This window comes from Heterocephalus glaber, unplaced genomic scaffold (assembly GCF_053883595.1).
Source record: "Heterocephalus glaber isolate CG9 unplaced genomic scaffold, H.glaber_assembly_v1.0 deba00001532, whole genome shotgun sequence".
Taxonomy (NCBI): domain Eukaryota; kingdom Metazoa; phylum Chordata; class Mammalia; order Rodentia; family Bathyergidae; genus Heterocephalus; species Heterocephalus glaber.
The window spans coordinates 24,532,002-24,597,049 of NW_028258330.1; the positions used below are offsets into that span (position 1 = coordinate 24,532,002).

General features: G+C 48.2%; 1 protein-coding gene across 2 annotated transcripts; it reads left to right on the forward strand.

Annotated features, from left to right (window-relative positions):
* Positions 1-1,451: 1,451 nt before the first annotated feature.
* Positions 1,452-24,036, forward strand: Bpifb1 (BPI fold containing family B member 1). Of its 2 annotated transcripts, none has more exons than XM_087188873.1 (16): positions 1,452-1,490; positions 3,005-3,180; positions 5,331-5,472; positions 6,060-6,167; positions 6,927-7,076; positions 8,467-8,548; positions 12,196-12,259; positions 13,921-14,006; positions 15,284-15,463; positions 16,240-16,293; positions 16,781-16,939; positions 18,857-18,924; positions 19,763-19,808; positions 20,627-20,690; positions 21,627-21,703; positions 23,870-24,036. In XM_087188873.1, exons 2-16 carry the CDS (start codon positions 3,066-3,068, stop codon positions 23,906-23,908), a joined length of 1,434 nt encoding a protein of 477 aa, XP_087044999.1. In that variant the 5' UTR covers positions 1,452-1,490; positions 3,005-3,065; the 3' UTR covers positions 23,909-24,036. The 2 variants fall into 2 exon arrangements, with proteins under 2 accessions (XP_087044999.1, XP_004868002.1); XM_004867945.3 differs by having other exon boundaries at positions 1,458-1,490; positions 3,025-3,180.
* Positions 24,037-65,048: the final 41,012 nt, after the last annotated feature.

A 65,048-nucleotide genomic window follows, 5' to 3' on the forward strand; every position in this document is an offset into this window, starting at 1 on the left:
AGCACAACTTCCCCTTCTGGGTGACTGTGAGGTGCAGTAAGTGAGGACTTTGCCCCAGCAGGAGTGACTGGATGTTTGTCTCCTTGGTTCATAGCCATGGCTCACATTTGTTTCATTCCACATTGCTCACTACATTCATGAAGGTACAGACGAGCAGAGCAGTGTCCATCACCGTGGAATGAAAGCCCAAGCCTTGCACCACACGGCCCTGCCCCTCAGGACATGCTCCCAGCAGCCAGGAGGAGGTGCTGCCATGATCCCCATTCCACAGATGAGGTCATGAAGCCAGGCATAGTGCCACAACCTGCAATCCCAGCACTCTGAGAGGCTGAGACAAGAGAATCACAAGTTCAAGCCCAGCCTGGGCAACTTAGTGACTTAGCACGACCCTGTCTCAAAAGAAAAAATAAAAAAGGGATGAGACTGCAGCTCAGTGAGGAAGCCTTGGATTCAATCTCCAGTTAACCAAAAAAAAAAAAAATGAAGGCATGGAGTCTCAGAAAGCAGAGCACCTTGCCCAAGGACACATAAAGAAGTGACAGAAATGGGATTCAAGCCTGTTCTCTTTAGGGAATTAAGTAATGGGGATGCATCTCCTTGGATGCATGTAGGAATAAGGGGTGAGCCTGGCTATTCCTTCCTTTAACTCAAGTAAATTATCTGCACTGAGCTGTCATCATGGCTTTTCCACAAAGCTCACCCTTTTGCAAGCAATCCCAGTGACGATAGCCACAACCATGTACAGCTGCTGAGCATTTCCTCTGTGTGGGACCCGTGCTCCGCTGGGTGCACTGTGTTCTTCCAAGTACTCCAGGAGAGGTGCTAGCATGATGCCCATTGCACAGATGGAAACAATGAGGTTCAGAGAGGCTAGGGAATGAGCCCCAAGTCACACAGCATGGAAATGGTGGAGGCGAGACTTCAACCCAGTCTGTCCCATGACACCCCATGTCTACCAAGCTAAGAGACATCTCCAGATGGGTTTCGAAGTCAGGGTTATGCTTCAAATTCTGACTCTGCCATTTGCTGACCCGAGTAAGGTCAGGATAACTGGCTGGTGCTGCATGGGGACAAGGCCCCACTGACATACACACGCAAAGCCTAGAGTGACACCTGCATGATGGAGGCATTTGTTTGGCATCACTACCACTATCTCACCGTTGTCTGGTGGGAATGACTGTACAGGATGCAGGGATCCCATGCAAGGCTCTCTCTGTGCCCAGGCCAGCTGCCCTACCACATGCCCTGGCACCCCAGCGACATACATGCCCCTCCCACCAGTCTTCTCCAAACCTCAGGAAGCTGGAGTTCTTAGCTGCCTCCAGGAAGGGCTCTGGTTCACCAAGAGCTGCAAATATTTACCTTGGAGACCTCAGCCCAGCCCAAGGTCCTGACCCACCTGCACAGGGTGGCTGCCTAGATATAAGGCCGGGTCTCCAGACCCACTGCCCAGGCAGGCAGCAGCAGCCCCAGGACTCTGGCGTGTCCAGGTAAAAGTGCAGGGAAGGGCCAAAAGCCTCAGCTTCCAGGAAGACTCTGTGCTGGGAACACCTGTTGGGGACAGCTTAGGAACACAGGGCTCCGGTAACAACCCTCAGCTGTGACCTCTGAGGGTCAGGGCCAGGGAACGGGGAGGTGCCACCTTCCTCAGCCTTAAGAGCAGTGTGTGATAAAGGGCTGGGGCAGGCTGAGTCTTTTCCAGACCTCATTCCAGTGACACAAACTCACTCTGCGCACACTGACTGCTCGTACTTGACCTATGCTGGGATGACAGTGAGAACAGAGAGCAGCAGCAGGCACACGGGCCCGCAAGGGTCTCCCAGTGTGACTAACATAGTACATGCTGTGCTCAGCAAAGACCCAGGGACATGGCAGTAAAGGGCAGTCAGAAAAGGCTTCCTGGAAGAGAGGACATGCTGGTCATCAAGCTGAGCAGAGGTGACAGAACAAGGAGGAGCAAGAGACTTTCCTGCCAGGGGAGCAGGAGCTGAGAGCCACGTGTGCACAGGCTGGGACCTGGGAAGGGGACACTTTCCCAGGAGGCGATGCCACCAGGATCTCTGTTCCCCCAATCTCCTTTGTCCAGGGGCTAAACAGTGTGTGGAGTAATGGGAGGGCATACAAGCCAAGATGCTGCAGGGATGCAGAGTGGAGGTGGGGGCTCCCCAGGCAATGGAGTGGGCTGGAGGCTGTCCACTCCGTCCTCTAGCTTTGACCACCAGGTGCTTCCTTCCGGCTCCCAGCAATCCTGTAGTGTAATTTATGTACTATAACTATTCCCCTTTTATAGACGTGCAAACTAAGGCTCAGAGAGGGTAAGTCACTTGTCCAGGGTCACAGAGCCAGTAGTAGAGGCAGCCTCCTACTCCTAAGCCCATGATATTTCTCCTCCACCTTCAGGCTCCAGACAAACAGAGAAGGGGGTCCTATAGCTTGACAGGGTCCCTCCAGCCCAAACCTCTTCACCTTAGCAGGCTCAGACTCCTGGTTCTTTTTTTTTTTTTTTTTTTTTTGGCCCCAGGGATTGAACTTGGGACCTTGCGCTTTCAAGGTGCTGGAACCACTGAACTAAATCCTCAGCCCCAGACTCCTGGTTCTTTCAGTGGACCAGAGGCCTTTCAAGTTATCTGCAACCATTTGGGAAGCTCTGCTGGGGCTGGCAGGCAGCACAGGGCACAAGCTGGAGAGCTCAGCTGTCACAGGAGCTGACGCTCCATCCTGCAGAGGCCACAGAGGAGTCATGAGGCCAGGACACCCAGATCCACCCCTCAGGAGACACCCACTGGCCTCTCTCCCTGCCTTTCTTCCCCTGGCTCCAAGAAGCCGCCCATCCCTCCCCAAATCCTCACTAGTCCAAGATTAAGCCAACAAGCCTACTCCACAATTTTGAGTCCCACCCGAGTACTCATTCTCCAGCCTCCAACCACCCTGCCCTGGCCCAGGACAGCGTTTCTCTGAGCGAGGTCCAATCAGTGCAGGCCAACCCTCTGGCCTCTCTGCCCAGCTATCTGTGCTCACCCCAAGATCTGCCACCTGCCACCGGCTGCTCACGTACACCTGGAAAGATGGCTGGCCCTTGGACCCTCAGCCTCCTCTGTGGTTTGCTGGCAGCCACCTTGGCTGAAGCCACCCTCAGCCCTGCTGCAGTCCTCAGCCTTGGCCCAGAAGTCATCAAGGAACGTAAGTTTGGGTCACCCCAGACATCACCTCCAGAGGGAAGGGGCAGGTGAACTTCCTCCAAAGAGGAGGGAGTTCCCCAACACTGGGGTTACACAAGGCATAGCTGGATCCCAGGACTTTGGGGGAACAAGAGAATATGAGTTGAAAAAAGAGAGAATATGAGTTGTAAACATTTGGGGCATCTATGATCTCAAGAGTCTATAATACCAAGATCCCTTGTACTTAAACTCCATGATTTCAACAAACCCATACTCAGGGGCCTGTGGCCTGCAGAAGAGGTGTGTGGCTGCTGCATGCAGAGATACAACCACCTCTCCCCTGCCCATGTCTGAAGTTCCAGCATCAGAGCACCTGGAGTGTGAGGCCAGCCTGCTCCCAGTACCTGGAGTCCTCCTGCCCAGGAGTCCCACACACAACTTTTTCAGTCCGCAGCTCTGTGACCCTGGCCAAGTCCCTGAGCCTCAGCTTCCTGAGTCGAAACAAATGAAAGGGCCATCTTGGCCTGGTGGACACATCCAATGGGACAGGAACTGACCAGAGCCTTCTCCACTGTGGCTGAATCATTTTGGGCGGGGAGCTGTCTCATGCACTGTAGGTTGTTTAGCCACATAGTCCAGCCAGTGTGACAATCAAAAGTGTCTCCACACATTGGCACATGTCTGCTAGGGGATGAAATCATGCTGGCTGAGAACCTTTGCTCCAAAGCCTGGTCCTCTGAGAGGGAAAAGCCATTAGCTCTGCAGGACTGTTGAAGGACTCCAAGGACCTGGCCTCTGTGTTCCAGGGAACTAGGCAGAGCCAAAGGATGGGTCCCCAAGTAGGAATGAACCAGAGAGCTCTGGGAGGCAGCAGGGAGACAGGGGTACACTGGGCTCATGGTGTGACTCCCAGGCAAGGGCATTGAGCTGGAAAGAGCTTGCACCTGTCTAATCCAGTGACCACTGTGGGTACTGCAAGCAACGTATGAGTTAGGCCCAGTCAAGAGACAGAAGCCACACCATCATCCCAGTAGTTCTGTTCAATATAAAGAATTACCAGGGGATAAGAAGTGGGTCATGGGTTAAGAGGGAGAAGGAGAACCCTAAAGGATACCCCAGGGATAAAGAAGGGGGCAATTGAGGACAATCCCAACTCAGAGGCACAGAATCTGCCCAGACATATTGGAAAGGGTGTGGCTGAAGGGTATTGCATTGGGGGAGGGAAGGCAGAGGGGCCATTCACTGGGTTGTCCTGGGCCAGAGCTGGTGCACAGTTAGCAAGTCAAGGTGAAGGCAGACAGCCACCTACCAGGAAACCTATGGCCTTCCTCAGGAACCTGCCCTAGAGGAAGGGATGCTGATGACTCACTGGAAGGCCATTGCTTGGTGCCTGCCTAGAAGCTGGCCAGGCCCCACAGAGCTCACCCGCTGCCCTTGGGGACACTGCTAATGCACAGTCCAGCACCACTGGGCAGTGACACCACAGGAGCCTGGCAAAAGGACCACACCGGGACTTCCTCCTCCATGTCCCTCCAGAGCCTCTGCTGGGAGGGCTCATAACGCGCCCACTGTCACAAAGAGAAATTTACAGGGCCCAGCCCCATGATCACAGAGCAGGCAAATGGCCCCAAGACAGTAACTCAGAAATCTGAAACATTCATGGTGTCATGTGGCTGAGTCACCCTACCTGAAGGCTGAAGGAGCTGGGGTATTTATACACCAATTAAATGGCCTCTGGTGCTGGCAATCTAACAAGGACCAGCCCTGGAGCTCCTGACTCATAGCCCCTTGTTCCTGGCTCTTCCTTCCTCAGCCCAGCACCTGAGGCTTGGGATGACAGGCCCATAGGATGTGGGTGCCAACAAATTGTTAGCAAGTGTACTTGGCTGTAAAAGTGCCCCCAGTAGAGCCTTGGGGTCCCCTGACTCTTGGCTCTGGAAGGCTTTGGCACTGGTTGATGGGAAGACTCTCAGCCTCACTCTTTGTGTAAAAGTGAGCCATCCGGGCTAACATACTCAAGGCTACATCTACACAATGGGGATAGAGGGAGGGGTAGGTTGTACCCTTGCCTGATGTCAGGTCTGGGGTGTCCTCCCTATCTTGGAAAACCCACCCACCAAGCCATCCTTCTTGTGTCCCCTACTGGCCCCTAATCCCTGGATCTGCTTCCAGAGCTGACCCAGAAGCTGGAGGACCGCAATGCCACCATCATCCTTGAGCAGCTGCCGCTGCTCAATGCTATGCAGGAGAAGCCAGCCGAGGGCTTCCCGCCGCTGAGCAGACTGATGAACAGCATCCTGAAATCCATCATCTGGTGAGTGGGGCAGGGAACCACTGGGACCAGTTCCTTCCCCACACCTCTCCCCCGACACACTTTGCATGCTGTCAGTCAACAAACATCAGTCCATGTCAGCTCTCTGCCTGGCCACAGTGGCCATAGACTGAGTTTGTCCCTGACAATGCCCATAAGACAGTGACACAGGAACCCTACAAGGGCAGCCCCAGAGGAAGGTGGCCTGGAATAAAAGACAATACTTCTCAGTAGAGGTGAAAATTAAGCCAGAGAGTCACAGAAAGCATCATTCAGGCAGAGGGACCAACCTGAGCAAAGGCATAGAAGGTTGAGAGTCTGTCAGAATGGCTGGAACCCAGACCCCATGGCAAGGAGAGGTCGGCAGGGTCAGGTCACAGAGGGTCTTCAGAGTCGGCCTTACAGTCACCTCCTAAAAGTCCAGGCACCGTGATGGTGTTGCAAGCAGGGGTGGGGAGGAGTCAGTGGACAGGTCTTGGGGTCCAGCTGCTGGAGAGAGACAGGAAGACAGGAAAGATAGAGTGGGAGTGGGCTTGGGGACAACAATTGAACATGAAGCCTGATTCTCATCTCTTGCAAATCCCATCCAGGCTGAAGGTCACTTCTGCTAGCATCCTCCAGCTGCAGGTCCAACCCTCAACCTATTACCAAGAGATAATGGTCAAGATCCCCCTAAACATGGTGGCTGGACTCAACACGTGAGTGTCCCCTCAGTCACAATGGGCCTAGTGAGTTCATCTACTTATTCCCCCCACCATCATGAAGATTTCCAGAAAAAACAAGTGCCAAGCAAAGAGAAGAGTGAGTGCAAAGGCCCTGAGGCCAGATTGTGCTGAAACCTGTGAGCCAGGTGCAGACTTGGTTTTGACTGTGACACAGGTGGGAGCTATGGAGGGCCTGAGCAGAGGACGGACATGACAGGTTTTAACATTTATAAAGGATCTCTCTGGTTGTTGCGGGGAAAACAGACAGCACAGGGACAAGAGCAGAGGCAGGGCAGTATCCCGAAGGTACTGCCGCAGCTAAGGCAATGATGGCGGAGACTGGGACTTCGGACAGGGAGATGGAAAGAAATGGTCAGGGTCTGGGGGTGTTTGGAAGCAGGGTTTCCTGGTGAACTGAATATGGGGGGTGGGGGGGTCATCCAAAGGTGACTGCAAGGTTTGTGCCTGCACAAGTCTAGCATGAAATGGCCAGCAACCAGGCCAGGAAGCCCTGCAAGGAGCAGGTTTGGGGACCATCCAGAATTCAGGGCTGTACATGCTATACTGAGAAGCTGGGTGCTATCACACGTGGAAAGGAGCGAGATCAGGACAGGTAGAATAAAGAAGCTTGGGTGTGAGGGTAACCGGCAGAGGAGACGGAGACCAAAGTGAGGGCACCAGGAGACAGACACACAGCAGGCCTGTCTGCCACGGGCTTGGCCCAAGCTCACACTGCCGGTGCCACCGTCATAGGCCCCTGGTCAAAACCATCGTGGAGTTTCACATGGAGTCTGAAGCCCAAGCCTTGGTCAGAGTGGAGAGGAACAACAGCGGCCCCAGCCGCCTCGTCCTCAGCAAGTGCTCCAGCAGCGGCAGCAGCCTGCGCATCCACCTGCTCCACAGGTGGGTGAGGAGCAGCCCTGGCCTTGCCCACCTCACAGAGGGAGGGCAGGGAGGCCGGCCTGGAGAAGGAGGAGACTTAGCCCTCCTTATTCTTTCTTTTTTTATTATTAATTTTATTGGTACATTTTAGGTATACAGTGTAATGACATTCATCATTGGAAAGTTGTACCTTTACATAATATATCTTGGTTATTTTTCCCCTTCCCCTGCCCTCCCTTCAACCCCTCCATCCCTCCCTATTTACAAAGACTTTTTTGGTTTTTTGTGGGTTTTTTGGTACCAGGGATCGAACTCGGGTCCTTGGGCCTGCTCAGCAGGCAGCGAAACCACTGAGCTAAATCCCCGGCCCTACATAGACCTTGTTTCCTTTTTTTCCTTTTCTCATATTAATTCCATTCCCTTCTTTCCTTTCCCCTACCCCTCCCACTTCCCCTTCCCCTTTGTCCCTTTTCTTCCTGTTTCACATTATCTATTATACTTTTTGGTCCTTATTTAAACTTTCAGTTTCTCACACCAGAGAAACTATTCAGTATTTACACTTTTTTGTCCTATTTATATCACTTAAGAGTATCACCTCAATGTACATCCATTTAGCTGTAAATGTCTCTAATTTCTCATTCTTTATGGCTGAGTAGTACTCCATTTTATGAAAGAAAAAAAAAAACACATCTTCTTTATCCAGTCTCCAGTTGATAGGCAATTGGGCTGCTTTCAATCTTTAGCTATCACAAACTGTGCCACTATGAACATGGGTGCACATATATCACTGTGGTGTAATTCTTTTAATTCTTTTGAATTTTGGGGGGTACCAGGGATTGAACTTGGGACCTTGGGCCTGCAAGGCAGGCACCAGAACCACTGAGCTAAATCCCCAGCACTGGGAATTCTTGATCTGGGCTCTACCTCTGGTGCCTCGAACCACCCCAAGCCGGCTTGGGTGGAGCTGTGGTAAAACCAAAGGCTTTACCAGACTTTTTATACTGTGTAATATACATCTATTTCACTTACTTTCTGGGTCACTTCCCTGTGTCTCACCTTCCTCATCTGGAAAGTGCAGGTGACGACACCTTCCAGGCAGCAGGAGAGGATTCAATCAAGCATCAATCTGGCAGGGACCAAACCCTGGTTCCATGGCTAGGACTCAAAAACTCCTTAACAAGAGAGTGGAGAGAAAGGCCATCTCCCTTCATCTCAGTACCAGCACAAATTTCCAAAGGCAACACCCAGGTGCTGCTCCCTGAGAACTCTGCCGCTATCTATGGATGGTGTGGGTCCCCTCCCCACTCTCCAGCATCATCTACCAGCCTTCATGCCCTTGGGCAAGTTCCTCCCTCCCTGTCCTCCCTGCCCTCCAGCCCTTCCTAATCTCCTCCACTCTCCTCTCCCAAAGGCTCTCCTTCTTGGTCAACACCCTAGCAAAAAAAGTCATGAACCTCCTTGTGCCAGCCCTGCCCCAAATGGTGAAAACTGAGGTGAGTGGACTGGAAGGCTCTGGCTTGTGGGATCTGCTCCCCCTGTGGGGCTAGAGGGGAACTGCAGACTGCTGCTTAGGGCATCTCAATGAATGGACACTGCTGGAATTGCATAATTTACTCATCAAAACTAAAACCAATGGATTGGGGCATTGACCATCTTGACTGTCGAGGTCAAGGTCATGGTACTGTCAAGTCAGCTAGGAGGCCTTGATCAGTGAAGCGCTGGTAAATTCTTAACAACTGTGTCTGGAGAGGGTGAGGGGAGGGGCCCTGATTTATAGATTTGCTGCGTTTCCTGGTGTAAATCCTCCCTCCGGGGCCAATTTTAGACTACCAATGTTATGTCACTGGCCAGAGTGGGGAAGAAACATACAGTAGCACCCTACAGTATAGTATTTCCACCAAGCAGTTATAACAGATATAGCCTCAAGGACAATATAGATCACAGGCGAATAAAGGAAAATATTTAGGAAGCAATGAATTTAAGTTTTTAGTAAATGCATATTTAATATAAGTCATTCATTGTAATGTTATACAATTTAATTTTTAATAATGTATGGGTTTAGTACCCAACTCAGAAATTCCTGAAAACTTCACAAGTGGTCCTTAAAAACTGGTCCAAGTTGTTCTAGCATTTGGCTTTCTCACACCAATCTCGATGTGGTCCTCAGGGGCTGCCACGCAACAGGTCCTGTTGGGTTTAGCTTCCAGGTCAGTAAATACAGGTGAATCTCATCTTGCTTTGTAAACTAGATTCATCCACATTGACAATTCCAAGATGCATTCACAACAGCAGGCTACCCCTCCTGTGGTCAAAACACCTTGTCAAATAGCAAAATTTTTTATAATAAGGCTTTTTTGAGAAAAGATGATATAACCAGCTGGGCGTGGTGGCTCACACTTGTAATCCCAGCACTCAGGAGGCTGAGGCAAGAGGATTGCCATGAGTTCAAGGCCAGCCTGGGCTACATAGTGAGTTCAAGGCCAGACTGAAGTACATAGCGGAAACGCTGTCTCAAAAAAAAAAAATTAAATGAAGTACCAAAAGATGATATAATAACCAAAACAATTTGAAGGGAATACCCATAATGCTTCTACTTAACCCAGCAACTACTTTGTCATTTGCATTTCAGCTTCCAATGGTCATTCATGTGCACTTACATTTTTGCTTGGCTACATTTGGTGATAGCCTTTAAATCAAGTATGATTCTGTTATTATATATGATTGTATAATAGCCACAGTCCTTATAATTGCTGCATCATATTTAATATCCCAAAGAGCCTTTCTTCTTAGTAATGTGATTTTTATTAAGAACGCTTTAAGGGCCGGGGATTTAGCTCAGTGGTTCCGCTGCCTGCCTCACAAGCGCAAGGTCCTGAGTTTGATCCCCGGTACCAAAAAAAAAAAAAACACTTTAAACCAACAGTACCAATATTTAAGATAATATTTTATATAAACAATGGGATTTTATGAAGTGTATTTTTTAGAACAACAGAGATTTCAGTTTTGCTCCCAATTGTCTCCCATCCCTTACCATCAAGAAAAAGAGTGCAATATTTTGCCTCCATTTTGTGAAATTATACATCACCCATACAATACAGAAGCATGTGTTTGCTATTGTGAAGTCAAGATTAAGAGTTTCAACTTCTGCTTCTTCAATAGTAATGCTTAAGAGGATCATATTTAGTAAAAAAAAGAAAAAGATTTGGGGTCTGGAGCGTCTTTGCCCTGAGTTACGTCCCCAGTCTTTTTTTATTTTTTATTTTGAGACAGAGTCTCACTAAGTTGCAAGACCTTGGGATCCTCCTACCTCAGCCTCCCAAGCTGCTGGGAATACAGGTGTGCACCACATCTGACTAGAAGATCTATTATTTTAATAGGCTACATATCTATATATTAGAGCAGTCAAAGAAAACTACTGTAAATAAATAATTGAAAACTGAGGCTAGGGGTATAGCTTGGTTGTGGAGCACTTGCCTACCATGAAGGCAAGTTTGATCCTCAGCCCAAAAAAAAAAAAAGAAAGAAAGCTCAAATGAGATTTTATAAGGTTAATTTTATAAGGTTAGTTTCACTGAGGCAAGGTACTTTTCTCCAGTACCTTGGAAGAGGGTGAAGAAAAAGAAGAAGGGGTAGGAGGCGAGGGGAGAGAGTGAATGTAAATGGAGGTATCAAAGTCAAGGCAATGCTTTGTTATTGTCAGAGTTTTGAGGTCCTTAACTGTTAGCGAAAGTACATATCCAGAAGCTTTTTTAATGGAATGTGAAAGTAAATAATTTGGTAAAATTGGGCTTTCTTACAGGAGTTGGTTTTTTTGAAGGATTTTACTCTTCTATTTAAAGGCAGGGATTTCTTGGCTGGGCACATGGCACACACCTGCAGTCCCTGCCCTCTCGGGGCTGAGGAGGATCTAAAGTGCAACTTAGCAGCTTAGCAAGACCTTGTCTCAAAAATTAAAAATTTTTCAAAGGGGGCCGGGAATTTAGCTCAGTGGTTATACCGCCTGTCTTGAAAGTGCAAGGACCCGAGTTCAATCCCCAGTACCAAAAAAAAACCAAAATTTTTCAAAGGATTGGGGGTGTAGGTCCATGAGAAAGCCCTGGGGTCGATCCCCAGCAGCAGGTGCACACACTGGCGCGCACACAGACACCCACACACACACACACATGCACGCCTATGCGGATAAAGACCGTACTTTCTTAAAGTAAGATCCAGCTGTAAACTTTTTTTTTTTGGTACCAGGGGTCGAACTCGGGACCTTGCCCTTGCGAGGCAGCCGGTGGAACCACTGAGCTAAATCCCCTGCCCCCAGCTGTAAATTTTTTTCAAACCTCCAGGAAAATCATATTTTATCTGGCATCATATTTTAATAGATAAAATATATTTTCCTCTAGAAAAGATGGCAAGAATCTGGAACTATAAAACACTCTTTGCATAACATCTATCTCTAATGGTGAAAAAAGCCAAGTAGGGGCTTTCCTTTCATCATTCTGTTTCCCACCATGAGCCTCTGGACTGGACTCAGTGGTAACAAGAATAGTTTATTTGGCTTCAGGGAAAGAAGACCTGCACATATGAGAGGTGAACGGGTGGCAGGAGCTTGTTGGGAAAATTAGAAAGCCCCTTTTCGTGTAAATATGTGGGTCTCCAACTCTGGCTGTATCTCAGAACTGTCAGAGGCTTTTAAAAATTATGATGTCTGGTTCTACCTCAGATTTGGAGGCAACTAATCTGCAATTGATGTGGTGGGACACTAGTATCTTGGGAAACTCAAATGTGCAGCCAGGATTGAGATGCTGATAGGAATGAAGGACAGGGGCATGGTGGGAGAAAACGCAGTGGATGCAGGGGCACCGTTCCTTTAAGCAGATGCCCTTGGCAGTGCATGCTGGGTATCTCTGAACCAGTTTCTCCATCCTCTCTGGGTCTAGGTTAGTAAAGCAACAAACAAACCAGTCCAAAAGGCCTCAGGTAGCCTGGGGGGTACAGTGGACTCTGAGCTCAAGGATGGCTGGGAGTGGAACCCCAGAGTCCTCAACCTGGGGCACAGCAGTGGGACTCCCACCAGGTGGGTGGTTGGGCAGATTCGGCAGGGCTGAGTACCACTCCTCACTAACGCAGCCCCTCCTTTGAACTGTTGTAGCTATGCCCTGTGATTGAGGCTGCCTTTGATGACATGTATGCAGACCTCCTGAAGCTGGTGAAGGGTAGGTGCTCAGTTCCCACCCTGCCTTTTCCTCTTCTGCACAATAAGCCTCTAGGCTTGCCTCCTCCAGGGCCTGAGCAACACCTTGGCCCCAGTAGCAGGTGGAATGGTGCAGGTTGATCCCTGGCCAAGACAAGCAAATGGAAATCTGCCACAACTGCAACCTCCTGAGCATCTTGTATGTTCAAGATTCCATGTGAGACCAGCAAGTACCCAGATAAGTCCAAGTTCATCCTAGCCCTGCCACTGACTTGCTCTGTGACTTTAGGAAAGTCATCCTGCTTCTTTATCCTCAGTTTCCTTCCCTGAAAATGTGGCTCTGGGCTGGGGATTTAGCTCAGTGATTCTGCCACTGCCTTGCAAGTGCAAGGTCCTGAGTTCTATCCCCAGTACCAAAAAAAAAAAAGGAAAATGTGGCTCATCCACCCCACCCCCAGGGTGGCTGGTGAAGATTAAACGTTTACAGGAAAATTTCAGGCACATAGTAAGGGCTCTGCCTGCACAGAGAAGGGCTTATACTTGCTGAGTGAATGGGTGGATGGACAGGGAGATGGGGGGTGGGGGTGGGTAGGAGGTGGAGGGATGAGTTGGATGACACTACAGCGGCCAAAGTGTGCTAACAGAGAAAAGGGAACGAGGGAAGAGACATGATGTGTGCGCAGGAGGGTCATATCTCTCTCCCCAAGAACAGCAGAGATGGGAGAACATGGCCTGGCTCTTTTATTTATACTGGCTCACCGACTCCTCAGACGGCGCATGAAGCAGCAGTCATTACCCCCACTCTCGTTGGGGGGAAACTGAGGCTCTGCGAAATTGGGTCATTTGTCTTAGCTCACAGAAGAAATTGCTGGTAGGGCAAGGCTTGAAACCAATTTTCCCAGTTCCTAGTGTGTGTGATTCAGATATCGCTGTGACTAGCTGCCTGTACTGGCCATGAAGCGGAACTTACTACACCTCCTTTTTATGATAAGGAACCTGGGGGCTGGGGGTGTCGCTCCACGGTAGAGTGCTCATTTAGTACACATGAGCCCTGGGACCGAAAAACAGAGGTTCACAAGCGGGAAAGACTAGCCAGAGTTACTGGGGCTCAAACCCAAGTCTGTCTAGCTCCTCTGTTCCACGGGGTCAGGGTCAAGATCAGAATCGGGGTCAGGGCTCCTGACAGGGAAAGAAGGCACCCAAGGGCCTAATCCTGCCCGCCCCTCCCCAGTCTTCACCTAACGGGCAGAGACGCCACCGCCACCTGGTGGCCAAATGGGGAATCCCGCGGTGAACACAGGAGACCAAGTGCTCAGATGGCTGCATACCTGGGGTCCAGACCCTGCCTGCTTCTGGGTGCAGGTTGCAGTCTTCTGGGGAGACAGAGAGTTATAAATAACAGCTCGAGTCATAGTGTGGCCAAGAGCAAGTCACGTCACTGTTCTGAGACTCAGCTTCCCCAACTGTGCAACAGGGGTAATATAGGACCTACCTGCTAAGGTCTCTGTGAGGATGGGCTATTCACTACCATCCTTCTTGTTGATATTACCAGCATCATCGTCTTCCCTCTGGCTCCTCCCTCCTTCCCCTCCCTGGTGCAATACTGAGCTGCTGGAAGCAGCTGAAAACCACCCGTTCACCCTGCACTCTGCCCTCACAGAACGTTCTTCTTGCCCCGAGCAGTGCCCATTCCCCTCAGTCCTGGAGGCCTGCAGTTTGACCCTCTGACTCTCACCATTGAGGAAAGTGTCATCCAGCTCAATCTAGAGGTGAGTACCTGTCACATGGGGAACACACTGCTCTTCTCTGGTCACCAGGGGTCAGACACAATGGGGAAAGACCCCGGTCATGTCAGGGCACAAAGTCTGCTTTAGAAGTCATGACAAGCTGAATGTGTCCCATGCAGGCCAATCTGAGGGAGGAAGCCTTGCAGGTGGGGCCTGAGGGCCACACAGAGCATGTACCCAGGGGCCTGTCCTCCAGCCCTAACCTTGTGGTGCACAAGATCCTGGGCCTTTCACTCAGGCAAGCTCCTGCAGATGCCCAAAGTGCTGGTGACATTACAACAGAGCTCAGGATGGTGACACAGACTCATAGACCACACAGACCTAAGTTTCTCTCCAGCTACATGACTGGCTGTGTAACTTTGGGCTGGTTTCTTCACCTCTCTGAGCCTGTTTCCTTACTTGTAAATGTAAAGAATAATGGTCACTTATAATAAAATGAGGCCACATAGAACCTGGCAGACAGAAAGTACTGGTAACTGTCAGCTCTGTAAAATGTGGGGCTGCACAACCTTGCCGGGGTTGGATTCCCTGGGGTCCCACCGAACCAGGGTGGCGTGAAGCCCTGACCAGTTCTCAGGGATCCTTTCAGAAGCTGCAGCATTAGGGCTGGGGATTTAGCTCAGTGGTTCTGCCACCTGCCTCACAAACATGAGGTCCCGAGTTCGATCCCTAGTACCAAAAAAAGAAAAAAGAAACTGGCAGCATCAAACATTTCCATCCATCTTGTTGCCATTTTGAAATTTTCCCTTCCTCTAAAGGCTTTGCGGTATCTGTGAAGCTGAAATATAAATGAAAGATAAGATGTCCATGTTGAAATTTGGATGCAGTGGTGCACAGGGGTAGTCACAGGAACTCAGGAGGCTGAGGGAGTAGGATCACTTGAACCCAGAAGTTCAAGGCCAGCATGGACAACATAGAGAGACCTTGTCTCTTTTCTTAAAAAAAAAAATTATCTACGATGAAAAACAATTAAAATCAGAGATTATCTAGGATTCAGGTGAAGGAGATACTGCCAGGCACCAGCCATAACTCATTGCTACAGCAAGGCACTGAAATCCACCCAAAGCCATGCTCAAAAGAACAACATTAATCCACAAATCATGACCTGATCACCTCCGAAAGCCCCCACCTCTCCACCCTGTCCCCGGGGGATTAAATTTCCAACACACGAGCTGTGAGGGACACATTCAATCCACCGGCTCTGCCTGAGGAAGCTGTGGCCTTTCAGTTTGAATACACTCCCTGCCTTGTCTCCTCAGGCCAAGGTGCTGGACTCAAAGGGCAAGGTGACCTCAAGGTTCAACAGCTTGGAGACAGCCCTGATGGTGCCCACCCCTAGCAATGCCGCTTTCAGCCTCCTCCTACGGCAGGATGTGGTGAATGCCATGGTAGCCGCCTTGCTGCCTTCGGAAAAACTTGTGATCCTGCTGGATTATGTGGTGAGCCTCTCTGGGACAGAGGAGAGGCCTCTGCTGCCTCCTCTGCTAAGCGCAGGGGACAAAAACTCCCTGGGCTCCCGGCCTTGGGGTAAATTCCTCCAGTGATGGATCCTGGCTGTGACCTGGCCTCTGAGGATGAAAACCTCCCTATCCCTGTAGGAAGCCAAAAGGTAACTTAGACACTGAGCATCCCAGGGATGGCGCTTGATTACCTCACTGCCTACCACTGTGTGAGCCATGGCAGACACAGCTAAGTGATCAGGGCCCTCCCTCCCCCCGAGCTTGGGGGCCAGTACAACCACATCCACCACCACCAGCCACCTCCTCTGGGGTACCTGATGGGGAAACCAAGGTCCAGGGGAGAAAGTGTTGCTCAGTTATGGGAGGGTGGCAGGGTGGCAGGTCTTCAGGTTAGCACACAGACAGCAGATTCCAAGCCCTTAGGGATTAGACCTCAGAATCAGGGGCTGGGATGGTGAGAAAATGGGGAGTGGTTGGCATCAACCACATTCATGGTTACAGCAAGAACTGAAGTCACTTCTGTCCATCCCTGAGAGCAGGGAGTAGCCTCAGGCTCCTGGCCACTCCCTACCCACAGCAGACATTCACAGCGCCTGGCCTAGGGGCTGTTGTTCCACCAGTGACAGATATATGACCTAGACCCTGGGCACCCAGCTTTTCTGCTGTTTTAGGAACACTTTTTTCCAGCAGTGGGGTACAGACGTATACCTCACCTGTCCCATAGAGTTGACCTGCTCTGGCTTCCTCCCCCTCAGCTTCCAGAAGTGGCCCGTGAGCTGAAGTCGAGCCTTGAGAAGATCAGTAAACAGGTGGGTGGGTCCATTCACCACCTGCAGCTGGATGGGCGATTGCTACACCCTGGAGAGAGGTCTCCAGGACAGAGAGCACGTGTGGCACTGTCCACTCCTCTTGCTCCGCTGAGGAACATGGCAGACCAGACCCAGGCTCCCAGAGATTTCAGTCTATCAGGAAAGTTTGAATCAGATGATAACACAGATGACATTTCACTGCAAGTGCAGTGACAAAGGGCAGGTGCTGGAGCGTCACTGGGCACCTGATTTGGCTGGAGACCAAGAGGCTTCCTCAGAGGGGTGGCGTTCCAGACAGGGAGGGGATGCCACAGTACATCAGGGACAGTACACTTGAGGGTCTCTGCAAGGACAGTGTGGCTGGGGCACAGAGAGAAAGCAAGAAACTGGGGAGAAAGGCAGAGGCCAGGGCCCATGGGGCAGCAGGGAGGCCTGTGGCCCTGGTGAAGCACTTGGGAGGCCACACATGGGTCTGATGTCCTTCCAGATTGCGGATAAACTGGACAACACCCAGATGGTCAAGATGGTGGTTCAGGAAGTTCCCTACCTCCACCTGACCCCAGGCAGCACCAAGGCAGCCCAACAAATCATCATGGATATTTTCGCCACAAATAGAGACCTCCACCCACTCTTCACCCTGGGCATCGTGAGTTCAGTTGTCTGTGACTTGGGCAGCAGCATGCCTGCCCTTCACTGTTGCTCTTCCCCCCATTTTGGCATCCAGCTGGCCGTGGGAAGGATTTGTGAATCAAGTTGGGAGTTTTGGGGTCCTAACTTTGTCCCTGTGACTTTATTGGTCAGGAATCTTTGGGCAGAAACTCGACTCACCTGCACAAAAGGGGAACTGATTAGATCATATAACTGAAAAATCTACATGACATTAGCTTCAGGAATAGCTGGATCCAAGTGCTTTAGCAACATCATCTTCATTCTACTCTCTCCATGTAGCAGCCTTTTTTTCCTCTATACTACCTCCACCCTCATACAGACTATCTCCTCACAGGAGTGCCCCAAGCTGCACTGAGCTTATATCCTATCAGATTCGCTATCCCAACAAGAAGGCTGTCTCTTTCCCAAAAGCTCCAGCAAAAGTCTCAGGGATGACTCTCATTGGATGAGTTTGGGTCATGTGCCCACTCCTGACCCAATCTTGTGGTCATAAAATTTGAATATATAAATCTCAACTGGGACACACGCAGGAGTAGGGCCTGGGAGTTGGCTCCATGCAAACCACACCGACAGAGAGCAGGAGTGCCAAGTCCTCTTCTAAAGTCTGAACAGAATTAAATCATCTCCAAGGAGGTTTCCCTGGGTCTTCTCAGGAGCTCTGACAGCTCAGATTGCAAAGCCGCCCTTTGGGTAATGGGATGGGGTGGGGCATCATAGAGCAAGATTTGTGGCAGGGGTCCTGGGCAGGGCCCCTAGAGGCTAACCCTAGGACAAGGCTCTCATAAAGGTGACATATTGGGGGACAGCTCTCAGGGAGCAGGGAAAGCTGAGCAGAGAGCACCTGGGGACTGGCCAGGGCCTGACCCATGGATTGCACCATATGAGTCTGGTAGAGAACAGAAGGCCAGCCTTTTACCCCTCATCATTCAGTTGTTGGCCACCAACAGCCCCAAGGGTCAGGGAGAACAAAACCTCCCAGGGAGACAGCTTCAATGAAACAAAGGGAAATCTAAAAAGAAGGGGTAGCTGGGCACTATGGGCAGCAATGCTCAGCTGCTGTGAGGTGCTGCCACCCTATCTGGGCAATAATGGGGCACCAGCGGCATCCAGTGCGGCAGGCAGAAAAGACAAAACGAGGGCACTGAGGACAGCTGTGCAGGCCATGCTCCTCACAGTTTAGGGGACCTTTCACAGAGGCACAGGAAGCGTGGCCCAACGGGAGGCAGTCTGCTTGGTGCCCTAGCTTCCTCTGGTCCTGGGCCCCCGGGCCAGCCTCACTCCCTAGTGACCCCTCCATGGCCAATGAGAGGCACTTTGACCATCAAGTCCAAGCCTACAGGACAAGGGCATCCTCTGAATGCTGCTGACCTGGAGCTGAACCTGGCACTCTGCCCTCAGGGTCACCCCAGCCAGGGGTCAGGTTGACAACTGTCTCAAGCCCATATCTGGGACCTGATACAACTTCCAGACTTTCCAATAACACTCAATGGCTCACATTTCCCAGGGCCTCCTGGTCCTCTTCCTCATCTTCCTCACCTCCACGACAAGTAATGACAGGGCCCACCACACAGGGGTCAGCTCACTGAACACTGTCACATACTGTTCTTAGAGCACCACCTGACACAGTGAGGACTCTACACATTGGCTGCATTGCTGTCCTTGTCTTTCCCTGCAAGCCTATATGTCAAGTGTCTTATGGGGCAGGGTACAGATACTGTCTCATTTATGAGATGCAGAAATTAAGGCCTAGAGAGAACAAACCCTTCCCCAGGTCACAGCTAGCATCTGAGATTCAGACCAGGAGAGCTGACCCCAGAGCCTCCTTGCATGGCCCTCACACCATGCTGGATGCCTCCACTTCAAAGAAATGAAAGCTGGGCTTTTCTTGTTGCAGGAAGCCAATTCGGAAGTTCAGTTTTACAGTGAAGGTGACCGTCTTATGCTCAACTTTAATGACATCAGGTAAACACAGAATCACTGTAAAGATTCCGCTGATGAAAATGAGGTCTGGCTGTGACCATGGGTCTCTTTAAACACCCACTGAGTGGGCACCAAGTAAGGGCTGCTCTAGGGTGCGCAGCAAGGTGGCCCTGCCTGGGCTCTCCTGTCATCAAGGACTGAATGCCAGAGACAGGGAAGGAAACTGAACAGCCGGACAGCAGCCTCAGGGCAGGCTCATCCTGGCCACAGGAACGGCCCACACAGCACCAGCCTTGGCCTTGGGCAGCCAGTCCTGAACACCTCTAAGACAGGGACAGTGACAGTCAACCCCAGACACTGAGCCCCTTGCCCCTTGGAGCCAGCACAGAAATGGCCTCTGTCCCCGGCTGATTCTCCTGTCCCACACCCTCCCCCAGCCCAGAATGAGTTCAGGGGTTGCCTACTGGACCCTCCCAGGACAGACCAACTTCCAGGGTGTGTTGGGATTCGCCTAATCAGGGTTGGGGATTTTTGTACAAATCAGTGCAAGGATATAAAGCTGAGCCTATGGGGCCTGCCTAGGCAGGCATTCCTGCCTAGCAATGAACAGCTGAGCTAGAAATCAGGTGCATCCCCCCTGCCCAGAGGATCCTGGCCTTCTTATTCCACCTTGCTGGGGGGAGGTCTGTTCTTTGGACCACTATTTGTGCCCTCCCCCCAACTAGAATGTACGCTCCATGAGTCGAGGATTTTATTCAATTCTCCACTATATCATAAGAGCCTGTGCTGTACCTGGTACACAGTAGATGCTAGGTAGATAGCTGTTGAATGGATGACTGGGCCACCACAGGGCTCTTCTCACATACATCTTCTGTTGCAGTTTTGATCGGATCCAACTTATGAACTCGGATATTGGCATATTCAGCGTAAGTATTAACAGATTGTTTCTTGAGGGCCCAGGAATGGGCTGGGAAGGTCCATTCTAAAAAGAGACATTGCCCAGGGTTGGCTTCGGAGGGGATCCCCACAGGGACCCTGGGGTGGGCTGGCTAGCCTCCCGAAATCAGCCAAAGCCAGACCTCCTGGCCACGTGTTCAGGCACCTACTGTGTGCCAGACACAGCCAAGACTCGCACAGCCATGTGCACAGTCCCATGCCTGCTGTCTTTCTGCACAGTTTTGATCCTGTGTTAGAAAACAAAGCCCCTCCATTCACAGTCCCATTGTGATCACAGAGGCCCACCTCAGTGATCCTGTGGGCCTCTTTCTTCTGGGCCCCAGTTCACCCATCTGAGTCAGACTGAACCTGAGATCTCAAACTGGCTGATCTATCTTTTTAGCCGTGTGTTCTTTGGTCTTTATGTTTTATTTATTAACTTTTTCACCACTATTTTAAAGCAAGGAGGTTTCCATGTGAACTTCAGGTCTCTGGCTTCCCTTAGGAAGTCAGAAGCCCAGGAAACTCCCTCAGAGCCAATTCAGCAGCAAAAGAGCAACAGGGCTCTGAGGAGGGGGTGCCCTCCAATGCACCCAATGCCCCACCTACCGGTTCCCCAGGCAGCTGACTTTGTGCCTCATCCAGACCTGTCTGGTCCCCCCAGATCCCTTGCAGCTCTAACGTGCAAAGGGATCTGGGATCCCATCATCTCAGCTGCTGCCCTCTCCAAGAGGATGAGCCCTGCCCACCCACGGTGGCGGGAGGACCTGGGGCTCAGCCAAGGTGACAGCTCCTCTTCTTCCCACAGCCTGAACTTCTGAAAGATGTCATCAGAAAGATCCTCCACGCTGAGCTGCTGCCAAACCAGAACAGTGAGTCCCTCTGCCACTCAGTCCCTTCTCCCTGCAGGGCTTTGCTTTACCTTCTCTGCCCACATTGTCATCCCTTTCACTTGGTTTCTACCTCCCTGTCAGACTCTCATTCATATTCCACCGTCTGCAGGGAATCTTCCTGGTCACTCACCTGGAGTGGGCACTGCACCTCCAACCTCTGGGCCCAGTTCCTTTGCTAGCAGTGCCAGGCCCTACAGAGGGCCCAGAGAGAGCCCAGGCTCCCAGGGCAGCCAGCGGGAAGGCGACAGTGGAGACATACACCCAGAGCATGCTTGAGGTGCCACAGGCAGATCTGGGTTCACGTCCCGGCCCTCTCTTGCGGGCTGCCTAGCCTGAGACAAGCTGCCCAATCCTCCTGAGCCTTAGTTTCTGCATCTGTGAAGCGGAAAAATAAGAGTACCTTCCCCAGAGGCCAGAATGAGACCTCATGTGTAAGAGGCAGAGGACATAGACAGACCTTCTAAGGGGCAGGGTTGCTGGGCACAGTCTGCACCCGACCTTTCCTAGCCATTGCTATAGCATGAAGGCATATGTTAGGGTTATGAGGAAGGAGCCAGGAGAGTAGGTAGCGCTGCTCTAAGCCCTAGGTTGAGGGTGTGATGAGAGCTGGTAACCTATGCCAGCAACATCTTTTAATTTCTTTTTATTAGAGTGGGAAATCTCAAAGTATAGAAACCTCTGCTCTGGACAGTGGTAGCCAGTGCTGGTTCTTGAGGAGAAATGTGACAGAATGTGAGGGGTGTACTTTAGGACAGCCAGGAGCTGGTGCCAGAGGCAACAGGTGGGGAGATGAAGCTGGGCAGATGCTGGGGCAGAGAACAGGTGAGCTGAAGCAGAGTCCAAATCTGGCATCCCACCAGGACCTAGGAGTCTGCCTCCCCAGCCTACCACCTCTGACCACATTTGTTATTTCAGGCAAATTGAGAACTGGGATCCCTCTGTCAATCGTGTCAGCCTTGAGATATGAGGCAGCTCACTGGTCTTCGGCCCAGGTAAGTGGTGTGTGGCCATCAACCACCTGCCCTGGCTGGGAAGAGCATCTTCCCACCAGCCCCCACCTGACCCTGGTGGTGAACTGTGGGGAAAGTGGGCAAGTCCTTCCCCCTCTCAGGCCTCAGCTCCTTATCTGCACCTGGGGCCATCACACATTTCCACTTCACTGGTTACCATTCATTCATTCATTCATTCACCAAGTCTCTGTTGAAGGTTCACCATGTGCCAGGCCTGCCCCCAAGTGCTTGAGGCTACAGATAGGAAGGAAAAGAAAACACCCCAGCCCAGCACTTCCAGTACCCACATTCTAGCAGGAGAGGCAGACACATAAACTAATAAAAGCAGAGTATTAGTCCAATTCCATAAGGACTGAGAAGGAAAATAAAGCAGGCTTAGAAGAAAGAGTGATGGCTGAGGAGGAATGCTGTATTAGATGGGGTGATCACAGGCATCTCTCTGAGGGGTGACATTTGAGCCAACGCCTGAGGAGGTGAGATTGAGCCCGGTGGGTAGCTGGGGGAAGTGTCCTGTCGGAATGGACACAAGTGCAAAGCCCTGAGGCAGGGATGTTTAACACTCCAAAAGAGATGAGGAAAGAGGCCCAGGATCTAAGGTGGCATCTGGGTGTGTAGATCAGGAGTTACACACCGCTCTGTGGCTAGATGGTCTCTGATCCATGAGAATCGAAACCATGTCCATCTTGTTCACGCCTCTATCCCAGTACTGTCAGCAGGGCCTGGCACACACTAGACATCCCATGAACATTTGGCATCTGCTGGGGAAGAAGGGCTGGAGCAGATTTTATCTCCAACAATAGCAATAACAATGGGTACACTGTGCACCTGCATCTCACTCCGTCTTTACACTCATCCCAGGTGGTGGATCCCAATGTAATCTCTGTTTTACACAGAATGAAACTGAAACCAGCAAGCCCCTTTCCAAAGTCACACACCCAGCTGGTGGCAGAACTGGGATTTATACTCAGCACCTGCCCTGATAATCCCCTGCTTAGGGCTCCAACCTCTGCACTGGCCAATGTCAGTGAGTTGCCTATCGAAGTCAGAAGAGCCACAGCCAATTACTGATCCCCTACTGTGTGTAGGTACAGATCACAGCAGTGGGCAGACAGAAATCTCTGCCTTCTTGCTGTTTGACTCTACTCTAGACAGAGAGAGATGTTAAAAACAGAATTATTAGCACTAAACAAAACCCACAGATGACTTGCCCAGCACCCTTGCATGACATGGTGTCCAACCTAAGGCTCCAGAGGCATTTTGGACCAAACCCTGGACTCTTTCTTACCACTCCTCACAACCCCAGGGCTGTCAATTAAAAGCACTGAATTCCTGAGCTGTTTGATCCTGGAAAAAACCACAACTTTGAAGCCACTAATTGCATCTATTTTTAAGTGTCCTGTTTTGCTCTGTTCCTTTGTTCTTGGCTATCAGCACATGGGTTTCCTTTCTGTTGTTTATAATATCATACACTTTAAAACCCAGCAGGAGGATATGAGCTGAAGCCAGTCTGAGGGAAAGAGGGTGACAACAGAGGCCAGGGGTTGAGTGGCCAGATGTTCACTGTATGATTCTTTCAACTTCGCTGGATGCTTGAAAATGGTCACCATCGGGCTGGGGATTTAGCTCAGTGGTTTCACTGCCTGATGCGCAAGCGCAAGGACCTGAGTTCAATCCCCGGTACCAAAAAAAAAAAAAGAAAAGAAAATGGTCACCATAAAATCATGGGAGATCTAACAGGGCAAGTTCCTCGTGTTACCCAGTTTCAAAGAAAAGAAAAGAGGCTTGTTAAAAATTCACCTGCCTGGGTCCCCACAGATACAGCCAGGAATTTGCATTTTATAAAACTTCCTGGAGAGCTGTGCTCACTTCAGCAGCACATATACTATAAAACTTCCTGGAGAGCTTTGGTGGAGGGCTGGACCTGGGGACAGCAATCCTGTGCAATCCACCCACTGCACACAGGGAGTACACCTGTGCCCAGGCCACTGCAGGGCAGTACACAGACCTCTGCCCCTTCCAAGAATTCTGCATGAGTGAGTCCAAGGTTATGACCCCCCAAGGCCAGTGGTCACCCTGTGGAGGACAAAGCCAGCATAAACCATAGCAAGGCAGGAAGTTTAAAAAATGATTTTTCTCCTTCAATCCCAGGATACCCTCATGCTGACCCCAGACTCAAACTCCTTCTAGACCCGGACTCTCTGCTCTCCAGTGACAACTTGGATGGTGGCCACCCAGGCCAGCCCCAATCGCACCTGGGAGTGTGGGACAAGCTCTGTGTACCGTTCTTTTCTGCAATCAATAAACGCTTGCCTGTGGCTCCTGCAGTCTGGAGTGTGGCTTTGTCCCTGCACAGGAGTCAGTGGCCACTGGCAGGCTTGGGGGCTGGGCATCTGAGCCACATCTGGGTCATCTGCAGGCTCATCTCAGCAGTCCGGCCCTCTCTGAGCTGTGTCTGGGCCACGTCAGGCCACATCAGGATAACTCCATGGTCCTGACCACCTCCCTCGCGTTTCAGGAGTAAATAAGCCAGTTCTTCCCCTCACCTTCAAGGTTGGCCTCCACACCATCCATGCAGGGCTGGCCCTTTGGGCAGAAAACATGCATTTGTTGAGCTTGGTGTGATAGTTCAAGGCTCTCTAACCCATGTGGCTCTGGGGCAGATGAATTAGGCTCCAAGTTCCAGCCTGGCCCCTCAGTGCCTCCTTGATGTGGCTTACCCGCTACGGGCCTCAGTATCCTCTGTAAAATGGGGATATAGTTTCCACATAGGTATACAGTGTCACCTGTGGGTGATGTCATCATCATTTGTTACCTAGCTTCTGGGGTATTGGGCCTTTATCACCAAAGACCCTTGGTATTCAGACAGTGCATGGCTGCCATTGTCTCCCCAGCCACCCTGATGCCAAGAGGTTTGGAACAGACAATAGGCCCCTGTTCTCCAGCCCTGTTCCACCTCAAAACCAAGTGACACAGGGGGCCTTACAGGAAGAGAGTGGGTAGGCATTTGGGGAAAAGGTGTTACTCAGCATCACAATGCAAACAGGCAGAAGAACACTTACAGCCCCAGGAAAGACCAAGAAGGAGCTTCTCCAATCTACAAGGAGGCAGGCCAGGACACGTGGGACACGTAGGGGCCAGGACCAAACCCTGCACCTGGCACTCACACCGGCATCAGACAAAGGCCCCAACACAGCCCTGACTCCCAAGAATGCTTCATGCCTGAACAGTGGGCAGGAATTTGCTCCCCACACGATACAGTCTATTACTTTTCTAAATGTTATTAAATCTGGCTTTGAGCCCCCACTCACAAGGGAGGTGAGAGAATCAATCCTCTCCCCTCTTGTCTGGGGAGATCTCTCCAGGCTCCCAGGGGTCTTACAAGATGGGGTGGGAGGTAGGCTTCCAAGAGCCCTGGAGGACAGAGCACAACCTCTGGATGTTGGTCTCCTTGATCTCCATGAAGGGGACTCTGTCCCAGCCCACATGACTGTGAAAGCCCCATCCTGGGGTCCACGTTGGGGAACAGGATCCCTTCTCCAGAACAGTGATGGCCCTAGGTACCAGGGTTCCAGACCCAGGGCTCCCTGGGGGCTGGTGGATAAACAACCCCAGCCTCCTCACTCCTGGGGACAGGGACAGCTCCAAGGCCTGAGCTCCATACTGGCTTCCAGAGCTCTGGGCAGGATGGACCAGGCTCCTACAGTGGCAGCTGGCTGGACACCACACCTGCCTGGCTGTCTGCCTTCCCTGCTCACCCCCCAATCCCAGGTTGTTGGATCATCTCCCCCATTACAATGTACTCAGATCCCAGCCTCAGGGTCTGTTTCTGGGAATCTAGCCAAGGCATGCATTTGCTCCATGGAAGTGCTGCTGGATGCCTCTTAGGGAGCATCCCTCGGCCACTCCTGTGACCTGCAGCAAGGCTCCATCGTCACCCCACTTGGCAAACCAAGGAACTGAGGCTTTAATAACTCCCCTCCATCCCAAGCAGGCCCTCCCCACTGCCCATTGCCACCTCTGTCCCCTCCCTCATCAGCCCTCCTTGGGTCCCACCACACAAAGAGGAGAGGAGCTGGTCCTCCCCAGATTTCAGGAGGGAAGACGCCTTTGAACTTCCCCCAATAACCCGCATCCATCCCAGTGACTCAGATGAGGCAGTTCACCCAGGAGCCCTCTCTACCCCAGGCAGAATAGCAGCACCTGGTGGTAAAACTGAGGCCTAATCCACAGAAATCAGAACTCATTAACTCTTCCATAAGTTTCTTAGAAGGAACAATTTTCCAACCCAAAAAGCCCATGAATTTATGACTCTGAGATTTTTTTTTTTTCTTTTCTAAGACAAGGTCTCATTATGTAGCCCAGGCTAGCCTCAAACTCACAGCGAACCTCTGCCTCAACTCTGAGAATTTTGAATAAAAATATTCTCTTCCCAGCTCATGCCTAGAATCCCAGCCACTCAAGAGGCTGAGGCAGGAGGATGTTAAATTCTAGATCATCAGGGAGAATTTAGCAAGACGCTGTCTCAAAATTTAAAAAAAAAAAAAAGTTTAAAAGGGAGAGGGATGTAGTATAGTGCTCCCTGGGTTCAATCCCCACTACCAAAAAGTATAATAATAATATCTTGGCTAATACATGCTACCAAATCCTATTAACATGGTCATTTGCTTTTGACCTTAAAGTGAGAACTTTGGAACCAGCAAACACTAACCTTACATTTCCTGTGCAGCTGCTGTCTTCCAGAACCTGACCTCCCACCATCACCCACTCTGTCCCAGGTGTCTCCAAGCAAAGAAAGAGCTTTACACATGCCTTGACTATGTCCTTGAGTTATGAAAGAGGAGGGAATGAATCACAAGGAAACCCTATGAGAAGTCAACAAGCCATCTAGCAAAGTCACACCCAGGGATGGGTGACCCTGATGGACAGCATAAGGGGTGGATGCTGACACAGCCACTTGTGTGTCCTGCTCTGGCAGCCAGTGCCCCTGGCCTGCGCACTCAGGGTGACTCTGCTAACCTCTCCTGACCCTGGCATGGCTCGGCAGGCCCAAAGAAAAGCTCCATGTGGTACAAGCATTCTTAGAACCCTCCAGAAGTTTCCACACCAGAGACCAGGTTCTCCCCAGCATTAGAATTTGCTGCTGTTTGTTCGGTCGGCACCAGATGAGGCACCAGCCTGCATCCAGGGCTCACAAAGCACATCAGCCTGAGGGCTTCTCACAGCTCAGGGAAGTACTGGGTCAGGCCTCAGAAGGGAGCAGAGGCTCTTGGCGGGCAGCAGAGGGGTCTTCACTGCCTCACGTTCCCAGACTCTCACCTCTGAATTTTACTTTTCCATTGAATTCAGGTGGGTTCGGTGTGCGTGGACAGCTCCTCCAGGATATTAGAAAGTGTAGGGAACAGGGAAAGGGGACGTTACTAGAACCTCTGCATGGGGGCCGGGGATTTAGCTCAGTGGTTCCACTGCCTGCCTCGCAGGCGCAAGGACCAGAGCTCGATCCTCAGTATCAAAAAAAAAAGGAAGAACCTCTGCAGTAAGTCCTAGTCTCCTGTGAGCCAAGGCAGCACAAGGAGAATTAACTTATTATACAGGAAAGGTAGAAAAAATGAGACTTGGAGAAGAAGCTGAGCTTCGGGCCTGATCAGTGCTGCTCTGGGCAGCAAAGATGAAAGCCCCTGAGCTTGCAGCTCCTTTTATTCAGTACCAGGAGAAACAAAAGTAACAGATGACTGGGGAGTGGCGGAATCCCTAGATCAATGAGGAAATATGCAGATGAAGACTTGGTTCCTCACAGGATTTCTCCCGCTGGTGTGGTCTTGCCCTGGAGCATCACAGTATCACAGGATCCTTGAGGTCTCAGCTGTGAGGGGAGGCCAAAATCGAATTATGTCTTGGAATGCCATGGCTGGCCTGTAGGCAGGAGAACTAGGCCTAATCAAATGATTTTTCCCTAAAATTATGTAGCATTGCTCCTGACATATCTCCCTTTCTTTTTGTTTTATTTGAGGGTGTTTTTAGGAAAAGTAAGCACACCCAACAATGGCTTGTCCCTATATATTGTGAGGATCTATAGTGTGTTTGACTGGCTTAGCTGTCTATAAGCATAATTTCTCTTAATTGGGGCTGTAAATGGATTAAAAATCTAGTAATTTTTTTAAACAATGTTGGCTAAAAAACAAAACTTTTGTTGAACTCAAATAAATATTATCTTCAGTCATACTTTTCTACTGGGTATTTAAGACCAAGTTACAGTGAGATCTATATTAAATAAAATCAACCTCTTGCTATCTAGCAAGGTCAATTGAGTCTCCTCAGGCACTATCTTGGAACCACGCATAGAGCCTCTTAGCTCCTGTCAGTGTCAGCCATCAGGATATGTCACGGTCTTGCTTGACCATGTTGCTTTCTGCGAAAACATGGGAGATATTTTTTCCTCCAGGTGACATTCCTTTGGCACACTTTTTGTTGGATCTTTACTGTTTTGGTGTTCAGCAACCTCCCTGCTCAGGAGGTTGGGTGACTCATCAAGGATACAGGATCTTGGAGAAGCTTCCCTCATGTCCTGGATCTTTTCGTTGTTGTTGTTGTTGTTGACCTTGGAGGGCCAGGGCCAAAATATTGGCTGTCATTTTAGCCCAGATACCTTTTTAGTTCTGGTCTCTAAACTTTGGTTGTTGAACACCCAGAAGAGAAGATCAATAACATTAGCGTTGTTAGAGGAGTAGTGAACTCAACTATCATAATTTTACCTGGATATTAAGCATTTTGGAATAAAAATATAGTTAAAAGACTGTTGTTATTGCCAGTCATGGTTGTTCTTGTGGTTGAATCCCTAAGTAGCTATCTTTTTCAGAATGCTTTTTTTTTTTTTTTGGTACTGGGGATTGAACTCAGGACCTTGCACTTGCGAGGCAGGCAGCAGAACCACTGAGCTAAATCCCTGGCCCAGCTATCTTTTTGTAGGATGTCATCTACGGAACATATATCAGCCTACAAGTGTACCTATTATCATAGGTGGCTGGAGCGTAAGAGAAGGGCAAATATCTGAATCAAAAGGTTATTACCATAAACAATATGTTGGAAGACCCATACAATTAGAGGGCATGAATACATTTTGTACACCAGAAGAGGAGCAATAATAAATATCACAATTATATAAAACTTTATGCTCTTCAATGTAGTTTGGTACCAAAAGCATCTTTCTAATAACACTGTTTTGTTTATGCCACAGAAATTAATCCTTTGAAGATGACCAATGTAGATATATCACAATAACATATTTAGAACTTATGTAAAACCAAATGCAACCATTTTATAATAACATATTTAGAACTTAAACTTCAAAGATAACCAATGTAATCAATTTATAATAACATATTGAGGCAGTATTTGTTGTGGTGTGTCTCCCATAAGATTATGAAATTTACTTGGGGGTCCCTTTAGTGAATTAAGACGAGAATAATTATTTTCTGGGCAGCCACTTCTTCATTCACCAAAGGGAGTACCCATGGTCTCTATTTACTTTGACAAACAAACAAACAAACAAAATATATCTTTTTATTTTTATAACTGCTTATTGCAATTTGTTTATTGCAAGTAAGCGGTAATACACATTACTTTTGTAAAATAAATCTTGATGTCACTTTGATCAGTTAGCAACGTGGGGGAAGAAGGGCATGACTTTAACTTAATAACATTTGTGTGTAAGCCAATTCAATAATAGGTGAATATCTTCTGAGAAAGAGAAGAAAAATAATTCTCAAAAGGTGAAAAAGAAAACAGAAAAAAAATTGAGCTCAACTGTACAAATGGACAGACAACAGACAAACATATAAGACAATTTATAAAATTAGAGTGCACTCAAATATATTTGGCCAAACTGAATTATAATATCCCTTTTATGATTTTTAGGTTTATAATTGTACATAAGACTGATTTTTGTAGGTCAATTCACAGAGATCTCTTTAGAGTCAGAAGGAATAAAAGCACTTTTATACCTGTAAATGTAAGGAACATCTTTAAGTTGCCCCCCCCTTTCTTTACTATAAATCTATATTTATTCTTCCTCTGGGGGCATCATCTCAGTCCTGGACCCCGCTATGGATTTGTTGGTTGTCGCTGGTGAGGTGGGTCACTCAGGTGCAGCTGGCTCATTGCTCTCAGCCAGGGTGCTATCACCCATTCTCCTGAGATGTTGGTGGTTCCACCAGCGTAACTCAGGGTCTCACGTTCCAGGAGGGCAGCCACAAGGTTTCATCATTATCTGTCAGGACACAGGCAAAACCTCTCCCACAAGTTATTAAGGCAGGAGCAATTTTTTGTTGTATGGCCTTTTGTAATCTTAAAAACAAGTTTCATAATTTAAGTTCTAAGGTAGAGCAGACCATAGCTCCTTCCAGTCTTTGAGTCAAACAAACTGCGTAAGAGGAATCACTTAAAATATTAAGAGGGTGGGAAGAGACGTTTTCAATCGCAAATAAAATGGCTAGCAACTCTGACCTCTGAGCAGAGAGACCAGGTGTAGGCAACACATAGCTAAAGAAAGAGCTCCAAATTGCTGCTTGGGCCTGAGAGGAGCCCTTGGTGAAACAGGTTGAGGCACCTTGCAATGGCTGAAATTGAGTAACCTTGGGGAGAATAAATTCATGTTGTGCAAAAAATGGAAATGGAGGATCACTAGGATGATAATTATCTGTCCAATAAAATCTGCAAAGACTACTTGGCAATACAAAGCAGTTTGTAGCAGCGTCTGCATTTGAGTCTTATCAATTGGGATAATGATGAAATGAGGATCAGCACCAAATAATTGTTGGGTTTAATTATGTCCCAAGAAAACTATTTTTGAAATTTGCTCTAGATATAATTGTAGAGATTTCACTAACTGGTTAGATAAAAACAACCATTCCATGGGAAAGACCTGTTTCTCATACCACTGCCCTATTAAACCTGTAGGTGAATGGGGGTGTTATAGATTTTGCTGGGAGTAACCAGAAAAATTCACAGGAGACAGAGGAGTCAGGGTAAAACAACAAAATTTATTTGCTAGCGGGCCAGCCCCACAGGAATATGCCTTCAAGGGCTAACCCTGGGACACATTGGAGGCTTACATTTATACTTTAAACTAGGTCTAGTCATGTGATTTACAGAAAGCTTAGGGTCTACATGTACTTTCGCTTGTGAGGCATGGTTACTGTTATGCGGTTAGGCAATGTTGCAGGCAGTGGTTTATCTCATGCCCACAAACTTGTAGTTAATGGTGAAGCATCTGGTATTGCTATTCTGAGAAGCAAAACAAGCAAGCAAAGCAAGTTACAGAAGCAGAATGAGGCAGGCAGTTATTTTATGTTATTTTATACTTTCCTTAACATTCCCCCATTTGTTTTGATTCATGATGATTCTTCATCATCGACATTACTAATGTCCCTCTACTCTACATATCTTATGGAGATTAACATCTGGTAGTTTTGGATAGTTTATTCTCTGTGTGATGAACTTGGTTATCCAATTAATAATGCAGGGGCCTATTGTAGCTAAGGCTAGCAAGTGAGTAGTGGTCCAGCAAGTACCGCTAACCATGGTTTTTATTTAGATAGAGTCCAGTCACCCCATGAATTTGGATTTTCAGTGTCAAATTGTTCTTCCATTTTGTCTAACCTCCTTTTAAGTTTATCCATGGATTCCATTACTACTCCAGACTTATTAGTATAATAACAGCATTTCTCTCCTAGATATAAGCAAGTTCCCCATACTTAGAAGTTAATAAATTGAGGGCTCTTTTATTTTGCAGTACTATATCTGCCAGCAAATTAACCTGTCCTTTCAGTTATTTAGGTATAACTATTTTAAATGGGGGTTACATTCTGTTTCTTTACAAGTATAGCAATTTGGGGATTGTGTGTTTTTTCCATTTAAGCCTTTTGCTGTCTTTGGAACTTTATAGCCATTCTTGTTCGCCCTTCTGACCTCATTGCCCAGTATGTCATTCCCTATTATGCCCTCCACAATCTATCACTTCTGGCCAGCCGTAGTGCTGGCCTGAGTATCCATCAAATGTAATGGGCAGGGGATGCCCTTTGGGTTTCCATTTATTACCTTAGTTTGGTTTGGGCATCAAGCTTTGAATCTTTAGGCTTGTACATACTCAGTTCAAAGTTCCAATGTCCTGTATTTACCTTAAACACATAAGCACACAGAAAAGTGGGATGCTACATCAATATGTGATAATAAGCCAGTATTTTTGGCAAGTGCTCCAGTCTTTTGGGGCACTAGCACTCAGAGCAATGCCAAAGAGGAACCCAATTAGAACTAAACACACAGCAATAACAACAAAACAATAATAAAACTAAACAACAACAATAGTGAGTAGGAAAGTCCCAGTCAACTAAGTGGTACTACTATTTATGAGCTTTTATCTATACTTCAGCTTATCAACAGGGCTTTTGAGAACATTGTCTCCTTTAATTTCTTCAGCCATGCGTTGACCTGTCAGCTTCTGGAGTGACAGGAGTAGGGCTTTGAGAGCACCATCTCAGCAGCGTTGATTTCAGCGGGCTTGCTGGATCCGGCTGCCATGTTCAGGAGTCTCCTGGATGAAATTCCTTGATTCTTGAATGATGGATCCAAGGCTGTATTTCTGCAACTTCTACCACTGTGGAAGTTGTTGTAACAATATCATAAGGCCCTTTTTACATTGGGGTGAGGGAGCCCTTTTTCTAATCTTTTATATAAATTTGGTCCCCTGGCTCAAATAAATGAGCAGGAGTGTCCATGGGAATATTATCCTTTTCCCCATATTTGTGTAGCTGATAAAAAGCCTGTCCTAGAGCCTCAAGCTGTTGGTTAAGCATTAGACTTCCTATTTTGTGTATATTGTCCCTAAGGCTTTTAATCAAAGGTGGTGGCCTTTTAAACAGGATATCAAGCGGGGAGAACTTTCCCTTGTTGGGCACATTTCTAATTTTTATCAAGGCAAAGGGTAGGAGATCTACCCAAGGGGCCTGGGTCTCTAGGCAATATTTAGGGTTAACTTAATAGTTCTGTTCATCCTTCCTACTTTTACCGTTGTCACTGTTGATGGTCAGAGGGAGTCCATATCTTGGAATTATCTCTCTCAATAATGTTTTGCACACTTCAGAGGCTTTTTCAGACCTTACTGGAAATGCTTCCAAGAGTTAAAATTTCATTCTTATTCTTGATGTCTTTTCCTTCTGTTGTAAGAAGTCCCCATTGCCAGTAGATGGTGCCATGCACATGAATGGTAGCAAAGGCATATCTTGAGTCAGTATAAATATTGATTCTTTTTCCTTCCACCCAACAAAGTGCCTGGGTTAGTGCCCAGAGTTCTGCTCTTTGTGTTGACCATCCCTGAGGAAGGGGGTCTCTGTGGTGACTATAAACCCAGCTCAGCAGCTTCCATTTTCCATGAAGCTACTTCCATCCGTATACAGGACATACTCAGCATCTGGAGGTGGGTTCATCTGGAGATCTGGTCAAGTGGAGCATAATTCTTCTGTCAGGCTGATGCAGTCATGTTCAGGGGCTCCCAATTCCATGGGCAGGAAGGTAGCTGGATTTAATCTCTTTACCGTTACAACATTGAGGTGGGGATTTTCACACAGCAGGGCTTGGTATTGAGTGATGCGGCTATTGGAGAGCCAATTCTGGCCTTTGCTATTTAATAACTCCATTATTGAATGAGAAGTATACACAGTTAGTTTTTCCCCTAAAGTCAGCTTGTCAGCTTCTTTTATTAATATGACTGCAGCAGCCACAGCTCATAAACAGGGAGGCCATCCTCTTGTCATGGGGTCTCTAAAGCTTTTGAGAAGTAAGCAACGGGTCTTTCCCAAGGGCCCATTTTCTGAGTTAAAACCCCCAAGGCAACATGATTTTTTCATCTAAAAACAAATTGAAGGGTCTGGTGACAACCAGGATGCCCAGTGCAGGAGTTCTGCCTAAAGCCTTTTTCAGTTCTCTGAAGGATGAATCTTGTTTAGTCCTTTCCCTTGTCTTTTAGCATCTCATATAGCAGCTTTGTTTTCTCCATGAACCCGGGGACTCAGATTGGGCAGAATCCTGCTGTTTGGTTGTGGGTCTTGGCAGAGAATAAATGACTTTCTTTTTCTCTGGACCAAGCCTCCTTTGTCTTTTTTCTAAGTCAAATCCCAAATACCGCACTTTGGTCTACAAACTTGTGCTTTTTTTCCATGAAACTTTATACCCCGCAGGAACTCAAGGAGGGCATTGGCCCCTTCCCAACAGTCTTTCTTTTTTTTTTTACTCACCACAAAGGAGGAGGTTATCTTGTAACCTGTTGGCTCTTTAAACCCTTTGAAGATGATCAATGTACACATACTATAGTAACACATTTAGAATCCAACTCCTTGATGACAACCAATGTAAACATATTTAAACTTTTTATAACAAACTTGAAACCAACAAACAAACACATTTTTTTGATAAATCATTTCCGCACATCTATTTGACATACTTAGGCCTTCTGGTCTTGTATTTTTTTTTTATCTTTCTAATAAGACAAACATACAAAACTTTTTATATTAAAATTGTATCTCTTTTACTTATAGCTTTTTAATATTTTTTTATCTCACTTACTATAGACCTTTTATCACAAACTTGTCTTTAGCTGTTAAAATTTTAAAGTGTCCCTTTTTTGTTCTTAGATTGTTACACTTTAAATTTGGTTGGCTGCCAATAGAACAGTAGTGACCTTGAGGTTTTTTTAATCAACAAGGTACAGAAAAGAGCAAGTTAACCCTATATAATTACAATTGAAGAATTTGCAATGTACAAGAAATATTTTAAACACATCAATTAAACATCAACTCAAACTGAAAACAAAGATACATTTATCCATTAGCTAAAATTTGTAACTTGATTTCTCTTGTAAAATCTCTTTTCTGCCTGGTAGAGCACAGTTGTAGTTTTTCTGGCTTTGTTTTGGATTCCAGACCTTCACAGCAGCATTAGGCTGATACCATAGCATTGGCCTTGGCTTATAAAGCCAAGAGTGTTTTTTTTTTCTTCTTATGCTCTTCAGAGCTTTTTTAGCTGTTTTTAATCTATTACTTATTTTCTCTTTTTAGTTTTTTGCAATTTGAGTGTGAGCCCTATTCTGTCCTCTGAGTCTGACCACAGCACACACCCTCTGGTGCTCTAAAGCCAAGCAGTTCTCACGCTTTTGTCCCCACCTCCTCTGCACCAGTGAATTTAGCAACTCAAAAGGAGGGAGGCAGCTTGACCTCCTCCAGAGGGGAGCCCTAGGATTTGTCTGTAATGATGTTATATGTTTGAGAGAGGCTAGTCTATGGTGTGAAAGACAGCAGATTTGGCAAGCAGTAGTTTTAAGAAGGAAACTATACAGTTCCCATCAGCCACTGATGGCCATGGAGCAGAAGCTTGAGAGGCTCCCAGGCTCGGTGCACAAGGCTCCAAGCTGTCAAGGTCTCAGTTAAAGTCTCAAGGGAGATAACTTTTTTCGTTGAGCTGTCTGGATGTTATTTTTGACATGCTCCCTAAATTCCATTGTTTTTATTTGCCTCATCTTGGGGTACCTGGGTCTTGGAGAGGCTGGATTGAATCAGGTGGGGTGGAGGTCGGGCTGCAGGGGCTGGTGCTGATGTCGTCAGGGCCCAGGGAAGGGCCAGTGCAGTTGGGTAAGGAGGGGGAAAGTCTAAATTCTCTCGGTCCGGGTCCGAAAGGGCCAGTCTCTTTCCACCATCATCCCCTTTCTGATGGAGGACCAAGATATTGCTTTTTGCTTCCAGGGTGCACATTTTGAAGGAAGCCTAGGAGCCAAGGAGGCATTCTGTGGCCCATTTTGAGCCATAAATCAATATAGAGAAATTGATCTGGATGTTCCCATCCAGGGGCAGCGACTGTTAGCCAGATGGACCAGAGGAGACCCTCATCTAGGGATCCCTCAGTTGTCCAAGCTGGGCAAAGCTTGGGCCATTCTAACTCACAAAAGGCTGTAAGTCTTGGGGTTTCATCTGAATACCATAATTTCCAGTAAAACTGTTCTTAAAATTCCTAACCATGCATTCCAAAACAGTAGGAGGAGATGTTTCTGTCCCCATGATCTGCCGATCAGAGTGTTGGTGTGTGTATGGGTGCCCTTGTACGAAGACGCAAGACAAACAAAGGGGGCTGACCGTCAGAGACAATCCACACAGGAACCTGTCTGGCTGTGTGACCAGCGCTTTCAGAACCGTCCAGCCATAAGGGTGTATTTATCTCATTGGGAGAGCACCCACTTAGCCCTTGGGAGATGCATCCACAGAATTGCAGATCAGGCCCACTCACATCTGTAACCTCAGTGGGATATTTAAGCACAGAGGCGCCCCCCCCTTTAGTCATGGACACAGATGGATCAGCCCATTTGTTACGCTGTCCATTCACATTCAATCACACAATCACACACAATCATTCAGAGGTTAAACATTCCCACCCCCAGGACCTCCTAAGACACAGAATATCAGAACAAAATCAAATTGTGGACAATGTCCACCAAATGGAATACAATACCCAGTGGGGTGATCAGGCCCCTTTAACAAATGATCGAAGTCAGCACAACAATTACAAAGTAGAGAATCTAGGGTCTGGTCCCAGGGGGTCTACCATGTCCATCCTCACCAACGCCCATGCCTCTCTATCTCCTTACTGCTGGTGATGAGGTGGTGTCCTGGGCCTCCAGAGGGTCAAGGATTAATCAGGTATGAGAGGCACCACCCTGTCCAGAGGGTTGGGAGGGTCAGGAGGCCTGGGAGGGTCAGGAGGCCTTATATCTCGATCTGTCAGTGTCCCAAGACCAAACAAGAGTCATTGTAGTTTTGGTTTCCTAGCCAATGCACCAAATGTTGTAGATTTTGCTGAGAGTAACCAGAAAAACTCACAGGAGACAGAGGAGCAAGGGTAAAACAACAAAATTTATTTGCTAGCAGGCCAGCCCCACAGGAACATGCCTTCAAGGGCTAACCCCGGGACACATTGGAAGCTTACATTTATACTTTAAACTAGGTCTAGTCATGTGATTTACAGAAATCTTAGGGTCTGTGTGTACTTTTGCTCATGAGGCATGGTTACTGTTATCTTGGTATGGGCATCTGGCCTCACTTGGATGGGGGTTGTGGTTAGGCAATGTTGCAGGCAGTGGCTTATCTCATGCCCACAAACTTGTGGTTAATGGCAAAGCATCTGATATTGCTATTCTGAGAAGCAAAACAATATTCTGAGAAGCAAAACAAGCAAACGAAGCAAGTTACAGAAGCAGAACAAGGCAGGCAGTTATTTTATATTATTTTATACTTTCCTTAACAGGAGGTGTTAAGCACAAACAAATGAACTGGATAGTTAAGAGTTTATACCAAAAAACCGGACGGTTTTATATGCTTTGTTCTATTAATTGTAAATCCTTTTGTGCCTCTGGAGTTAATTTTCTAGGAGAATTAAGATCAGAATCTTCCTGTAATATTTTGTACAAATTCTGCAATTGGAAAGTTGCTATCTGGCCAGGGATTTAGCTCAGTGGTTCCACTGCCTGCCTGAAAAAGCACAAGGACCGGAGTTTGATCCCCAGTACCAAAAAAAGAGAGGAAAAGTCTATCCCTATTTTAGGCCTAATGCAATTAATATTATCTAATAATTTTTGAAAATCATTTAGCATTTTTAATTTGTCTGTCCTAAATTGTATCTTTTGTGGCTTAACCAATCGCTCTGCTAACAAGGTACCCAGGTAAGTATAAGGCTCAGTTAGTTCAACCTTTTCAGGTGCTATGCACAATCCAAAATGCACTAAATCCTTCTTTGCAAGAACAAAGGCCTGTAAAAGTAGCTGTTGTGTATTTGCAGAGATTAGTATGTCATCCATATAATGTGTTAAATATACAGTAGGAAATAATTTACGAGTAGCTTGAAGAGCCTGTGCTACAAAAAGCTGACACAATGTGGGGCTGTTAGCCATTCCTTGAGGCAACACAGTCCACTGAAAGTGCTTCATCATTCTTTAAAATTCATACTAGGTACTGAAAAGGCAAATCAAGGTCAGTCACTTGGCCACAAAGGAATGTTAAAGAAGCAGTCTTTTAAATCTATAAGTGCCCACTTCTGGGGGATTGCCACTGGGTTTGGTAAGCCAGGCTGCAGTGCCCCATTGGAACAAGGCTCACATTAACTGCACAAAAGTCCTGAAGCAAAGTCCATTTGCCTGACGTTTTAGGAATAACAAAGATAGGTGTGTTCCAAGGGCTCACAGATGGTTCTAAATGCCCCTTGTTAAATTGTTCTAATATGAATGCTCTAGAATGGTTAGTTTTTCCTGTGGTGGGGGCCATTGATTAACCCAAATGGGATCATTTGATTTCCATTGTAAAGGCAAGGCTGCCTTGGGCAGAGAAACTTCAATAGCCCCAACTAAAAATTTTTTATCATATCTAATTCCAAGGTGATTATTTTCCTGTTGCTATTCTATAGGCTGGATTCCACCTTGAAGTTGCTTGCCTAATCCTATTTCCAGTTCATATCTCATTTTAGACATCATTTGTTGACCCAGTGAGGTTTCAGGGGCAAAGTAGTCACTACAACACTACATTCTTCTAATAAATCTCTGCCCCATAAATTTACAGGTATGGGAGCTATGTAAGGACAAATATGTCCCAATTGACATCAGGCCCTTCCTAAGGCAGGAGAATGAAGCTTTGCAAAAACTTGTTGGGGGGGGGGGGGGGGGGGCAAGGCCTACCAGAGAGGTTTTAGTTGGATTTTTGCCCCAAGATGACAGCCAAAATGATGTGCCAATCACAGACATGTCCGCTTCCGTGTCTATCAGCCCTGTAAAGAATTTGCCATTAAATTCAATTTTGCACATGGGGCAGTTTTTGGAAATCTCTTGGGTGAAATAAACCTCTTCTTGAGGAACTTCTGGCTGATGATCCTCTTGGGAATTTTTAAAGCTAATATTATTTAATTTTGGTTTAGGCAAGAGCAACAATTGTCCAATATAATCTCCTTGTTCTATTACCCAAAGTCCTGTGGAGCTAACAGGAACACACAATTCAGAGGTACAATCAGAATCAACAATAGCCAGAATAGCAGTAATGCCTTTCAAAGTTAGAGAGAATTTTCCAAGTATCAAACCAATTGTTCCTGGGGATGGGGGGGGGGGGGGTCCATGAATTACTGTGGGGACACATACCGGAGTCTCACCTTCCAGCAGGTGAACTGAGCAGCAGGAAGATCTATTCCTGAGCTCCCAAGTGTTCCCCTGACCAGGGAAAAAATGTCCCCCTGGACACCCATGCCATCTGATTTTGTATTTGTGCACAGATCTGAACCGGGTACCACTGACTCAGGGGGACTAGAGCCCCCTGGCCCTGATTCCCTATTGTTTCCCAAGGCCTGGAAAGGGCTTATTTCTGCTTCTGGCAGCAGTGCACCATCCCTATCATATTTGGAGCTGCAATCTTTAGCCCAGTGAAGGCCTTTTCAGCATTGCGGGCAAAGGCCAGGCAGTAACTAATTTTCACTGGATGCCTGACTCAGTGGCTCTGGGTCAGTTTGTAAAGCCACTTTCATTCTGCAGTTTTTTCTGAGATGCCCCAATTTTCCACAATTAAAACATTTTAAATCACTGTGTGTAACATGAAAATGTTGGGAGATGCCTTGAGCCATCAGAGCTGAATTGTATAAAGGAGACCCAATATTTGGCATGCCTTAATATATGCTCCAAGATCTTTAGAGGAGCAAACAGGATTTATTGCCTGTTTGCAATCCATATTAGCATTTTCATAGGCTAGCTGTAAAATCAGGATGTCTGCTGCCTGGGAATTAGAAATCTGTCTCCTAATAGTCTACTGTAATCTCACTACAAATTCTGTGTAAGTTTCCAACAGCCCTTGCATGATTTGAGTAAAAGATTGCATCGCCACACCATCAACTGGCACAGAAGCCCAAGCCCTCTGCAGGAGGTCCTCTTGCTGGTGAAAGAGTAACACTGGACAACAGGCCTGCCTGCTTAAATCTGAAAAGTCACCCATGCCCAATAACATATTAATAGTAACTCCTCTCGACTGAGCATCTCCCTGAGCATTCTTGAGCTTGTTCCCTGATTAATGAATGAAGTTCCACCCACCTCAAAGTGGAGATACTGAGCAGGGGAAAGGCATGTTTTCGCAAAGTAAAAAACATCATGCGGAACCAGAGATCAAGCCTGAAGTACATTGTCCAACAAACCCACTGTATAGGGGCTTTGGACACCATTAGTTAGCACGCTCTGCCTGAACTCCTTTAGGATGCTAAAATCCAATGAGGCGTGAACATACATGTCCGCCTCTGAGCTGTCAGGATCAGGCAAAATTGAAACAGGAAAGCACAAAGGTTCTCCAACCACCTTACTCAATGTCACGGCCTTTTGCAGGGTACGGTGATAGGGAATGGCCCCAGAAGTGGGCTTCACAAGAGGGTCAGCTAGACCTTTGTGAGGTACCTGAGGAGGCTGAGGGGCTAGAGAATTGGGGTCCTCCTTGTTGGGCCTAAGTCCCTGACAGTGATAATCACCTGAGTCACGACACGATGTAAAGTCCGCAGAGAACTTTATTTCCAGCCAGGACCAAATCCCCTGCAAGGAGACTGGGCCCAGACTGAACTTTTGGTCAGTTTTTATAAAGAAAACCCTTTCCTCCTCCCCCCCTCCCCAGCCCTGCAGTAAGCGTATCTACAGAAGTGAGAAAGGATGCGTGGTTAGCACCTCTGAGTTACCAGATACATAATGGAAAACCAGCCCTTATAAAATGTAAACACACATCCCATTACTTATGATGGGTGGATTCCATATGCACCCTTGTGGTTGTTTGTCTAAACCCTTAAGCACCAATTAAAAACAGGAGTATAGGCATGAGATAAGAACATCTGGTGTGTTGAGACATCACACAGGAGTACAAATGTGAGATAAGATCCCCCCCTTTTCAGAATTCACACAGAGGACAGTTTTCCCATCAGGACTAGGGCAGTTCAGACAAAATGGAGTCTCTTAAGCTAACTTAGGTCTCTCACTCCTCACCCTGCTGTGGCAGTGGAGCCGCAGTGAGATGAAAGCAAGTAGAGGAAGAAGCAGAACAAGGGGAAGCGCGGACAGAAAGGCGGGTGGGGGGAGGGGTAGCCAAGGTCTCCCCAGTTGACTGAGAGAATTTGAGAGCAGAGTGGACTAAGGCCAAGTGGGTAGCGTTGCGGGGGGGGGGGGGAGATGATCACCCCTTCACAGGGCCTCACGGAGAACGGTACCTACACATTCCCATGCTATTAAGTTAGTTGTCCCTTCCTGAGAAAAGGATGGCATGTACATTTGTATGTCTTTTAACAAATCTATCACAGCATTCTTTGGTACTGGATACATAGCTTGCTTTAACAGCAACTTAATTTGGCAGTTATACTGCTCTGATGACAGAGACTGACCCATATTTGTAACTCAGCAAAGATAGAAAATTACCACCAGTGTCCCTCATCCAAGTCCAAAAATTGTCCTGGGAGATCCATGTGTTGTTTCTTTTACTCCGAGTTTGTCTCACAGGCTAGTTCACCCGTGGATCAGATTCACATCCATGTTGGGCGCCAAATGTAGGGAACGGGGAAAGGGAACGTTACTAGAACCTCTGCAGTAAGTCCTAGTCTCCTGCGAGCCACGGCAGCACAAGGAGAATTAACTTATTATACAGGAAAGGTAGAAAAACTGAGACTTGGAGAAGCTGAGCTTCGGGCCTGATCAGTGCTGCTCTGGGCAGCAAAGAGGAAAGCCTCTGAGCTTGCAGCTCCTTTTATTCAGTACCAGGAGAAACAAGTGTAACAGATGGCTAAGGAGTGGCAGAATTCCTAGATCAAGAGGAACTATGCAGATGATGATTTGGTTCCTCCCAGGATGTCTCCCGCTGGTGTGGTCTTACCCTGGAGCATCACAGCATCACGGGATCCTCGAGGTCTCAGTTGTGAGGGGAGGCCAAAATCGAATTATGTCTCAAAATGCCATGGCTGGCCTGTAGGCAGGAGAACTAGGCCTAATCAAATGATTTTTTCCCTAAAATTATGTAGCATTGCTCCTGACAAAGGTCCATACTGGGCGCAGAAAAGGAAAAGGCCTGGCCAGGTCTGCAGGGCTTGGAGACTGGAACTAGGGTTCCACTCCTACTCAGCCAATCCAGATATGAACAGAGCCACAGAAGCCTTGCCAGGCCACACCAACAACCGCTATGCCCCTCCCAGGTTGGTCATAGACGACACCAAGGGACCCAAGGTCAGCCTGAACGTCCTGAGTAGCAGCCTATGGCAAGTCACATTGTGCTGCAAACTCTACCTCTCACTCCAGGAGTAAGTGCATGTCCTCACCATGCACTCAGGGGCTGGCAGCCCCATTTCTCATTGCCATGACACAAGAGGTCACCAAGCTCTCTAACAAAAGCCATGTGCCACACGTCACCACAAGGATCAAAGTAATCCTTTCCACTTGGGCAAGTTTCAAAGCCACTTTACTGATGAGAAAAGTGAGGCACAGCATGGGAAAGGAACCTGCCCAGGAGCACACAATGAGGGAGCAGTAAAGGCTTGCTGACAGACGTGCCCAAGCACTAACCAGGTGGCCTGAGAAGGGGCAAGTACGAGCTCACCCCGAATGCAGCAAGCCCAGGCCAGGCAGCTTAACAAAGGCATGCATTGCCCAGGCCTCCGTTTCTTTATCTATAAAATGGGTATGATGCCAGTTCCCTGCTTCACTCGGCTCTCAGAGTGTTCACCTGCACAATTCCAAGCTGTGATTGTATACGCCGAGTTGCACATGTCCCATCACCAGAGGCAGTGATAGCGACCGATGTTTGTATGTGAAAGAGAAAGATTCATAACACTCTTCTGGAATAAGTCCACTCCTGGTTTTCCTGCAAAATACAGGAGTTTTGCCCCAGCTTCCCCACTCTAGAGAGATGTGAGCCCAGAGACTTGGCCCAGAGAATTCTGTCTCCTCGCTGGGAAACTCATCACCGTCCCTGTGTAGATAGTGCAGAAAAAAGACCACGGCCCATGGGGCTTGTAGGAAACTGAAGAGCATGGGGTCCCTCTCAGGGTCACCTGTTGCTCATGAGGACACTGGCCTGTCAGATCCTCCCAGTTTTCCATATTTTTATACGAATCCCCTAATTTGGGCCAGGGATTTAGCTCAGTGGCGCCATGCCTGCCTTGCAAGCACAAGGTCCTGAGTTCGATCCCCGGTACCAAGGGAAAAAAAAAAAGAATCCCCTAATTCTTAATCCAAGCCCTCCAGGCAAAGGCCACCAGCTTGTGGCTTCTGGCCTCAGCCTTGGGCTCTGGCTCAGAGCTGGCATCTCTGCAGGACCCTGTGGTTCAAAGTCATCAAGAACATTGGCATTAGGATACAGCTGGAACAGACAAGGATAGCCACACTCCACCTGGACACCTGAGCATCAAGATCCTGCAGCTGTGAGTCCCTGCCCCTCCTGTGCTAACCCTCCTTGGAAACTTAGCCTGGGGCTGCCTCTCTTCAGCCTAGTTGTCTGCAGAGACCAGAGTCAGGGTTACCTGCAAGATCACAGTCAGCACAGGCCCTCTGTCAATCTCTCCTGCCTCCGCACTGAAGCTCATCGCTAAGGGTGCTTATCTACCCAGGCACAAACCTCTGCTTGGCTCTGGCCAAGCTCTAGAACATCTAAGAGCCTCTGTTGCCTCACCAGTAAGATGAGATCGCTTACAGCACCCAGCCAGCACAGGGTGGTTGTGGGGAAGACGGGAGCTAAGCCATGTGACTCATGGAGCACAGAACCTGCCACACAAAGTGGCCACTGTCTATCGCTCTGACATTTACCCAGCACAAAGCTTCCTCCAGACAGTCTGCCATGACCTCCTCTGCCATGTGCAACCTCTCCCCGCTCAAAAGTCCCGAAGGCCTTTATCAGAGAGAGAAGTAAGGAGATAGGCAAGAGGAGAGACTTGGGGAGGAATAGAAAACATCAGGGAGAGAGCAAAGCAAGAAGTGGGAGAACAAGAGAATGGAAAGAGAAAGGAGAAGGGGGGGGGAGGGAGATGGCAAGCAGGGAAGGGAACAGCCACTCTGAGCCTTCATGCAACCCAGGCCCAAAGGAGCTTCCTCAGCCCCGCCTGGGAACCCCCTTTCTGGCCCTAGTCTCCCTTGCATAGTGTGTCAGACCTATCGGTTGTTCCCATCCCTAGGACAAGCTCCCATTTGGTAAACGAGCTTCTGAAGTTGGGGGCCAGCATCCTGGACAAAGCATTGCCCTTCTCCTGGAGAAGATGGTGAGGTGTCAGACCCTCCCTTCCTCCCTGGGGTAGAAGTGTGACCCCAAGGAAAGCTGCTCCAGCTAGGCATGATGCCAGCAAGGAGCCTGCTGTCCTCCCTCCAGGTGTGTCCCCGGCCACAACCCTGCTCAACCTGCTGCTAGAAGACCTACTCACATCATGCTGTGTATGTCATCACTACTGGTCAGGCTGGGGACTTGTCTGCCAGCCCGTGCCAAGGACCAGGTTCTGTTCTAGGCTCTAGGAACATGTCGGGAACAAGGCAGACCTGCCCACTTATTCTGTAGCTGTAACCTTGCTATGTTGTTTTCCCTTCTCAGTCCCTTCCAGCCTCAGTTTCCCAGTCTGTAAAATGGGTTTAATCACAGGCCCACAGAGTAGGACAACACAGTTATAGCTCATTGGTGTTCCTTTTACAAGGAGCACAAGCCCATTTCTCCTGGAACTTAACCCCAAGAGGAGAAAGGATGGATCCCCTCCCCTAGGCCCACTACCCTTCTCCTGGTGCAGGCCGAGCCCCGGGCTCCTTTCCTCACTGCAGCCCTGACCATCTCAGGCCCAGATGACTTCCAGTACTATGTCACCACCACAGAGTTCTTGGAGGGGCCATCCTGATGAGGGTCCAGGTGAGGGTCCTTGTCGGGAGCAATGCTGTACAATTTAGGGAAAAACCATTCGATTAGGCCTAGTTCTCCCACCTACAGCCCAGCTATGGAATTCTGAGACATAATTCCATTTTGGCCCCCCGTCACAACTGAGACCTCAATGGTCCAGTGATGCTGTGATTCTCCAGGACAAGATTACACCAGCTGAAGACAACCTGGGAGGAACCAAATCTTCATCTGCATAGTTCCTCACTGTTCTTGGATTTCCGCCACCCCTCAATGTACTGAATAAAGGTGCAGTAAATCGGGGGCTTTCATCTTTGCTGCCCAAAGCAGTCCTGATCAGACCCAAAGCTCAGCTTTTTCTCCAAATCTCATTTTTTCTACCTTTCCTGTATAATAAGTTAATTCGCCTTGTGCTGCCATGGCTTGCAGGAGACTAGGACTCACTGCAGAGGTTCTAGTAATGTCCCCTATCCCTGTTCCCTACAGGTCCTGGCTGGGCAGACCCTTGGAGACATCCTCAGGTCTTGGGACAGTGGACAAAAAAGAGCAGGAAATAAGACTCCTCTGGAGAGGAGGGGAGAGGAACAAGGAAGAGGAAGGAGAAAGAGCAAGTGAGGCCCAAAGAAGCAAGAGAGGGTGAGGCTGGCAGTGTCTGCCCGCTACCGCCCAGGGTTCCTCCCATCCTTAGGAAATGACAGCGGTGGGGAGGAGAGGCGCATTTGCATGGATCAGGAGGTGCAGCTCATAGGCATAGAAAATGAAACAGGGTCACATGAAGGGAAGCAGGAAATCCGAGCCCTGGGTTCAAAGCCCAGCTCTGCCTCTTACCAGTGTGAGACCTTGGGTGAGTGACATCATCAGTCTGGGCCTCAGTTTCCCCATCAATCACATGACGGCTCCCCTCTCATAATGCTATTCTGAGGCCCAGATGAAACTGTGCATGTGATGTTGGCACCACACCTGGCACATGCTGGACATTAGCCAGGTGTCAGCCAGGGGAGATGTGCCCTCTGAATTTCTGCTTTCATTTCTCTGAAGCTCATGACCCACTGTGGCCCAGGCCACAGTGGCCCAAGTCCTGATCACTTGGCCCCCCAGCTCCTCCCAGGCCTGGTCCAGGGCAGCAGGGCAGACCTGGTCTTCAGGCTGGAAACCTACAATGACAGACACCTGGTCCATGTGGACCCCCAGGATACCAGTGAGTGCCCGAGAGAGGACAGTGGGCATGGACAGATTATTGCTCTGTTATTCACATAAAGAGATCAAGGCCCAGGGTCAAAAGCACTCTTCTGGGTAGGCCCAGATGAGTCACTTCCCCTTTCTGACCTCCCTTGGAAAATACCTATTTAGCCTTCAAAACCCTCCCTAAAACCCTCTCACCTGAAAAGACTTCCTAACACTTATCCATTCATTATGCTGCCAGCATTCATGGCAGGACTTCTGTGTGCCGGGTTCTACCACACAGGGCCCCTGCTCTATACTGCTCAGAGTCCAGTGGGGGAATAGGAACCAAACAAGACAAATAATTGATAAGCAATTTATCTTCAGGGCACTGGCAGAGGTGAGAGGGTGACCCTGGATGCTGTGGTCAGTGAAAATGTCCCTGAGAAGTGACCTGAACAGTGGAAGGAGGCATAGTCACAGAGATCTTCAGGAAAGCCGGTTCCCAGGGCCACTGAGGGGTTAAATAAGCAAGAAAGTCAGATATATCACTGCTCAAAACCCCAGAAACTCCTCATTCCACTCTGAATGAAACCCAGGCTCCTTTCTGCAGCTCCCAGGGAATAGCATCATGAGGTGGCCCTTGTCCCTCTCTCTAGCCTGATCCCTTCACTCACTGCATTCCAGATACACATTGAACTGGTTCCCACCTCAGGACCTTTGCACATGCTGGTCTCTCTGCCTGGAGAACTCTTCCCCCACTGTCAGTCTCACCACAAGTATCATCTCCTCAGAGAGCCTTTCTTGCCCACTGCACCTAAAATTAAAGCAATCTCTCTCCCTCTCTCTCTCTCTCTCTCTCTCTCTGTCTCTCTCCAAACACTGGTGTCATTCTAAACTTATATGTATGTCTGTCTGTATGCATGTATAAACTTATTCATGTATAAACTTATATATGCACACACACCTACATGTGCAGGTTGGGCATCAATAATCCAAAAATCTGAAACTTTCATGATGCCACAAATGGAAAATACCACACTATGAAACTTGCTTCATGCAAAAAAATTGTTTAAAATATTGCATATGACAAGCAGCCCAGAGAGGAAAAGTGGCTTGTCTGAAGTCACTCCTGCTTCCCCCACCATTCCCTCCAACCCACCCAGGTATCACAGCTCTGAGATTATTAGAAACATCCTGTAATTCCATGTCTGCAGAAATTCTCACACCAGCAGGCCAGGATACCTGTGCAAAGGTGTTCTTTACAGCTTCAGTTATTACAGGGTGAAAAACAGAGTTAACTTAGGTGCCCATCACTCAAAAACTGGCCAAGATAAACCAGGTTATGTTCATGCAGTGTGGAATAATATGCAGCTCCATAAGTTTAAAAATGGAGTTGTTCTCTATGTACTGACATTGAGTGGAATGAACTAGATACAGGACCATGTGGTTAGAATGTACATGTGTAGAAAAAAGCCTGTCAGGATATACTCCAAAATGTCAGCAGTGGTTACTCCCAAGAACAGGATTCAGGGACAAGAGATATCAGGGTGGACTTTTACTTTTTACTCACACATGTCTCCAGAGTTTTCTATCATGATTGGTGATTTTCAAAAATCAGTGGAACAGGGCTGAGGATTTAGCTCAGTGGTGCCACACCTGCCTCTTGAGCTCAAGGTCCTGAGTTTGATCCCTGGTACTGGGAAAAAAAAAAATCAATGGAACAGAGCTTCAGGGTGAAAAGGCTCAGTGGTAAAGCATGTACTTAGCATGCATAAGGCATTGGATTCAATCCCTAGCACAGAGAGAGAGAGAGAAAGAGAGTCAACAGAGCATAGACAGATGGATAGAAATGTAATAAAGCAAGAAGGGAACTGTTAATAGAAGAATCTAGGTGTATACAAATGTTCTCTATAAATTTTGTTCTGGGCCGGGGATTTGGCTCAGTGGCACCTGTGCTTGCCTCACAAGCTCAAGGTCCTGAGTTCGATCCCCGATACCAAAAAAAATTTTTTTTGTTTTATTTGCTGTACATATAGAAATTTTCACAATAGAATATTGGGAGAAAAACCACTGAAACTATACAAAGTCAACCTTCCAGATAATCACACTGAGGCTGACCAGTGGTGCATTCAGTGGGGACAATGATACCTGAACCCCACTGTGCCCCCAGCCTGCTCAGAACAGACTCAAAGGGTTTCCAAGTCAACAGACATTTTGCCCTTTTTCAGGCCACTGATCTTACCCAGCTGTTGTGTCCAAGGGAACTGAGCCCAGGCCTAAGGTGTGTGCAGCTCCTCCTCCAGTACTCTGGCTGGGGGCTCAGGACAGATTCTGGGATGGGGGCTGGACTGGACCAGGCCACAGGATGCATTCCACTTGGCCAGGGTTCCCCACTATGGATCCAGACATTCCTGCACCTGCTGAGTGTCATGAGGATGAAATGAGATGAAGCAAGGTTCAAAGTGCATTGCCCAAGCCCGTGGCCATGACTTCAGGTCTGAACAAGACCCCTACCCTGCTAAGGTGCACTTAGATGACACAGGGAGCACAGTCCACACCACCAAATCAATGTCACCTGCGCTGTCACCCATTTCACAGCCAAACCAGCTGAGGCGCAACAAGGCAACATCAAATTGTCCATCCCCCATTGCTAAGAGGACGGCAGGGTCAGGATCTGAACCCAGAACCCGACTCCAAAAGCCAAGCTGTGTAAAATCCAGTCTGTGGTGCCAGGTGGGCAAATAATAATAGTAATAAGAATAAGAGCTCAAAAACAAAAAAAAAGAATAAGAGCTGACAAGTGCATAGCATTACTAGGTGCTAGTTTCTTTCCTAAGCAATATATATATTCATTTAATCCTCACAACTTGATGAGATACAGTTATCTCTACATGCATGGAAATTGAGGCACAGAAAGACTGAGAAAATTGCCTCGGACCACACTGTTCCACAGTGATGGAGCTTCCAAAATTCTATGCTTTTACTTTCTGTTCCTAGAAGGACGTAATCCCACAGCAAACATGTTCAGGGAGGCTAAGTGACCTCCCCAAGGTCACACAGCAAGCTGCTGCAGGGCTAGAAGGAAGCCAGACAGCCTGTCTCCTGAGACAGTCTCGTTCCCCTCCTCCAGCTGGGGACAGAGGAAGGCCATCTTCGGTCCCTGCCTCCACCTGCTCTGCTTCAGTCTCATTCGAGCACTAATCAGTCCAGAGGGCATGTAGTGCTGACCATCAGCACCTGAGCTCCTCCCACTGTCTGCCTCACCAGTCACACTGCCTCGGTCGTAGTTGGTCCAGCTGTGCTGGCTGGTACTGCTGAGGCGCAACAGCGCCTCCTCGGACTGTTTCCTGGATGGGTGAGACTTGAGGGTCTGTCTTCCCCAGTGTCCTGGACCCACTTGGGGGCCCCTCTCAGGGCTGCTGACAGGGTCACAGGAGGCAGTGGCAAGTGTCACCCTGTGCCATCTGCTAACGTCAGTCAATTTGCTTTTGGACATCTGTGCCCACTGCTCACACATTAAAATACTCCAACACCTGCTCCCCAAGTTCACCCCCAGAGACCCCAAGGACCGTCTCAGTAGCTAGAATGTTTGGCCTCCAGATCCTCAGCTGGATGACTGTCTGCCCTGGCACAGCTGCAGGGAAGACCCAGCAAGAAGCCCGGAGACAAGGGCTCCCACCAGGCCTCCCAGGCCCACCGTGAAGTCCCTGTACCTGGGAAAGGCTGAGCAGCCTGAGAGCACTGGGCCCAGGGAGCAATTCTGGAGAAATATAGCCCCACAAAAGTTTTCAGTTTCCCCACTGTGAGTCCCCTTGGGATTCCCATTTCCCACTTCACAGACCTTGACACTGGGAAGGTGCCTCAGGTAAGGGTGGCATCCAGTGGGTACAACAGGGTCACTGGATCTTGGATGGCACAATACTGTGCCATCTCTGGATGTGTGAATTATAGATGCCTGTTGATACCCCCTCAAAACCAAGGGACATTGGCACATCCCTGCAGCCCCCACTACTAGGGAAGCTGAGGCAGGAGGATCAGTTGAGCCCTGTTCGGTGCTGCACAGCAAGACCCCATGTCAAAACAACAACAACAAAAAAAAGCAAAAAAAGCAGCCAGACAGGATAGCTCTCAGTGGTCGACCATTTGCCTAACACATGGGAAACCCTGAGTCTCATCCCTAGTACTGCAAAAACAAAATGCAAGGAGTTCTCTGGCTTCCAGAAACAATGATTCTAGGGTCAAGTGGCTCTCATGGCAAAAGGCTGCCCCTCTTTGGGCTGAGCCCAGCCGTCGCATCCAGCCCCAGCCCCCCTTGCACTCCAGGAGCAGCTGGCGCCACCAGGGATCTCTCCCATGACAAGGCCCACCCCGCATGGACACATGAACCAGCACCTGGAGAAGGGGCATCATGGGTTAGCAGTGGGGGTCCACAGGAAGGGAAAAACCCTCACACACGTTCATGGGACTTGAGGTCAGGGAATCCCCCTGGCTGAATGTAATTTCTGCTTCCATCTGACCTCATTTGAATCCCTCACAGCAACTCCCTTCAAGGGCTGTGTTCTGTGTTTTCCTAAACAAATCAGTTTTCTCCAAACAGGTAATGTTGTGTGGTTTTCATTATGAGAGAGAGAGAGAGAGAGAGAAGAAAAAGGAGAGAGAGCTGTGTGGGCTAGGGTGCCAGTGTCAGCAGACATGCACACATGCATCCTACAGGGCAGAAGGCTGACTGGGGCTCCCTGGGCCCTGAACCCTGAATAGCCATGTGACCTATGGGAGTGATCTCTTTTCTCTGGCAGTACTGTGGTCACCCTGGGCTCTTACTTCAGTGGCCTCAGGAACCAGCTGAGTCCCTTTCCTCAGCCTTGACCTCCCTGTAATTCTGAAGGACCCACGATCAGGCTGAAGAAAGGGCTCAAGTTGCCAGTGGAACCCACTGAAGCTTCATTCACTTCTCCTTGGTGCCACTGGTGAGGGGAGGCTTGTTCTGTCAGTGCGCCCATTCTCAGTAGCTTGCAACCCTGTAGCTTTCCCTCAGACTGACCCAAAGTTAGCCCCCGTGAAGCTCTGGGTCTGGGCTCCTGCACACCAGTCAGCTTCTTCTTCCCCTGTGCTGCCCTTCAGAGAAGCCCCCTGGTCACAGTCTCTTTGTCAGGCCCTTCACTGTCCATAGTCCCTTCGCTAATCTGGCCATCTGCCCCCTAGTGTCGTTCAGATGCAACATCTGCAGAACTTCTCCAGAGGCCCTGTGGGCATTGGTACACTGGGACCACATCACCCCAACAGAAGTGACCTCCTTTCCTCTGTTGAAGAAGGAATACCTGAAGGTTTTGCTCTCAAACTTCCTGGAGAGGAGGTTCCTGCCCAGCACAACAGTGAGCTCTGCTTCGACTCTGCCAACCCACATACCATGAAGCTCAGAGCAGCACCAAACATGTCAAAGTGTCTACATGGAGAGTGGCCTTCTGACTTGTTCCCAGGATGGCCTGAAGCCTGGAGTGTGGCACACGCAGAGCTGGGCAGGGGCTGGGTGTGCCCTCTTCTGGTCTGTGCCCAGGTAGCCAGTGTGATGGAGTTTTGAAGTGGGGCAGCAGGCAAAAGAGCTGCTCGGGGAGGCAGAAGAAGGTAGCTGTACGCACACTCACAATGGAAAGGGCCTAGGAGAGGAGGGCGCCCCACACACAACTCCAACACATAGGGGACCAGGTAGCCGGCACACCCAAGTGATGCACCAGGTGGGCCTATGGCAAGTATGCCCCACCCCAAGGGGGCACTCACATTTGGCTCAGTCCAAGTCACTAGCAGGGCAGACATTTTTATCTTTGAGAGATGCCAGTGCCCACCACACAGGATGCACTCAGCAAGTGTGTCTCCCATTCCTGCAATGTAGGCTGGGCCTGGCCAGGGATGCTTGCCTAATTCTGTACAACAGGGGTTGCTCAACACCAGGGGGAGCCATTCACATGGCACTGCCATCCAGAGCCTCCCACAAGAAGAAAAGGGCAAAGCCAAAGCCACCATGAACACCCAGGAGGGCTGCCTGCAAGAAGCAACCCCAAGGGAGGATCGCAGGGAAGAGATGCAGGTGAGCCTGGGCTGCAGGCAGGGCCACCCAGCTGCACACGGACAGAGGACTGGAATGAGAGGTCTGGAGGCTGCGGCCCGGTGCAGAGACCTCAGCAAGGTGTGAGGACAGACAGGAGCCCAGATGCATCTGCTCCTCCTCCCACCCCCAACCAGCCTGTGCCCAATGACACACCAGGCCAGCAAGGACCTCTCAGAGCCTCCCCTGAGCCCAGAGTCCTGTCGGCAGATGGGAGGGGAGGGCTGGTCAGTGCAAGGGGCCCATGCCAGGTGCAGAGGACTGTAATATTGATTATGCCCAAAGCAGGCTGTAAGGAGTTAACCCCACACCGGGCCAGGGATTTAGCTCAGTGGTTCCACCACCTGCCTCACAAGTGCAAGGCCCTGAGTTTGATCCCTGGTACCAAAAAAAAAAAAGTCAATCCCACAATTGACTTGTTTTGAGAAGTGAGTCTGGCTGAAGCCTATGTGCCGAGGTCAGAGTAACTCGCACCCAAATTCCATTCCCACAACTAAACCTTCAGACTAGAAGGACAGTGTTCTAATTACAATCATATATTTTGTCTATTCTGTTCCTAATTTGAGAATGCTTTGTCTTATCCTTTATGAGCCTTGTTTACATTAATTTCCATAGCAACCACACATCGCCTTTACCCCAATTGATTTCCAATAAAAGTCAGTGCCTGGGACTGTCCAAGGCCTTTGTCGATTGCACCAGCATTGGTCGTCCTGGCACCCCACTTTCTTAGATCTGTCTCTTAGTGTATTCTTTTTCTCAGGCCTGCATCACTCACTGGGCAGGTGGGTACTGGAACCTGACCACAGGGGTCTCCGGCACCAGACCCTCAAGGTCAAATCTCAGAACTCATTTTGCCGAAAATCAACCAGCCAAATGGTGAATTCACTGAACCTCAAATTGCAAAATGACCAGTTCTCCAAACTTAATAATTTACAAAAAAATTTGCATTTAAGACTATTTTTAATATACTTGGTAAATAAGAACATTCATGAATATTTTCCTTCTTTGATATATTCAGTGGATATTCTTTTATTAATAGAGCCAAACTCCTAGTGTTTTAGGTTAATCTTTTAGTTTATTCTGACTTCTAATGCTTTTCTGAGATCTTTTCTGTTTCTGCCAATATTTTAGCATTTGTTTTAGGAGCATAGGGTTTTTAGCCATTTCCCACAAATAAAAAATGCATTTCATTAATAGATTCATAAAAGACCTTCAATAGATTGAACATTTCTTAAAACACTGATAAAAGGCAAATTTTCATAAGGTTGCATTATTGAGTACATTTGAGAACAAAGTCTCTTAAATGCTGGGTATGGTAGTACATGCCTACAGTCTCAGGTACTTGGAAGGCTAAAACAGGAGGATCAAAAGTTCAAGTCCAGCTTAGGCAATTTAGACCCTGTCTCTGGATTTTAAAAAGGGACTAGAATATGGCTCAGTGGTAAAGCACTTGCCTAGCACATGCCCATGGTGGGGGCAGAGGGTCCTCAAGACTGGGCCTAAGGCCAGGTGTGGTAGTGCACATCTGTCATCCCAGCACTCCAGAGGCTGTGAAAGGAGGATCGTGGCATTCTGAGGCCAGCCTAGGCTATGCAGTGAGTTCAAGTGTGGCCTGAACTACAGAGTGAGACTCTGTCTCAAAGAGGGGGTTGCTTAGAGACTACCTGCCCTCCTTGGGCTGCCTGCCTATTCAGGAGCTCCAAACAGGGATGGAGATGGTCCTCTAAGGAAGGAGAGAGCAAAAGGACACATCACTTCCTTCCTGTTCCCTGCTGGCCAGGGCACTGAGCTCCTGTCCCCTCTTGCAGAGGAGCTCAGAGACTGTGGCCTCCCAATGCCCAGGATCAAGGGCATCTCCTTCACCCAGTCCCAAATGGACTCCTCCAAGGTAGGAGCCTGAAGACCCAGCTGAAATGCTTGGGAGGCAGTGCCTGCTGAGCTCCTAGGCCATGCTCTTTCCCTCCTTTATTCTTCTTCTTCTTCTTCCTGCCATTCCAGGTGTGATGCTCACTTCCAGATGAGGAGACTGAAGCTCCAGAGCCAACCCCCATCCCTCAGGGAGCCAGACCACAGGGCTCAAAATCTCCAAGCTTCACACACATGATCTTCATGACTGTATTTCCCCCATTTGAACTACTGAAAGAACTGAAGCTCAGAGGCAGAGGAAGTCAGGATTGAGCCCTACAGGGGTTCATCTGACTCTGGAAACTTAACCCTACCACTCACTTCCCTAGAACAGAGGAATACCAATGCCCAGAACAGGGCTGCTTCGACTGGCACCTGCTATCCACAAATGGCCACAGGGTAGGAACCAAGGCCAGCCCAGGCCAGATGGACAGCAGGGAGGCAGCAGGGGCAGACCCGAGATGGATGGACAGTAAAGAAACCATGGGTGTTGCCCTGCTCTCTTCCCTTCCCCCAGTGGGGAAGCGGGAGACACAAGAAGAGGGCTTGGTAGGAAAGGGCAGAGCTTAGAAATGCCCTTCTGTAGTCTCTCACTTTTATAAAATGCCCAGCCTGGGGGTGTGACTTAGTGGTAAAGCACTGGCCTAGCAAGTCCCAGCATCTCAAGGAGATTCCTATCTTTCACAGCAGAGCAGAAGGGCCCAGGGCAAAGAGAATCACAAAAATCTGGCTGTGTGACCCCAGGCAAACCATTCTGGGCCTGCCTTCGCTGCCTGTGAACTGGAAGTGAGGGCTGTCCTGTACAAATCAGATCTACAGGAAGCAAAGCTCACTCACTGATTCACTTCCGGGCTGCCTGGTGCTGTTGTGCAGGTTACATATTACACAATGCCAGGTGCACCACTAAGGCTGTAGTTTACCTTTGCCACACCACAGGAGCACACAGGAGGAGCATGTGGAGGAGCACACAGTTTGCATATCCTCACTGGCTTCCCTGAGTGATGTTCACTCATTCATTCATGTCAGTCATGCATTCCATCAAAATAGCTCAGGGAAGGGCTGGGGATTTAGCTCAGTGGTTTCACCACCTGCTTCGAAAGTGCAAGGACCTGAATTCAATCCCCGGTACCAAAAAAAATCAAATAGCTCAGGGAGAGCCCAAAGTCTGGTCTATTCCTGCCCTTTCAAAGATTCCCAAGTTTCCCCTCTGCTCTATCCCTTGTTCTATCCCTGATCTCTGCCTGACTCTTTCTTCTGGGAGGATCCTTGGAACACATGCATCAGAGTATTGAGAGCAACCTCAGGGAGAGCTGGTTTTCTGGGAAATGCAGATGAAAAGGGAGCCTCTCTCTGCTCTTATTCACAGGATTACTTGCTGCTCTCCGGTTCTGACCAAGGGCCTGTCACATTCCTCAGCCCCACTCAGGACCCTGAGACTTCAAGATGAGCTGCAGCCACAGTGGAATTCTCAGCTCAATAAAGATGTTTCTCATTTACGAAGGAGTGTGGCTCTGTTTTCGGGTAGTTTCTTTAGAAATGGCTCGCCAATCAAAAGTTGCATTCTTCTTGCCTTGAACAAATAACTGAATGAGACAAGCCAATAACAGTGCCAAAGAGTTTATTTGAAAAGTGCAGTGTGAATGGATGTGGAAAAAAAACAGCTCTGTGAGAAAATGTGGGCCAAATAAAGAGGAAAAGAAGATAAAAGAAAAAGTAAAAGTACACACCAAATCTGAGAAACTTGGCATGGGCTACTGTGCAAACTCACTCACGATAGCCGCTTTCAGTGATGGATTCTTTTCTGCCTCCCCTCTTATGGGAGCTCGTGAGAAGGCCTACACAGCGGGTTCTTGCATTGCCCTGGGACCTTGTTACTGACAGGTCCCGCTCATTTCCCCAGCCAGCTTTGCCACGTCCTATCTCCTATTGTGGGACCAAAATGACTCCATTTTGGAGCCGTCTCCTTTGTTCTCTCAAATTTGTGCTTAAACTAAAAATTCACCACTTGAAATTCCTGAGTTTATTACCCAACCACCTGTGTACCCGGGGAGAGAGCGTTCCAGGCACACTATCTGTAGGATAAGCAGTTAATGAGCTGACTGTCCACACAAGATAGATGCGGCCATTAGTGGGTCTGCTAACGATCAGTATGTAACAACCGGCCGTTAATCTTTGCCCCTTTTCTCCCTCACAAAAATCTATACGTAACCCCCTTAACCCCCCCTAAGCCTAACCAATCAAAACCCTACACTTCATATGTATTTAGTATTAACCAATCACCTGGCTACTAACAACCAAAGCTTGTTGTATACTCAATAAAAACCCTGCTAGTTTTGAGGCTCGGGGCTCTCAATCTCGATCCGCTGCGTCGGTGACAATTGAGAGTCCCTGCTTAAGCTTGAATAAACGACCCTTGTGTGCTTACATCGGAAACGGTCTCCTGGTGGTCTTTGGGACATCGCGATCTGGGCACAACACTATAACAGTTCTGAGTTTGCAAGGGGGCCTAGGAGCTGGAGAAGCTTCAAGGAAGTATTTATATAAAAGATTCCCCCAGTGCATTTCCTGGGAGCCTTAGGCAGGTGTTCTGAGCTCTGCATTCAGAGCCTCAGGAAAGGGAAGTCCCTAGGAACCTGGCGAAAAGCTTTTAAGACTCAAAACTCCAGGCCCCAAGAGGATGATGAAAGGACACAGAGAGTTCCCACCTACAGGAAATCTTCCCTGGTCATGGGGAAGAAAGAAGGAAGCAGGAAAAAGGGGAGTTTTGGGGTGCCTAAGAAGAAACCACAGGAGCCCAGAAGTATTTGGGAGACCCTGGACACAGTAAGGGGTAAGGGAGGCAGCAAGACCCCCAGTCTGGGAGCTGGGCCCAGTGAGTGGTTGTGGGATAGCTGCACCTCAGAGTTCCCAGGCCGCTGGGCGTGGAGGGCAGCAGGGTGATGAGGACGTGCCTGAGAGCTGTGCCATCTTGGGGGGTGGGGGTCCCAGAAATACCCTCACCCTAGCAGGACAGGACAGCAAGCAGGGAAAGGCAGAGCACCGGAGGGCCCCACAGTCAAAATGTGCCATGGTTGCTGAAGGACCCTAGTTAGCAAGACAGACTCCATATTGCTGCTTGACCCACCTGCCTCCCCTTTAGATGAACTCAGAAGGAGGAAGCTTAAAAACCTTCTCCCCTTAGAAAGTCTCTTTAGAAATAACAATTAATCAACTATTGTTTTACAAATGTTCTAACAGCAGGACGTTCCACTTCTGTACCTTTTGCTTGCTTTACTAGTTCTATCCCATAGGGGGGCCTAGAAACTGCTGGCCTCAAAGGTGTATAAAACATGTTTGTCTTCCCCCAGTTGAGGCTCGAGTCCGAAGCTCGGCTCAGGTCCCAGCCAGTAATAAACTCCTGTGTGGATTTAATATCGGTCTCTGGTTGGTGCTCTCTTGCTGGGTGTAACAGTTGCCAAGGCAGAGAGATGGCACAGCATAGAGGCCCCCTCATACCCAGCACCTGTTGCAGCCCACAGTAATTAGGCTTGGTCCCAGGAGAAACTTTGTACTAACTTTAATAATACCCCCACCCCAGACAGGACGGAGGCTCATGATAGTGTCAGTCTGGGGAGTGAGTAAAGGCTCAGCACTCCAGTAGCCCAGCTGGCCTCTGAAAACTGGAGGAGGTTGAGGGGATCTTCTACCATTCAGCCCAAACCACACAACTACCCTGGTGGGTTTCTGGGGCTGGTACAGGGTCCCTGTCCTGGTAGAAGGCTGGGGTCCAGAACAAACCCTGAGGTGGGTTCATTACTTGACTCCCTGATTCCCTGTTTACAAATATGGACCTCAATCCAATCCTTTGAAAGGAAAAAGTCCCCAACAGGGAGCCCTTGGAGAGATCTTTGGCTTGATCTGGATCCTGTACTTGATCTTGCAGGAAATGCAAACTTGACTGTTCAGGGGAAAGTTCAATCCTTTCCTGGACCCCAGAACTTCCCACCTGTGGGTGAGCACAGGCTCACCAGACACCTGGTAGATACTGAGCATGAAAAGGGAAAACCTGAATGAATCCTCCAGCTGCACTTGATTTTAGTTACTGGCTTTTATTACTAATTTGATTGTTTTTTGTTTTCTGAGACAGGGTCTCACTATGTAGTTCAGGCTGTCCTTAAACTCACTATGAAGCCCAGGCTGGGGTGGAACTCTCAGTGATCCTCCTGCCTCAGCCACCCCCCAACACACACACCAAGTGCTAGGACTACAGGTGTGAGCCACCACACAGGCCTTCTAACTAATCTGAAAGGTCACCTAGCTGAGCAGTACACTCCTACCAGCTTTGCTGTAGATAACACCATTGCCTAAGTGGTTTTTCAGGAACTTGGAGGGAACTCAAACCTGCTGAAACCTCCAACCCTTCACTTGTGCATGCGCAAGTGACTGATGAGTGACCTTTTGTGGTCAGTGGACACAAAACTCCAATTTCAGAGCACTTAATGCTGCCATTTTCTGAACATTTGTCTTTGATGAGCCATGAATTTGACTGCACATGCGCAGACCACCTATCACCTCATTTTTCCTTACCTCCAATCACCTTTGACCTGTTTCTTTATCCCATAAATACCCCTAAAACCTATGGTGGGAAGGTGGGTTTGAGACCTAACTCTCCTGTCTCCTCACATTTGGCTACCTCATGAATAATGCTTTTCCTCTTTTGTAAAACTCATCACTTCAATGATTGGAGACAGCCCCAGTAAGCAAATTCAGTCTGGTTCAGTAAGTACAAAAGGGCTGGATAAGGGCCGGGGATTTAGCTCAGTGGTTCCAGCGACTGCCTTGCAAGCACAAGGTCCTGAGTTCGATCCCTGGTACCAAAAAAAAAAACCTTAGCAAAAGGGTTGGATGGAGATGTCTTCAGAGCCTTGAAGGAGCTGGGCAGGCACTGGCCTCTCCTCAGCTCAGGTGGCCCATGCAGGCATGAGCAGACCTCTCCCACGAGCCAGAGACCCCCTTCCTCTCCTGTGACTTCAGCAGGCACATCTGCCACGACAGTTTGTGGACAGACACCTCTGTTCCTCTCTAGACCTTCCAATGATACTAAGTGGTAACAGACAGGAGTGGTACTATCCCAACTCACAAGGCAGGGAGGCTGTCACAGGTCCCAGACTCCAAAAAAAAAAGATCCTCCTCTCCCTCCTCTCCCCACCCCATGGCTTCTGTGCCCCACCCTCGCTCCCAGGCTTCTACTAGCTGAGAAGTAAACTGCCACTTGGTGCCCCCACACCCAAATCACCTCTCCAGAGACCCACCTGCTTGGGTACTCCCCCTGGCATCAACCCTGAAGGTCTGCCTAAGAAACTATACCTTTTAAAGAGCGCTCTACAAATTTTTCAAGGCTAATGATCCATTTCTTCAAATAAAACCTTACAAAGAAAGCTAATAAAACAGACAATAAGCTTCTTTGCTTAGAATAAGGCCAGGTCTGGAGCCTTGCCCCAAATCCCCCCTTCTGGCCCCAAAGTAGCACCCTCTGAGGACCCTCTCTGCTCCAGGGGTTAAGGCCCTGAGTTCCCCAGGCAGGGCCATGGCTGAGTAGTCAGGACCACGGAGCAGAGCGCTGATCAAGGGGGTCACAGGACAAGTGTGCTTCGACAGCTGGAGTAACAGCCTAAAGAATAGAGTGGGACACCTTAAGGAGAACACAAAACACATACACTTATCCCCGCCCAGCACAAGGCACCCATCTCCCCCAGCCAGGGGCACAGGACAAGACCAGGCAGCCTTTGTTCCTCCACATCTCACTTTCTTGATCACTCTCTGACCTGCTAGCAATGCCATCAGGCATGAGGCTCCACCACCTCTCATAGGGTGGCTCCTCAAGCTCTCCTGGGTCTCTGCACTCCAGGCTGCCCTCAGTCCAGGTTCACAGAGAAGCCAGGCGAACTTTTCAAATACAAACACAGCCCTCCCATGGCTTCCCATCCCACTCAGAAGAAAATCCATGGGCTTCACCGTGGCCACCCTAGCCCAACCCTTCAGGTCCTCTCCTATTATCTGTCCTCACTCTGCTCAGCCACACTGGTCACTGAGCTGCTCAAACTTCCAAGTTCTTTCCTGTGCAGGCCATTGCCTCTCCCTCCTGACCCTGTGTGTGAAGTTCCTTCTCATCATTTATGTCAACTTCAAAATCACCTCTGTGGATGCTTGAATGTCCCCAATATCTGACATTCAAAGTTAAAGGAGGAAAGGTTAAAAAAAAAAGTGCTGGGGATTTAGCTCTAGTTCTGTTGCCTGCCTCACAAGCTCAAGGTCCTGAGTTCAATCCCCGGTACCAAAAAAAAAGGAGGAAAAGTTTATTCAGCTCACAGTTTGTAGCACTTTCAGTCCATAATCAGCTGGCTCCAAGGCAGGGTGGTATGGCAGAGGGGCATCACAGAAGAGAAACAGTTCACCCCAGGCAGAAGGCAGCAAACCCTTAGGGCGGGTAGCACTCACACTTGGGTAAGGCACCCTTAATCCTACCCAGAATTATGCCAAACCAATCAGAGGACTAATTTAGTAATCACACACCCTTGATCCCAGCATCACACACTTTAGATCCAGCCACATCTGAAAAGCCCCACCTATCACTGTATGAGGTTTTGGGGGGACATCTAGACACAAGCCATAACAATCCCCATCTCAACCTTCCTTTCTTTCAGAACACTTAACATAATTTATCATTATTTCTGAATGATGTGTTTACTTGTTCTGTGTCCATCTCTCTAATTAGAGATCATGAATAGGGATCATGACTCACAGAGGCATTCCTACTATAGTCCTCATTAGATGCTTAATAAGTATCTAAGGTATATATGGATGGATGGATGGATGGATGGATGGGTGGGCAGATATATCTAACACCACTAATCCAGGCATTGCTTACATCTGGACACACCATTGCTTGCCCCAAAGGGGACAAAGACTTCAGAGTCTCTATTTGCATAAAATATATACCAACAAGAAACAATTCTCTCTTTTAGAGTAAAGAGCCCTTCCAGGTGATATTTTAAAGCAAATCTTATCTATTTTGAAATGTTACATCAAACTGCTTTTCTTTCCAAATAATTTTATAATTCAGATATTTCACTAATTGATATCTTTTCCAAAAGAAATTCAAATGAAGGGAATTTTTTTGGTACCAGGGATCGAACTCAGGACCTTGTGCTTTTCAGGCAGGCACAGTACCACTGAGCTAAATCCCTAGCCTAAGAAATTCAAGTATCTGAGGTCAGTCAACAAGGCCAAACCAAACCTCACACAGATTAAGAATCTTGAAACAGGGCCGGGGATTTATCTTAGTGGTTTCACCACCTGCTGTACAAGTTCAAGGACCCAAGTTTGAGCCCCAGTACCAAAAAAAAAAAAAAAAAAACAAGAATCTTGAAACTATTCATATGATTTGAAATGCATATGATTAATTCCCATTTCTAAGAATTTCTTAGAGAAATAATCGAAGCTACAGACAAAGATTTAAGGGCAAGACCGGTTGACATTATGGTGAAAATTTGGGAATAACATAAATGTCCAACTATATAACACTTTTTTATGATAAATTCTTATTAAGAAGGCTGGGCATGGTGGCACATGCCCGTAATCCCAGCACTCTGGAGGCTAGGGCAGAAGGATTACTGTGAGTTCAAGGCCAGCCTGGGCTACATAATGAGTTCAAGGACAGGCAGAACTACATAGCAAGCCCTTGTCTCAAAAAAACAAAACAGAACAAATTTCTTAATAAGAAATATTATACAGCCATTAAAGCACACTTTTCAAAAGCATTGGTGGGTTGATGTGGCCTGCATCTGTAATGCACTTATTTGGGAGTCTGAGGCAGGAGGATTGCAAGTACATAATATATATATTAAGTCATGTGGATGTAGCTCAGTACAAGGCCCTGGGTTCAATCCCAAGTACCACAAAAAAAAAAAAAATCATGTAGTATCATAAAAATATTCTCACAAGATCAGGATACAAATTGGTTCGGTTTGGTTTGGTTTGGGTTTTTTTGAGACAGGATCTCACTGTATAGCCCAGGCTGGCCTCAAACTCGAAGCCAGCTTTAGCCTTCCAAGTGCTGGAATTACAGGCGTGCACCACCATACCCAGCTAGTATACAAATGTATTTAGAACATGGTCCCAGATTTGAATATATGTCAAAAAACACTAACTCAAAATGTTGGCTGCAATTGTCAGCTTGAGTGGTGGGATTGCAGATGATTTTTATTTTCTTCTTAAAATATTTTCCAAACTCTTTATGGTAAACATGGCAGACCTTTAACAGTAAAGAAAAAATAGTCCTTATTCATTCAATAAATACACACCAAACACATACTCTGTGCCACATCAGGAAACAAAGCAAGAATGGCATCCGCCCTCATGAAGCTTGGGAGGGAGATGACAGTAAACAATTCAACCAAAAAAAGACACTTGACAACAAATTCCAATAAGAGCCAAGAAACAAGACTCCAGGGTACTGGGAGGAGAATACAGTAGGAAGAAGCAGCTTGACTTGGAAGAGGTGGCCAGAGAAGACTTCTCAGATGAAAAGACACATGAGCTGAGACCTCCAGGATAAGTTGAGAAAAATATGCATGAAAGGGTTTCAGACAGTGCCAACAGAATGTGCAAAGGTCCTGAGATATGAACAAGCTGGGGACAGCTGAGAAACAAAAATGAAAGCCAGTGAAGTTGGAGATTAGCAAGAAGGGGAAGGGAATGGGGCTAGAGAAGCAGCCCAGGCTCAAATCACACCAGGCTCACAGGCCAGTGCCAAAAAATATGTATGTTATTCTGTGTGCAGTGGTGAGCCACTGTCTTAAGGACAATGACATAATGTGAATTATGTCATACATTTTACAAGAAAAGAGATGGAGCCCCAGCTGCAAAGCCAGACAGCCAAAGCTTGGGGAGGGGAGAATGAGAATCAACATCTGTTTTCTTGTGAGATGTCAGGGGATTCACCTCCGAGCTGTCCCCGCTGACCACCAAGGGAGGCTGAATCTCTCTCTGCCCAGTGCTGCTAAAGAGGAAAGGAAAGGAGGTCTGAAGGCAGAAGTAATCCTGGTCCCCCACAGGCTGTCACCTTACACACTTGGAGCTGCTGTCTTGTGTGATGCCCTCGGAGAAGCAGACAGGAAGCCATGAGCCTATTTGACAGACAGAAACTGAGACTCAGGGAGGTTGGCACCATTTATTCACTTGAAACTGGCACTACAAAGTGGAACTTTTAAAAATTAGGTTAGGGCCGGGGATTTAGCTCAGTGGTTCCGCTGCCTGCTTTGCAAGCAGGACCCGAGTGAGTTCAATCCCCGGTACCAAAAAAAAAAAAAAGAAAGGTTTTTTCTTTTAGAGATAAGCAACTTCTCCAAACTTCCTCCTGCTAAGCACATAGCCAACGCCCTCTCCTCTCCTCTCCTCTCCGCAGCCAAAAAAAATGACAAAACCTGCAGTTGCTGGCCCAGGAGGCAAGGAGCCTGGTTTCTTTTCCACAAGAAAGAGGATGCGCTGAGGATGGCTGGAAATGATACAGCAAGTGTAAAGATCTGCACTGTCTCTGTGCTCCCCTCCCCTCTGTTTCTTACCCTTGCCCACTTGCAATTGGGGAGATGGTGATTTGAGGCAAACAGGCCCCTCTATCTCCTCAGAGCTAGCTTTCAATAAATTCTTTTTCCTTTTTACCCAAATATACAGCCTTCTTTGATTTGGTCAGCATCAAGCAGAAAAACCTGAGCAAATGAGCCCAAATGTCTGCTCACACATTCATTTGTTCTTTTTGCTGAACACTAAGTGAAGACAGGGATGTACAAGAAGAGTGGGACATGCCCCAGCTCTCGGGAATCTCAGAGACCAGCAAAACAAGAAGAGAAGTGGTGTACCCCAGGTTCAGGCATGCCTGGGTTGGAATCCCAGCCTTGCCATTCTTTGCTGTTGCTGTTGTTGCAGTGCTGGGGATGGAAACCAGGTCCTCACACTTGCTAAGCCAGTGTTCTACCACTGAGCCACATCCCACCCCTCCAGCCCTGGCACTTTCATAGAAAGCACTTTCTGAGCTACTTTCTTCAGCTCTAAATGGGATGATGCAGATGATAGTGATGCTGCTCATGATGGTGATGATGAGAATGACCATGATGAAGGCGGTGGTGGTGGTAGCCGGTTGTTATAAGGGTGGAAACCATTTTCTGAGAGCTCGTTAGTGGAATTGTTAGTTCTAGCCTCAGCCCTCTGGGCTCAGTTCCAATGTGATTTCCATGACACATAATCTTCCTTCTTGGGCATCTTTAGTTATCCTCCATGTGAAACCCAAGCTGGCTTAGTCCACAGGCAAATGCCTCCACAGAGACACATGCAGCTAGAAGGAATCAACCAGTTGCATGTTTAGAAAAAGATGCCCACTGGCAGCAATGTGTACCCAGTGGGTGGGAAAGAGCCACCCAGAGGGAAAGGAGCAAAAGCAAAGTGCGCATCAGCCATATGCCTCTCTGGAAAAGAATGCAAAGCTCCGTTTAGCAAAGACATATTCAACTTTGACTTAAGAAGTAGAAACTATGGGCCAGGGATTTAGCTCTGTGGTGCTGCTGCCTGCCTCAAAAGCCCAAGGTCTTGAGTTCAATCCCCGGTATCAAAAAAAAAAAAGTAGAAACCACAGGCCTAACCCTGGATATCAACATCTGAGAGTACCTGAATGGAAAAGGAGCAGAACCAAATAAGAGACATCTGCAAGCATGTCTTAGAGTAGACACTTGGGCTTTGGAAATCTCTTACGCTTTTCCAACAATTGGTCAAATGTGTCAAGAAAATGATGTCCTCTCACTGAAGTGAAACTTGAGAATGAGGTTAAAACTATTCTCCATAGTACTGTAAAGGATCCATTTTGTTTTATGTAAAGAAACATGGTTCCCAGGTCAAACTTAATTGCTGCAAACAAGATGTAAACAGTTGCCAAAATCTACGTACGCTGAATTGATAAGTAAATCTGAGGAAAAAAATTGGGGAAAAAAACCCTGAAAATATCTAATGTTATGGTAAATGATGATGAAATGAAAAGCTTTTTTTTTTTGGTAGCGGGGATCAAACTCAGGTCCTTGTGCTGGCACAGCAGGCAGCAAAACCACTGAGCTAAATCCCCAGCCCGATGATGAAATGATATTAAACTATGAAATACTCAACTATGCTGGGCATGGCACTTAATTGACATATTGCATCT

Bases quoted from the DNA above. Each gene is read 5' to 3' on its own strand.
- Bpifb1 (XM_087188873.1), top strand. From the start codon at position 3,066: ATGGCTGGCCCTTGGACCCTCAGCCTCCTCTGTGGTTTGCTGGCAGCC. The intron at 16,940-18,856 runs GTGAGTTCAGTT...TTCTTGTTGCAG, and splicing joins CACTCTTCACCCTGGGCATC to GAAGCCAATTCGGAAGTTCA. The intron at 19,809-20,626 runs GTAAGTATTAAC...TTCTTCCCACAG, and splicing joins CGGATATTGGCATATTCAGC to CCTGAACTTCTGAAAGATGT.